Below are 72,089 nucleotides of genomic sequence, written 5' to 3'. Positions count from 1 at the left end.
TTCAGACTAGATTGATTGCACTGCACAAATGTACATTTTTATCCCGGAATTAAGTTCGTTTTTATAAAATATTCTGATAATATGATGTAATTCGCTTTTTTAAGTCGTTCAAAATAATTTCTATTCATACTAAAGCTGACAATGTATATTACTTGGTGATCTTTTGTTATTTGAATATCTGTTACCTCCGAAAGTATGTTGTACGTCTGTCATAAAGTGTTTTCCTTTCAACAAGTATTCAATACGATGAGAGAGAGAGAGAGAGATGGAGAAAGAATCATTCCAGACTTAAGGTAGTCCGATTCTCAGGTTCTTAAAATCAGGCGTTGAATAATTAAAAACGTTCACAAAAATATCCCTGAATTTTCAAAGTGATATGTATTTATCCAGGTAAATTCTTCAAACTTCATCATAAATGTTAATCAAATTACATAGGAAAAATAAGTAAAGCTCAAATATATTTGTAGGAAATGCAAATAAAAACACCTACCATGTATTTTCTGATTGAAATTTGATCAACAAATATATTTAAGGATAAATAAAGTGCCCCGCCACAGCATGATACGCCCGTCAAATATTGTTCAATTGTCATAAACAGTTTAGAGTGCAAGAAAATCATGTCAACCTTGATACAAGGATTTCAATGATTTTTCCATTCCTTATAATATTTGTTATACATCTCCTGTGGTGTAGGCATTAATTATAACAAATATTACATTATAGATCCTCAACTGGTTGTGCTAGAGCTTGACAAATGCCAATCTGTGCCCCCCCCCCCCTCCCCGCTTTCAGATTTGTGAGACACGATGCTCTGAATTAGTTGATATTTTTAAAAAAAATAAATAAAAATGTCATATTAAACAATATCAATTTAGTCTTAACAACTTAATCTATATCAAATTAATATTAAAAATAAAAGGCTGGCCATCAAATGACATATTCTATAAACTGACAAGCAATTCTTCTGTCTAATTCCCAAAGGATACAGATACATGTAAGAGCTGCTTGATCAGAGATCCTTTAAAAGAAATGTTTGAGACAGCTAGCCTTCCTACACTGAACTCATTAATTACAGTGTAATCTTTAACTGGATGCATGTCCACTCATTACTCCCAACGGATGAATGGATCTATACATACTATCTGCTTTGTAGTGCAATAAAAATGCATACTTATGTCATTCTGAAATTAAATTTGAAAACAACATTTTTTTTTTAATTTCACTACTAAGTCAGAAACGTACTGACATTCCCATTTTTTACTGACAAACTTAGATAATTACTGACAATGTGCTGCCTTTACTGCAAAACTTAGACAATTACTGACCTTTATACTGCCGGTGCTGATAAACTTAGAAAAGTGCTGACAATCTTAGTCGGTGCTGATAAACTTAGACAATTACTGACCCCTTTTACTGTCCCTGCTGAAAAACTTAGACAAGTGCTGACATTTACTGATAATTACTGTCCCTATTGTTCTCGCTCTCGGGGAGGCTGCAGTAGCGTGAAAATATTTGTGTGTTAATAACTTTTACTTTAGAAACAGTATTATTTTATTTTTGAAATAAAGTTTCAATTCCCAGACAGTTATTTTTTTTAACTAGGAATTTTATAATTGGTATCTGTAAAATAATTCATAACGAATACGATCTACAATTAACTTTGTGTGAATCAAGTTTAATTAAATGTGTTGAATAATTAAACCTTATCCCTATCCCTCTTCAATCTAAAGAAATAAATTTCATCAATTTATTCCTTCGCAGACGGGTGCTAAATATACCCGTCTTTACGGTGTAGTTTGCATTATTTCCTGTTTTCTTCGATCGGAAATACATGTTTCAACTGTATTTTTTATCAACAGGACAGACACCTCTTGTTGAAAGAAATCTTAATCTACTAAGACTTGAATAATTTACTGATCGGTAATTTCACTCTCTAAATGTTCTTTGACATCTGTACAAGTCATATTCTGCTAGCGCTGTTTGGGATATCCGGTTTCAATTGATCATAATTGAGTTCCCTACTGAACGAGAGTAAATATCTAGAACTTCAAAATATAAACTGTGCCTTGTTAATTTAGACACTGAAAACATTATATCAACGAAAACGGTTTATCAATTAAAATATTAGTGAACATGTATCACAAGTTACACGAAAAATTTGAACACTTGGCACAATGTAAGATCGTAATCATTATTATTAGTATTTATATATTTATTTATTTGTTCATTTATTTCAGTTTTGATTAATATTTTATCACTTTAATTTCTTCTTTATAAGACTAAGATTTTGCACTGTAGGTCCCCACCATCTCGATCTGAAGTTTGTCTCTCTCTTTCTCTCTGTCTCCAACAAAAAAAAAAAAAAAAAAAAAAAAAAAAAATCAATATTGATCCAGGCGAAGTGAAAACAATGTAGATAGTTTTAAATATATTAGTATAACTCTGAAATTAGTTTTTATTGTTATGATCTTGTTGCCTGTAAATTGTTCTCTCACTTTACCTTCCCTTAAAATGTACATCGCACACTATTCCTTCTTAACATAACATATTAGGAAGAAAAGCCTGATATCCATATTTCTGCAATATTTTAGGATTCCCCCTTTTAATTGATTTTTTTTTTGTTTTAAATTGCAGCTAAATCTGAAAGGTTTGTGTCTTTCCCGAATTGGATTTTCACATTTTATTTTTAATTAATCATTCATTTAATTTATATATCATAAATCTAGCATTTTTTTTTTAATATTTTATTTTATTCTAAATAGAGGGTGAGAGATTGTAGATTGCGTATGTATTTGTTGAATTGCTCAAAATTGTGTTGAAGAACAGAGAAGTCTACCTGTTTCCGTAATGTTGCGTAACTAACTTCCTGTGATATCCGGCGAGTGCCCCTCTGTATAATTCAGCAGTGACACCTATTGTCTTATTTTCGCTACCGTACACATTCGGCTCGCCTCAGGAGATTTCTTCTACAAACGGGTGCTTCACAGAGTTTCCGATTGTGTGTTCAATAATTCTGCAATTCTGCCGGTTATCAGCTAACACACTTTAATCATTTTGGATGAATAATTAGCACAGTATTACTGTAACATCAAATTTGTTTATATACTGAACAAAGATCCCGACCACGCTATGAAACGATTTATTTATTTATTTTTAGATGAATTGGCGTTGAGCTTGATAAAACCTTTGCTGGTAATTCATTAAATAAAATTTTAAATTACTACAATAGATACATGTAAAAGAAATTAATTTCTAATACATAAACTTTAAAAAAAAAAAAAATCATACGGATAGAGGGTATGAAGATCATCAGTTACACATGTAAATACGATTTGATTTAAATATTTTGTCATTTAATATACAATATCTAATTAGAGACATAAATATTTATATGTTTGCATGATCTAATGCACCATGCATCTTTGTGTAAACTAGCAAAATGTGCACACCTAAGTGCGACATCAAAACCTTATCATTCAATCAAGCGAGAACGTATCAAAATAATGCTATCGATTTTATTGACACATCAATCGTTCGCACAAAATAAAAAATTACATACTATGATTGTTTCTGGATCAAAATTTTCACAGATCTCGAAAATTTAAGTACTAATTAAACCCAACAGTATTATTTTAACATTCAAGAATGTTTGCTATTATCTTAGGGAATCGGCTACTGTTATATTATAATACGTCTTTATTAAAGATCGCACGTGTCGTCCCCCCCCCCCCCCCACACTATTTAAATTTGATAGAAAATGGGTAAGAAGTTCTAGCAACATTCTGTTTGATAAGAGGATGTATATGGATTTCTAGCAACATTCTATTTCAAGATGCAGCATCAACAAATAAACTTTTGAAGATATAAAATTAGCAATTCAAGGAGTATTTTACTTAACTTGAAAGCAAGAATTGTCAATACATATGTATCATTTTGAATCCAAATTAAGTTAAAATATACTAACTAACGATATTTTGTCTCAAACCGCTGAATTTATTTATTTTTTTAATAGCTCATTTATTTATTTTTTTTTTATCACTTATTAATAATATCAAATGAATTGCCGTGCATTACAAATATTTACAGTACTATTTACCCCTAAAAAATACTCTCATGTAGGGATCCAGAAATCCCAGATATGGAAATCAACATGCATTTTATTCAAAAAAATAGAATGGACAGTAACTGACTAATCAAAGAATACCAAGGATCGAAGAATATCAATACAACCCCGTAGCCAAAAAAAGTAAACTGTCCAAACTTTAAAAAACTAAAAAAAAAAAATATATATATCCTATTTCGGGGGGAGGGGTACCTAATTTTTCAGAATGTTTTTTTTATTTCTTTCTTTCAAATGCTGGAATTTGGATATGTTTGACTGTACAGCACACAAAGGGGGGGGGGGGGGAGCAGCGTCCACATCAAAATTTACATATGAAAACTACACCAAAAGACTATTCTCAGAAAGCCCCCCCCCCCGGCCCCACCGCATACTCTGGGTATGAAATATTATAATTATTCAAAATTAATTGCATATAAAGCATCTACCTGTAATGTCTGCCTGTTATGCCCGAAACCTGAACTAGGGACAACACGTGTGTTCAGTTTCACAACTTTAATAGTAATCATATAATGTATCACGAACCCGATCAAATAAGCATCAAATAATCATATGTTACATCTCCCTTTCTTTAGAAAGATTAATTAATACAAAAATGAAATCAAAATTCAATTCAAATACATACATGAAATGAAATTTGACTTATCAAATAGAAATTCAGTTAATCGTCAATGTTCAATAAGACAATTTCTGAAATAATTAAAATAATTAATTCCAATAGATAAACCTAATAACTGAGTTCACAAATGTCAATACACAGCACTTCAGAGGTCTAAGCGGTTTGGTTTCTTCACAACACGACCGTAAGAAGTAACGACAGGTTTAGGTGAATCCGCAACTATGGCAGCTTTGGGAGAATGTTTGTTCAGAGTGTTTGGAGGTTCATGAGTATCAATCTCAGAATCGCTTCCTGTATCCGGTTCTTGTTCCAGATCCGGTACATGGTTAGCATTAGCGTTTGTTCGTCTGAGGTGTTTTCGGTTACGTCTTAGTCTTTGATTGTTGCTAAACTCAACGACATAGGATCTCGGCTGTTTATGTTGCTCAACTACTGTTGCAGGTTTCCATTCCTTACTGTTTGAGTTTTCAGGGGGTGCAACTCTTACTGGATCACCAATATCTAAGCGTGGTAACTCTTTCACATACCTCCTATCATGATAGAACTTCTGCTTCTCTTTGATATCTTTCATTTGTTGATTTAGGTTTGGTCCTGTGTTTCTGGGCTTAAGCAGCTCTGTGCGGGTTGGTAAGTTGTTCCGTGGTCTACGACCCATTAAAAGTTGTGCCGGTGATAGGTTGACAGATTCCAACGGTGTTGTGCGGTAGTTCAACAAGCTGAGATATTTATCATCTGACTTTCTCCATAGTTTCTTAACTGTCTGTATTGCTCTCTCCGCTTCTCCATTGGAACTTTGGAAATGCGGACTTGACGTGATGTGTTGTATTCCATATTGGTCACAAAACAAATGGAATTCTCGTGAATTAAATGGAGGCCCATTGTCTGACCGCAGTTTCATTGGAATCCCGTGACAACTAAACGTAGCTTTCATAGCATTAACAACCGCTGATGTTGTTGTGGATTTCAGTTCAATCGTGTCAAAGTATCTGGAATGGTAGTCCACTATCATAAGATACTTCTTCTGTTCAAAGTCAAACAAATCACATCCAACTTCCCCATAAGGAATCTCAGGTGTATTTGTTGGCTTAAGTGGTTCACTACTCTGTTTGTTTTGGTACATGGCACATTTTGAACAATTCCTGACTTCCTCTTCAATGGCTGTATTCATGGCAGGCCAATACATGACTTCTCTTGCCCTCTGTTTGCACTTGACAATTCCTAAATGTGACTCATGAATTAGTTTCAGCATGTGGCTTCGTAGACTTGGAGGTATAACGATCCTCAATCCTTTGTAGACTATGCCATCTGTGACTGATAACAAATCCCTAGAATCCCAGTACTCTCTGACGCTAAGAGGTGTCTCGGATTTAATGTCTGGCCATCCATGTACTATCATGCTACAAAGGTCTGACAATTCTATTCTGGTACGATGGGCTATGTCCAAGTAGCGATCTGGAGTGACATCTAACATGTCGAACATATTGATGTTTTCTAGAGTCTCTATCTCCGGATCAGCCTCGGGTAAATACTATCTGGATAGAGCATCAGCAACTGTCATATCCTTTCCTTTACGGTAACGAACTTTTACGTTATACCACTGAAGCCTCAGCAGCATTTTCTGCAACCTCATTGGTGTGGATGCTAGTGGCTTCTGGAAGATCATTTCCAGTGGCTTATGGTCATTATAGACAATAGTTTCTTTTCCAAATATATAACAATGGAACTTGTTGCTGCATGAACAATGGACAACATCTCTTTTTCTATCTGCGCATAGCGCTTCTCTGTGTCTGTGAGCGAGCGAGATGAGTATGCGACCGGGCATCCCGCTTGGATTAGCACTGCTCCAAGTCCATCCTTTGATGCATCACACTGAATCTCCACTGGCTTGTTGACGTCATAAAATGCAAGCACAGGTTGTCTACTACAAAGTCTTTTGAGTTCACTGAAGCAGTTTTCTTGCTCATGATGCCACGTAAATTCAGTTTCTGACTTCACTAGTACTCTGAGTGGTGCATCAACTTGACTCAAATTTGGTATAAATTTGGCTAAATACTGAACCAGACCTAAGAAACGTCTTACTCCTTCCTTATCCTTTGGCCTTGGCATGTCAACTAGAGCTCGGACTTTGTTCGGGTCTGGCTTAATACCATTCTCTGTAATCAAGTGTCCTACATATGAAACCTGCGGTTGTCTGATTTCACATTTGTCATAATTAAGCTTCAGGTTATACTGTGTAGCTCTCTCAATGACTCTTCTGAATATCTGATCATGCTGTTCTACATCTCTTCCACCTATAAGTATGTCATCCATCACTGCTGCTGCACCTTCTATCCCTTCAAGCATCTGATCCATGATATGTTGAAAGATTTCAGGAGCGGATTTAATGCCAAATGGAAGACGCAGCCATCTGTACCTTCCTACTGGAGTATTGAAGGTTGTTAGGTATGATGATTTCTCATTCAGCTTAATTTGGAGGAATCCTGACTTAGCATCCAGCTTTGAGAAAACACGGGCATTTGGTATGTTTGAAACGATATCCTCGACTGTTTTCATGGGGTGGTGAGCTCTCTTTACAACTTTGTTCAGGTCGGATGGATCCAGACAGATTCGAATCTTATCGTTTCTCATTGACACGACCATCGAACTGACCCATTCAGTTGGAGTATCTACCTTTACAATGTAGCCATTCTGTTCCATCTCCTTAAGCTTTTCTATGATCCTTGGTTTCAGTGATGCTGGCTGTCTACGAGGTGCATGAATAACTCCCTCAGCGTCTGGATCTATTTCAATGTTGTGTTCTCCAGGTAGAGTTCCAGAAGTTTTAATCAACTCGGGAAAGTCTTTGAACTTGTATTCTGGATGATTATCAATCCCGTTATCCAGTTTCTGAATCCTTTCAATCAGATTTAGTTTTTCTGCGACATCACCACTGATAATGTTCTCTTGTTCCAACTCTACAATTTCAAATTGTGTATTCACTTGTCTCCCCTTATGTTTGATTGGAAGGTTAACACTATATAAGGGACGGATCCTATGATTAGTGTAGGACTTTAAAACTTTAGTGCTCTTGTAAGTAGGTGCATGAGATCCTAGAGAGTCGAACACTGATTTGACAATGATTGAAGACTTTGCCCCAGTGTCTATCCTGAATTTAACAGGCTTACTGTTAATGGTTGCTTTTACTACCCACTTATCATTAGTCTTGGAACTGTCATCCTGTGCACTGTATATGTGAAGTACATCTTCATCTGAAGAATTGGTTTCACTATCTGTCTCCTGTAGTGCATTAACTCCTTTTGTACGTTTTCTGCACACGGCTATCCAATGGTCTTTCTTGTGACAGTATTTGCACGTTGATCCGATTGCCGGACACTGACCTGATTTTGCATGGCCTTCTGTCGGGTCAAGCCCACATCTACTACACTTTTCCTTTTTTGCTTTGGGTTTGTAAGGCTGTCTCTTGTGTCTTTTTGTTTTGTGATGAGGTTTATACTGATATACCTTTTTCTGTACAGCGTACACTTGTGAGACCTGTTGAGTAACTGCCTGATCCTCACATCCTCGAATGAGTTTGAGCTGTTTCTGCGAGTTTTCATACTGACGACCAATACTGAGAGCTTTTGCAAGTGTAAGATCACTACCTTGATCCAAAAGTCTTTCTTGTACCTTAACATGTCTGACTCCTGCTATTATAGCGTCTATCAGGACGTCATCTGGATTTGTATATTCACAGTCCATAATGATAAGCTTTAAGTCTTTGACAAAGTTATCAAATGGCTCACTCTCACCTTGTTTTCTCTGTTTCACTTTGAATCGTGCTGCCCGTTTATTTTTCCTTGGGCGGACGTATGCCTCGAATTTGTCGAGAATTTTGTCGGGTTTGTCCTCGTCTCCAGACTCCCACTCAAATGTCTTGTACACTTCACGTCCTTGTTTACCGACCCAGATTCCCAGCCATCCTGCTCGATCTTTGTCCTTAGCAGATGTAAGTGGTCCTTTGAATACAAACTGTACGTGCTGTTTAAAGCGACAAAATTCTTGATACATGTCTGGTGCTTCCCAGTCTAAGCGCGGCGGGTCGAACTGTGCAGCGGCGGCCATCTTGAAATTTCACATACACTGACTGACCTGATAATCCGAAGTATTTTGAAAATGCTAACAGTGGTTTCTCTTGAAACGGCAATAAACTTATGCAAAAGGTCCTGATTGACTGCCCTGACACATCTAGCACTTCTGACACCATGTAATGTCTGCCTGTTATGCCCGAAACCTGAACTAGGAACAACACGTGTGTTCAGTTTCACAACTTTAATAGTAATCATATAATGTATCACGAACCCGATCAAATAAGCATCAAATAATCATATGTTACACTACCCAGACAGTTTTATTTTTTAAATATGTAATTATAAACAAAAAGGGGGGTTACATGTACATTATAGGAAATATATAAGAATAATCAATTTTTTATAATCAGGAAGAAAAGATCCCTGTAAAACGCCATTTTTTCCTAATAAACGCCTCTAAAAATAATTTATAAATTGCTTATCTGCTGAAATGTTCTGAAGTTTTATATCTTTTCCTTATGAAATATTTTCAAATAATTCTTCTATAAATTGATCGTAGGAGCTTTTAAAAATATCATTGGGGCATAGTTATAAAAATTATTTTTAAAAAATCAAATAAACCCTTTAAGGTTAAAAAAAAATCAATGCCTCCCCGAGAGCGAGAACAATAGGGACAGTAATTATCAGTAAATGTCAGCACTTGTCTAAGTTTTTCAGCAGGGACAGTAAAAGGGGTCAGTAATTGTCTAAGTTTATCAGCACCGACTAAGCTTGTCAGTACTTTTCTAAGTTTATCAGCACCGGCAGTAAAAAGGTCAGTAATTGTCTAAGTTTTGCAGTAAAGGCAGCACATTGTCAGTAATTAATGGAAATGTCAGTACGTTTCTGACTTAGTAGTGTTTGTTACAAAGATTTATAAAAAGAAAAAAGAACTTGTGTAATCTTGATGCAACATTTTTAACATTGTTGATAAGGTTCCTGCATTAATTTTAGATTTGTAGGGGACTATCTACCATAATTAAAACATTTCTTTTTAAAATACTTGATTTTTTTATATTTAATGTCAGACTGGTTTTAAGCTGCAATTCATTCCAATATCACCCCCCGGGGGTATAATTAGTTTTAATTAGGTCACCTGAGTCACTCAGGTGACCTATTGCTATCCGTTTTCGTCCGTCGGCGTGCGTCGTCCGTCGTGCGTTAACTTTTGAACATTTTTAACTTCTTCTCCAGAACCGCTTAACCAATTGGTATATAGCATCTATGGGTGAAATGGAAAAAAAATTGTGAATTTCATGGCCCCTGCCCCCCTGGGGCCTGAGGGGTGGGGCTAAAACCACCAAAATTAATGCAATCTTTAAAAAACTTCTTCTTTACTCCTGGACATCAAGCAGTCAAACTGTTGGCATGATTGTAATAAGCATTAAACCCTCTACCAAAATTGTGAAATTCATGGCCCCAGGGTCAGGGGGTCTGGTGCTAGGGTGTTGCTATATAGATCATATAGTGAAAGTGCATTATTTCTTTGAAAATCTTCTTCTCTGCTCCTGGGTATCAAATAAACAAATTAAGTACATAGTTATAAAGGGCAAGAGTGCCTCTTCCAAAATTGTGAATTTCATGGCCCCAGGATCAGGGGTTCTGGTGTTAGGGCGGTGCTCTATTGATCATATAGTGAAAATGCATTAATTCTTTGAAAATCTTTTTCTCTGTTCCTGGGTATTAAATAAAGTAACCAAGTATATAGTTATGATGAGCAAGAGTGCCTCTTTCAAAATTGTGAATTTCATGGCCCCAGGGTCAGGAGTTCTGGTGTTAGGGTGGGGCTCTATTGATTATATAGTGAAAATGCATTAATTCTTTGAAAATCTTCTTTTCTGCTCCTGGGTATTAAATAAACTAACTAAGAACATAGATATTATGAGCATGGCTGCCTTTTCAGAAATTGTGAATTTCATGGCCCCAGGGTCAGGGGTTCAGGTGTTAGAGTGGGGCTCTATTGATTATTTGCATTAATTCTTTGGAAATCTTTTTCTCTCCTGGATATTAAATAAACTAAGTACATAGTTATGATGAGCATGGCTGCCTCCTCAGAAATTGTGAATTTCGTGGCCCCTGGTTGAAGGGTTCTTCTGTTAGGGCGGGGCTCTATTGATTAAATAGGGAAAATGCATAAATTCGTTCAAAATCTTCTTCTCTGCTCCTGGGTATTATTCAAATAAAGAAAGTGCATGGTTATGATAAGGAAGAATGCCTCTTCCAAAATTGTGAAAATCATGGCCCCTGGGTCAGGGTTCTGGTGAAGGGGGGGGGGGCTCTATTGATTTTGTAGTGAAAATGCATAATTTCTTTCAAAATATTTTTTCTACTACTGGTAATAAAGCAAAGTTCTTCTTCCAGAATTGTGAGTTCATGGCTCCTGGGTAAGATGTTCTGGTGTAAGGGGGGGGGGGCTTTATTTATTTAATTATATAGTGAAAATGCATTTCTTTGAAAATCTTCTATGCTTCTGGGCATATTCGAGGCAAACAGAGTAAAAGTTTTAGTATGCAAGGGTATTTTTATCAGAGACCAATGTGAGAAGTAGTAATTTGGGATTAAAAATAGACATTTTGTTAATAGTCTGCATGGTAATAGTGTTAAATGGGGGACAGATAGATGCTATACCAATTATTCTGTTGATGCTTATCATACTATTTTCCTTGCTTTTGGGCAACATTTAAAGCTTCATTTATCAGTTTATGGATCCTCTAAATTGTTGTATTGTACTCAGGTGACCGTTAAGGCCATTGGGCCTCTTGTTATATTATACAATATCAGATTAGTTTATTATACAATATCAAATTAATTTATTATAAAATATCAAATAAGTTTCTATTACTTTTCACCAAATTCATTTTAAAAGTTAGGCTAACCAAATATTTAATCCAACACGGCTGATTCTTTTTGCCCTGTTCCCAAGAGATATAGATAACACCTGCTTGATCAGAGATGCTCTACCAGTTAGCTCGTCACACTAAACTCATTAATTTCTTTCTAATTTGACTTGCAATTTTTAGGTCACCTGAGTCACTCAGGTGACCTATTGCTATCCGTTCTCGTCCGTCGGCGTGCGTCGTGCGTTAACATTTGAACATTTTTAGCTTCTTCTCTGAAACCGCTTAACCAATTTCAACCAAATTTGGCATATAGCATCTATGGGTGAAGGGGAACAAAAATTGTGAATTTCATGGTCCCTGACCCCCCCCCCCCCCCTAGGGCCTGAGGGGTGGGGCTAAAACCACCAAAAATAATGCAATCTTTAAAAATCTTCTTTACTCCTGGACATCAAGCAGTCAAACTGTTGGCGTCATGTAATAAGCATTGAGCCCTCTACCAAAATTGTGAAATTCATGGCCCCAGGGTCAGGGGTTCTGGCCCCAGGGTGGGGCTATATAGATCATATAGTGAAAGTGCATTATTTCTTTGAAAATCTTCTTCTCTGCTCCTGGGTATTAAATAAGGTAATTAAGTACATAGTTATGAAGAGCAAGAGTGCCTCTTCCAAAATTGTGAATTTCATGGCCCCAGGGTCAGGGGTTCTGGTGTTAGGGCGGGGCTCTATAGATTATATAGTGAAAATGCATTTATTCTTTGAAAATCTTCTTCTCTGCTCCTGGGTATTAAATAAAGTAACTAAGTACATAGTTATGATGAGCAAGAGTGCCTCTTCCAAAATTGTGAAATTCATGGCCCCAGGGTCAGGGGTTCTGGCCGGAGGGTGGGGCTATATAGATCATATAGTGAAAGTGCATTATTTCTTTGAAAATCTTCTTCTCTGTTCTGGGTATTAAATAAGGTAACTAAGTACATAGTTATGATGAGCAAGAGTGCCTCTTCCAGAATTGTGAAATTCATGGCCCCAGGGTCAGGGGTTCCGGTGTTAGGGCGGGGCTCTATAGATTATATAGTGAAAAAGCATTAATTCTTTGAAAATCTTCTTCTCTGCCCCTGGGTATTAAGTAAAGTAACTAAGTACATAGTTATGATGAGCAAGAGTGCCTCTTTCAAAATTGTGAATGTCATAGCCCCAGGGTCAGGGGTTCTGGTGTTAGGGCGGGGCTCTATCAACTATCTAGTGAATATGCATTAATTCTTTGAAAATCTTCTCTGCTCCTGGGTATTAAATTAAGTACAGTACCAACCAGACCCAACCTGACACCTAAGCAGTCCCAGAAAGCAGTCCCCGGGACTGCTTTGGGACCGCTCTGGGACTGCTCTGGGACCGCTATGGGACTGCTCTGGGACCGCTATGGGACTGCTCTAGAAAGCAGACCCAGCAGTCCCTGGGACTGCTTTCTGGGACTGCTTTGTTCAGTCATGCATGAGAAAGGTTCTGAGTGACATGATAGCTCCGCCCCTTGTGAATTCTGAATTTGCAGGCTCCCTGTTGTTTTGTTTACTTTCAGCAGAGAGGTGTTTAAGATAAAGAATAAAAAAAAAAACAAGGATTTTTTACAACATTTTAATAAGTAGAGAAAGATATACATGTAATTACTAAATGTCTTCAGGGCTGTAAATTTACACAATTGTAGTCTAGAATTAATTTTAAAAAATGAAAGTAGTTAAAAGGGAAGTCTGGAGATGACTTTTATCCTTTAAAGGGGGAGGAAATAAGCACCTCCTTCAAATTTACCTGGTCTGTGAACCCCTGTCAATCATCTGAAATTAAGCCTGGGATTGGATACTTGGATTTGATTGACATTTAGTTTTGTGCCATTGTGTATATCTTGTGTACCTTGTCTGGAGATCGTACCGACCATTGAATTTACATTCAGGCTTTTGATGCCTACCGCAAATAATAACGTGATAAAGAAACAATGAAAACTTTTTTTATTTAATTCATAAGAATATGCCATAAATTAATAATTCTGTTAAATAATTAAATAAATGATAAGAAAAATTATGCTTATATATTAAAATTGTAATTTAAAAAGGGGGGATTTCATTTCAAGATTACAATCAATATAATTTGTCAAAACATAATTTAACTGATGTACATTTATTCTACCTTTACAACATAAACCGACCAGCGTTTGAAGTATCATGGAAGTAAATAAATTTTTTTTTTAAAAACAAATATGACAACATTGTAATATTGCTCAAGTGAAATTTTATGTAAGACAATTGTGTTACGTGTCGCTTTTCTTCGAGACAAGGCGACGAAGTTACGGTATAATAACCAGTTTTAGATTAGAAGAGAAATTATTCGGATTATAACGTCTTGCTTTGCAAATAATATTTGAAATTATGAATCCCGAAGTGAAAAAAGTACGATGCATGTGATTCCATTCTCGTTTCACTGGGTAATAGCTAGCCGAAGCCCTGGCCATTTTTGATTTTATAAGATCATGCGTCCTGGAAAAATCACGTAGGAATCATCTTCAAAAATATTTATTTCTACAAAATGTAGCCTCCAAACAGCGTTTCATGTCGTTGAAAAACGTATACAGGTAATACATTCAGGTAACATCCTGTGTATAAAGGTAGGTACATGTATACACAAGCCAGCGTCGTTCCCTCGAGGCTTCTCACCCGCTTCGATTAAGCTCCACCCCACACCAAACTTACCTGAGGAAAACCGACCGGTTGAAAACCTCGGCCTTTAAATTAAACTTTAATACAGGTGTTTGAAAAAAAAATATATCTAGGCCTATTTAATTAATTAATGCTAAATAAAACTTTAATACAGATGTTTGAAAAAAAAATATCGGGGCCTATATTTAATTAATTAATGCTCTCAAGTTACGGAATGTACTCAAAGTTTGCATTAGCACTATTTTAAAAAGAAACAAACAAACAAAAAAAACAAACTTGTCATTACAATAAGACATTCAGAGGGATGTACTGTACTGGATTTTTTTTTTAAATTGAAAAAGCTAAAACCATATGCATGCTAAAAAAGAGCATTCCATGCTATTTTTTACCGCACTCAAATAAAACCTAATAATTTATTAAATGACAATGAAATAAAATTATTCTACCATTCTTCAGTCATTTAAACAATTATATTTGTGAACAATTATTGGGAGATTTATTTATGAATTTGTTTTTGATTTATAAACAAGTTATTAAAAGAGTAAATTTATAAACATTTTAAAATATTGGGAATTGTGACTTATTTCTTATTTGTTTTGTTTGTGTTTTCCTGGCCGATTAATAAAAAGCAATACAAATGTATAAAATGGTGTCAACACCTGAAGTTTCAATCGCCTTCGGGCATGATTAGCAGAAAGTCAATGCATGTTATTTGGGTATCAGTGTTACACATCACTGAACATGCTGGTCAACAATGACACTAATTTCAATCTATGTACTGCAAAAAATCTTCGTTTCAATAGATGTGTATAAATTTATTTCGGGATTAATTAATTTTAAACATAATCTGAGGGTTCCATTCGCGTGATTTACACATGTACACTCAAACGTTTATACAATAAAAGTATTATTGTTTTCTGTTACATAGATAATCTAACGATAATTAAATTGGCAAGTCAGTGAAAATAATCGTGACTAAAATACAATACACAAAGAATTTTTCAAAAGCTCCAGTACTTAAGAAAACTGCATTCAGAGTATAGTATGGAAATCGGCCTTGCTATATAATTATAAGGCCTATTTATTAAAGCTAGTTTTGATAGAAAATAAAAAAAACTCAAGTTTAATTTCCTATAAAATAAATAAATAAATAAATAAATATGGAAACCAATATCAATCACAGTAATTTAGAAATTGATTTATTTTGGTGAAAAATTAATATACCACAAAACTGTGTTTAAATATTCATGTTATTAGTAGGTGTGAACGTCTTTTTTGTTCAATATTTATTATTTGTTTCTATACGCGTAGTGAGATTTTCTTAACAGTTCAAAATTGACTGTCGCATGAGAATTGATACTGCTCAGAAAGAAATGGATCATCAATTTCAACTACCTTTTATAGTTACATTGTTTATTGGTAATCTCATTTCTGAGTAAGCTCCGTCCATTAAATTAATTAAACCCGCCCACTGGGACTGCTTTCTGGGACCGTTGGGACTGCTCTGGGACCGCTGTGGGACTGCTCTGGGACTGCTTTAGCAGTCCCAGAAAGCAGTCCCCGGGACTGCCCTGGGACTGCTTTGTGTCAGGTTGGGTCTGGTTGGTACTGTAACTAAGTACATAGTTATGATGAGCAAGAGAGCCTCTTCCCACATTGTGAATTTCATGGCCCCAGGGTCAGGGGTTCTTGTGTTAGGGCGGGGCTCTATCGACTATATAGTGAAAATGCATTAATTCTTTGAAAATCTTCTCCTCTGCTCCTGGGCATTAAGGTGATAAACTAAGTACATAGTTATGATGAGGAGGTGGGCCCCTTCCAGAATTGTGAAAGCCATTGCCCCTGGGTCAGGGGTTCTGGTGTTAGGGCAGGGCTCTATTGATTATATAGTGAAAATGCATTAATTCTTTGAAAATCTTCTTCTCTGCTCCTGGGTATTATTTAAACAAACTGAGTGCATGGTTATGATGCATAAGGATGCCTTTTTAAAAATTGTGAATTTCATGGCCCCAGGGTCAGGGGTTCCGGTGTTAGGGCGGGGCTCTATTGATTATATAGTGAAAATTCATTGATTCTATGAAAATCTTTTTCTTTGCTACTGGAGATTATTTAAACAAACTAAGTGCATGATTATGATAGGCAAAGACGCCTCTTCCAAAATTTTTAAATACATGGCCTCAGTTTTTGGGGCTCTTGAGGAGGGGGGAGGGGGGCTCTATTGATTATACAGTGAAAATGCATTAATTCTATTAATTAATCATTAACTAATCCTGTATGCTCCTTAGTGTTGAGCTGATAAATAAATTGCGTAGCTATAATGAAGATGGGAGCTTCGAACAGAATTTTTAAATCTTGTGGTCCTAGGGTCAGGGGTTCTGGCATAACGAGGAAAGGGGGGGGGTTTTGATAATATAGTGGAAAAGTGTTAATTCTTTGAAGTCCATAGTTATGATGATGAGGGTAACTCTTCCAAATTAAATTTCTTGACCTCTGGTCTTGGGTTCTGGTGTTAGGGAAAGGCTTTGTTGAATCTGTAGTGAAAATGCATTGTACCTGTGAAATTCTTCTCTGCTTCTGGGCATATCGAAAGCAAACTGAGTAAAAGTTTAAATGATATAAGTAAGCGTATTTCTACCAGATTTTTGAACATCTGGACAATTCGTCTAAGCATTCTGGTCCTGGGCAGGGCTCTATTAATTTGTATTCTACTGAGAGAAGTTATTCCCCTTTTCGATTCATCTTTGATAATTAATCACTGTAAATAATGTTTTTGAAAGGTTAATAGAATAAGATAATTATGCAAGAATGTTTATTGTATAATTCAAAAAGTACTTTCTTAGTTTTAATAATCAGGTAGACCTGTAAATAATAGATAAATAAAAACGAGACAAAAATAACTTATCTTATTAAAAGTTCTTCAAAGACCATAAGAGAGGTCAATGCTAGAGGTCTTAATATGGGTTTAAAAATAGTACAGAAGCACTAATAGTTTGTTAATAGTCTGCATGGTGATAATATTAAGTGGGGGACAGATTAGAACTTAAGTAATGAGTTGATACTGAATACTAGACTAATTATTTTGTTGATCCTGATCTTCCTACTTCTCTTGCTTTAGGGCAACAAAGCTTCATCCCTCAGTGTATTTAACTTCTAAATTGTTGTATTATACTCAGGTGACCGTTAAGGACCTTGGGCCTCTTGTCTGTTATCAAATTATCCTTGACCAGTGCTTGCTTATTACACCCCTGGGAGAGGTGGAATTTCTCTTGTAACATTACATTTGTTATAGATTGCTGTAAAGTATATAATGAAAAAAGTAAGTATTTTCTCGATTTAACATTTTTTAATAAGGGTACTGCAACACTCTTGCATTTTTGGGGATTGTGTAATCTAATAGGAAAAAGTTTTTTTTAGTTTCGCTTAAATTAAAGGTTACAGTGACTTTGAAGTAGGTCGCGACACACCTTCTACTTAAGATGCATAAATTGGCCAAGTCCAATAGTTTTCTAAGTATGACCCGGACAGGATTTTTCCATATTTGGCCATAGCATCTTAATTAAAGGTCAGAGCGACCTACTTTTAGTGCGAGACACACCTTCTACCCAAGAAGTATCAGCTGACAAAGTTTGATAATTCTAGGCCTAATAGTATTAAAGTTATGAACCGGACACGAGAAAAGCTAACAGACAGACGGACGGACATGAACACCATAACATAATACGTCCCGTCTAAAGACGGGCGTGTAAAAACTATAGGTAGCCAGGCATTTGAAGAAAACTGCCAGACTTCTCTATTTAAATTGTACTTTAGGCCATCATTAAAAATATCTTTGTTTCCCCTAACCCGACCCTATTATTTCAAGTTGAGTAGGTAGGTAGGTAAATTATTTTTTTCTGACAGCAGTTTTGAAAATACATTCTGAAAATTGAATAATATCAAAAGAATCCGATATTTAACCCGAATATCATACAAATGAAATTTAAAAGCAACATGTATGGTAAATTAATTCACAAATGTTCATTTGAACTTGTGAAATATCTCAGGCCAGCGTAAATTTATTGAAATTGAATTTTTACTAAAAGACAAAATTCGCAAATACTCAACCATCGGCCATCCGAGTATATTTGTTTTCAAACCTACTATCATCTTCGAGTGCTTACACAGATAAAATGTTAAGGGCCTTGCGTGGCGAAGTAATTCTAGTGATTCGTTTTGAAGTCGTGACGTAATTCAGGAGCTTATTCTAAGTCACAGGTCCCGACGTAGGGCGTGGAAGCTAGTCAGTCAAATGAGACCGTAAAAAACGTAGTGCCATGCAGTGTCACAGTATACATGTAGATGTTGGCACGATAAAGATCCCTTACTGATGCTTTATGATCAATAGCCATAAGTGCCGAGAAAAAGTCTAAATTAGGAGCCCTCCACCAGGCAGGTGTCCAAATGTTGTCGACCCAGCAATTTTTAAAGGTATTTTAAAGCAAAGAAACAACCTATTTTCAAGGGCCCAACTAAAGAAAAGAAAAATAAACTGGACGTCTCAGGAAGCCGTACCATAAGCCAACTTTTAAAGATTTCAACACTATTTGAAAAGAGAGTACCTGTATAAACAATATTTAATTCAACCAAACCATATCTAAAATGATTAAAGTTTCATATATCTAATGTTATAGTCACGAAGTTTACCCCATAAATAAAAGGAATGAAGAAACGACATCCGAATTATATTCATCGAGATGAAATAATTATACAAAGATTTATTTACAAATCCTATGGTCCTATATAGTAAAAATAGAATCATACATGAAGTGTTTTTTTAGATCGAAACGAATGAAATGGAGTGAAATTTATTGATATGCATACACAAATTGGGCCCCTCGTCTGCTCATGAGGCAAGCTTTGTCACGCTTACTACGTAAGTTAATTTAGAAGACACATTTGTAAATACCATCTTAACACTCCTTAATCATGGTATATTTAATTCACGAAATGTTTCCAGAGCGTAGGATTATAATAAGTTAAAGATGTATATTAAGATTGATACATCGCCATTGTTTATAACACTAGATGTATAACCCTCTGTGGCCACATGTTGTGGGCGCTAAATGAGAGTAAAACAAAAGCCGCCGTTCTGATAAAAAACGAATTTTGATGAAATTGTGTTTTATAGAGTTGATAAACAATAAAAATAAATATTTGTATAATCTTATTAAAAAAAAAAATTTCAGTCGGCACGATTTAAGTGGGTCGGTCGCGTTAGGGGAAACAACCCTATTTTTTATTTTGGCCTTATTTCTTCTTTATACTTCAAATATTTTATACTGGAAAGTGTATAAAGCGTTTCCTATCATTGCAAAACACTATAAATCATTTCTAATTTCAAAACATGCCAAAAAACACTGGCATCTAAGGGTAGATTAAAGGAAACTGGATTTCCATAAATATGTAATTTGCTAAATACTCTTATGGGGTACAAATATCAACTTTTTATAAGACCATTTCTAAGACTTCAAAAGAACCTTAAATCACAATGAGATGCATAAAATGAAAATTGTTGCATGAAAAGATTTCCATTTCAAGTTTTATTTTGAGACATTTTGAATAAAATAATAAATTCAAGAGTTATCCTTCCTTGCTGAGGATCGGATATCCTTCATTCCTAACTTTTTTTGATAGAAAAGTAGCGTAAACATTTCCAAGAGCCTTTGTTCGGATGTGGATAGTTGCGTCATACTGTAACTATTTCTGACCGGGTTTAGATATACAAGGTTGAACTCCATTAATGAAAATTATCCGTTAAAGAGATAGACCCCACAAGCTCTAAATGAAGTTTGAAAGTCTTGGACTACACGTAGATCCCGATATGTATTGTTTCAATGGACTTTTGAGCTTGATTACTATTCATTATCTCCAAATATCTAAGAACTTATTCTAAGTTAGTTTTACTAATCCGGGGAAACTCAATCCTTTACTTTGTCAGGATGTCGCCCGCGTGACGCAGTGGTAAGAGAATTTGCTCTAGAGTCGCGGTGTATGAAGTTAATCCTTACGTCTCGGGTTCGAATCCCACTGTGGGACGTGGAGACAGCTCCTTCGGATGAGACCATTTAAACCGAAGTCCCATGTCGCAGTAGGTGCTGGCACGAAAAAGATCCCTCACTGCTCAATGGCTCAGAGTGCTGAGTATAGGTCTAAATTTGCAGCCTCCACCGGCAAGTGGTGGCGTCTGCATATGAGTGAAAAATTCTCGAGATAGACGTTAATCAACAAACAAATGTGACTATAACTGTAATGTAATTTCAAAGTATCTATGACACAAGTATTGACACAAAACAAGGTCCAGGGACGAAATAGGATGCATGGCAAATGAACTCCTACCTTATTTGTAATTGAGAAGTGTTTAGATTCGGAGAGACACGTTTACCTATTTGAACCTTTTGACAAGTCTGGACCACGTCGTGTTGAAAACAGAACAAATCTACAACCGTTTTCTGTAAGGGAGCAAAGAGACAATTCTGATGAATAAGATTCAACAGCTCTTGGTTACAATGGATACTGCGAACTCTGAAGATCGACCCGTTCTACCTTTGGGAAATATACTAATGTTCATCATGAACCAAGATCTACTTTGTAAAGATATAGATCTTCTTTTCAGTTAGTTGTACTTTAATATCTGTATGATATGGGAAGAAGCATTCTGTCCTATTTAGATTAGTGTACAAACGCCTGTAGTGTATAGATATTTGATTTTGTATATGTTCTAATTTTCATTTATTGTCATTCTTTGGTTTGACTGTATGTTTAACAGCATGTTTTATCTTGGTGCTTTACCCTTATTGTATTGTAGGCTTGCAATACTATCTAGTCAGGGAACTGTGCTCATGGATGTGGTGTCATAGTAACTTTGAAATTACATTACAGTTACGGGAACGAGGACGTTAAATGTTAAAGCAGAGGAGTATTTGAGCAAGACATCTGCGTATATATAATTGTATTCCGGAATTATTGTGTCTTTCTTAGTAGTTTCGGTTTTGTTTTTATTGTACATCGGAAAAAAGCGGGACAAGAACAAAGAACACTCATGATGTATTTACATCTTTGCACCTACCGAAATTAATATCCATGTAAATATCTTACAGTTCATTGCCGATCGACAGATTGTACCTACCACCTTTTGATATGATAATAAAATACGGAAAACTGCAATCGTCTTCATCTGCTATTTGGTCACACAAACAAAACTTTGTTCAGGAAATACTCCGACATGATGTAGGCATACAATGAAGGGATCAAACACAACACGGTCCAGAGACTGTAATACACTGTGTAGGGGGTAGAAGAGAATACGTAAATGTCGTTTACAAGTGTCATTTTTAATATTGCAAGACATTTATTTGACGAGTATCCGTCAAGATTTCTAGTACAGGTCCACATTATTTAAGAAATTTGGAGGAGAACCATTTCCTCCCTAGTTCATCCACTCATCTGGTTTGAATGACCACATTGCACAAACTGGTGCTGTTTCAGTCGTGTAGAGAGGTCTTAGCATTTACCTTCACTTAAAATACACTTGTATCAATATATACTTAAATGGTTAACTTAACCGATGATGGGCAATTCCTTGTCCCGAAGACTAATTTCTGGATGGTGTGCTCAAATCTGCAACCTGTTCTGTCTCAGTTGCACATTTGAACTGGCTTGTCAGCCAAATTTAGTTATGTTAACAGAGTTATCAAATATTTATTTATGACTGCTGATTCTGCAAAACCCTAATTTTTCAATAAATGGACTCCAATTACATTGTAAAATTAAAAAAAAAAAATTTAATATTCCCCCCCCCCCCCAAACTTAGACTTAGGTGGGCATATTTTTCTCAATATTTTCTTTTTACCCATGCAAATTTTTAAATATTAAGGTGCCAATTATTATAACAAACATGTTCTTAGCCATGCAAATACACTGAATTAAAAATGAAGTTGCAACAAAACGAAATTATCAAGCAATATGAACACACTCTCACTTTTGTGTAAGTAAATGTATTTTAATATAACAGATGTATACAATAAACATGTTCACATGTAAAAGGCTTTTGAGAAGTTCCCAAAATGGAAACTATTCTAACTTTTATACTACATTGTTAAAACCTTGACTACTTACGGCAATAGTATATTATTGTAGACCTACATTTGATTTTTCATTTTATTCGGATATAATAACTGTATAAACGAAAGAAAAGCGATTTAACAAGATCATAAAAAACACAATTTGGGAAATGGAATTAAAGGTTTCATAACTGAAAAAGCCTTATCCTCCAACAAAAGAAACGGAGCATGCATTCTCTAGTAAGTGTTAGTATATCGACTCATTCTATTATTTGAAAGTAAAGTAAAACTTGTTTATAAGGAAGTCACTGGGACCTCGAATTTTGTTTCCTAGTAAGGGGTATCAGTATAAAGAAGAGAGTGAAATGTCTTCTACAGGATCGTTAAAGATCCTTATAAACCGAGATTTCCTTAAAAGCAAGTTCTTTATAATTATATTGCTATGTACTATAATATGCGTATAAAAACATTTTTTTCAGTGAACATAAACATTGAGAACAAGATGTGTTTGTGAAACACTATGCACCCGGCTTTTTTTAGCATATAGGTCACAGTCAAGGTCACAAGGTCATTGACCTTAGTGTCAGTTGAAAGAGCTTAATTAGTGGCGTATGCATACCAAATATGAAGTCTCTATCTCTCGTGGTTCAAAAGTTATGGCGAAGGTTAAAGTTGACAACAGACAGACAAACAGACAGACAGGACAAAAACAATATGCGAACCCGATCTATCGATCCGGGAGCATAAAAAGTCAATTACAATTTCTAACAAACAATGATATTGGCCAAGTGAAGAAAACTTCTTCACATAAAACCACACAGAAACCTAGAAACAAGAGTCACACTTATGGCAATGATTTCTGTTCCTTCGTTTTTTCCTCTGTTCGTAGATTACTTTTGCTGCCATAACTTTTTGAAATTTCATCAAAAAATCACTTTTCTTCTGTTGCTTTTCTTCTTTCTTTTTAGCTGATTCTGTTTGACTTCCTTAAAATACAAAAATCTACCCTTCATATTATAACTTAATATTGAACCTTAATAAAATAAGTAGAAATTTCATCAATGTCCTAATCAGAATGGATTTTTTCATCAATGTCCTAATCAGAATGGAATTTTATACTCCTAAGTACTGGAATTTGAAAACATTGAAGCTTACTTAAAAGTACTGGTCAGTCAAGTTGAACCACTTACCATGGATTTTTATCCTCTTTTTCTTAACTATGTGAAACACATATTTAATGGCTTTGAAAAGTCCGAAAGGAATATTCAGGGGTGAAGGAATCCGGTCTTTAAAATCACTGATAATGACATAGCGCTCGAACATCCACAGTTTCTCGGAATTTCTTTTCACTTTCTCAAAAGTATAACTAAAATAAACAAGATGCGTTTGTGAAAAACTAATGTCCCCGTATGGCAGCTTATGGCGAAGGGTAAAGTTTCTCAAATGCAATTCAAATTCCAAGGTCAGGAGATCAATAATTTTTGTTACCCCGAAAAAGGACTTGTGTCAGTGGATATAACTGGTAAATATGAAAGCCCAAGCACCAACCATTCAAAGTAATGGTCAAGGTTAATATATTCTATAAGTGGTTCAAACTCCAAGGTCAAGGGGTCAAAATTAATTGTATGCAAGTGAAGACCTTGTCAAAAGAACTAACATGCAAAATATAATGCCCTAGCACCAACTATTCCAAAATTATGGTAAATGTATTTAAAAAGTAAATCAAACTCCAAAGTCAAGGTCAAATTATTGATATCCCAAGGCAGGTCTTGTCACAAGGAATACACCTGTGAAATTTGAAAGTCCTAGTAGTAACTGTTAAAAGGTTACGACTAAGGTTAATGTTTTTTTTAAAGTGGGTCAAACTCTAAGGTCAAGGTCAAAAATATTTACACCAATGGAAAGGTTTTGTCAGAATGAATAAACGTTTGAAACATGAGAGCCCTAGCACCAACTGTTCAAAAGTTATGGCCAGGGTCAAAGTTGGGTAAATTTTTGCAAAAGTGGGTCAAACTCCAAGGTTAAAAGGTCAAATTTGTTGGTACCCAAGAACAGTTCTTGTCACAAGGAAAACACTTTCTGAAATATGGAAGCCATAGCTGGGAAATGTTAAAGTTTTTGTGGACAAACAGACAGACGGACGGTCAGAGAAAAATTACAAAAACCCGAATCTTTGATTAAAGAGGCATAATAAATAGAGGATTGATTGATTGATTATTATTGTTTAACGCCGAGTCGACAATATTTCAGCCATATTTTGGCGAGATAAATAGAAGAGAAATAATTAGAGGATAGATACTGTTAAAAGCATTTATTGTAGAAATACTATCTTAAAAGCGCCTATATAAATATGCAAAACAAACAATCAATGAAGATCTTTCAAAATACCTATAAAAATGATGTTTCTGACGAGACTGTACCTTTACCGGTGTGTATTTATAATAAAGAATTATGTTTCTACTTGTATGTCTTGGTAAGTCTTGTTGAATTTAGACCAAAACTATAGAAAGAGCCATTTTTAAAAAAAAAAGAATTTGTATTTAACATAACCATGGCAATATCGTTTGTCGAAATCAGAAATCAATATTTTATCTTATATAGTATAGTCTACTCGGGTACCTTACCATATTGAAATAAAAGCATAACTCTTGGAGGAGTAGCATTTTGGAAGAATTTACCAAGATTTCGTATTTTAGTTACAATGGCAACACCTTGTTGGAATCAACAATCGATTTTTTTTTTCTACTTGTACATAAAGCTTCATTAAAATCGGGAAAAAGTAGCATTTTTGAAAGAATTTCTCGGAAAGATCTGTATTAAGTAACCAAGGCAACATTGATTGACAAAATCAAGTCTGTGTTAAAGAGTAGGATTTCCCACAAAGCCAGCTTTTCCCCCGTAATCTCTACAGTAGGGTTCTTCCATGAGGGGACATCTCGCAATAGAGTCAAATTTCACCCTCTTTTTTCTTTGTCAGAGTAGGATTTCTCCTCTTTTATCAATGCATAAATCATAGAAACATTATTTTGGCTAAAAGTTTAAATGAAAGTCAACGGATTTTTTTTTTAAACGAAATATGTCTTTTTTTTTAACTCAAAAATTGCCAAATTTAGTATGAAGTGTTTAAATACACAGTTCATATTGTTGAAAAGGAAGCATTCTTACAAGGTGTAGAATTGTTTTGTTCGAATCATGACCCCTGGGGGTAGGATTGGACCGTAATTGGCGATCAAAGTTTATATGGGAATTTAAAGCTAGTGAATAAGGTGAGCGTTGTTGTTCATGGACCTCTTGTTTAAACTGTGCCCGAATATATATTATCATCGATACTTAGGTAACGTTTAGATGGTATTAAATGTTTACTTATTCATCGATGATATCTTCTTTTAGTATTTAACAAACGTCGTGTACTAAAGGATGTGATTCTGAGAAAGAACTTGGTTCAGAAAACAAGTTTGCAGTTTTCTACAAGATCTCATCCATAGAGTGTGTAAATTAAAAAAAAAATATTCATCTCACTCGATCAATTTATGCGGTACTTTGTTGTCGAATAATTAAAATGCATTCATTTAACTCAAATGCTTTAAATTATTATAATTTAAGAGCTTCTGAGAACATGGTTTTTTAAAAGCAGAGACTACATGTGTAATTATTAACCTATTCGACAATAATATTTGTTGCTTAAAGCTTCAGATTCTTACTTAAAGTCTTCATAAAAATAGACACAAACGAAAAATGGCAATTGATATTTAAACCTTCCTTGTGAAACTAGAGAACTGACCAGTCAGCAAGGGGCCCGCCGAAGGGTAGAAATATAAGGGTATAGATTACGGAACGATAATTTTAGTTGATTACAAAAATTTAAAAATAAGCAACAGCAACTGTATTTATAAATTTTCAAGATAATTCTTTAATATTCAACAACCTGTTAATAGTATCCTTGTATTTACATTAGGCAGTAAAAAACATATCTTATAATAACTCAATTAAATGTATATTTAAACAAGAATGAATCGTGTTTTATTAAATGCCAGCCTTAATGCAAATATCGCCAAGGCTTGACCTTGACTTCAAAACAATCATCAGTTGCAGACAAAGGCGTTAATTAATCTTACAGTGACAGATAAAGATAAGCCTCTAACTTTTCTGCAACCGGCACGATAAATACCAGGGGATTAATTGTACTGCTCTCTCGTACTTTTATTCTAAGTTCACAATAAGAACTTTTTCATTCCTGAGGTTATTATCTGACTATCTGTTAAAATAAATAATATTCTTGAATTTACAGCAGCAAAAACAATAAAATAAAAAAAATAATAATTATTTAAAAAAGATATCTTTTTCTACATCTTGTTTTTAGAATTGAATACAACAAAATTATAACTCATGGTATATTCTAACCAAAATAAAGTATGAACATAATTTAAATCCACATTTCAGAGAATGTAACATCATTCAGAATTGTCCTTAACTTCAAAACAAACTTCATTTGCAGATGCAGGTGTTAATCAGTCACAATGTGACAGGTAAAGATAATGCTTCGGATTTTCTTCAAGAGGAAAATTAATTAATCCCAAGGGACTCATTGCAGCTTTCATAGTTACAAAAGAACATTCTCAGCAGTTATCTCTCTTTGCCCATTCATTCTTATATAAAGTTAAGGAATCTACCCCACAACTCCAGCTCAAAACCGGATGACATAAAGAACCAAACTTAGCATCAAAATATGTCTTACTGCCTATTCAACCAACATACCAAATTTGATCTTAATTGGTCAACCATAAACAAATTAATAGAATAAAAGAAAATCTGTGGACGGACGAATGACAGACGGACAGACAGATTACTATAGGGCACCCGCAAATCCGTGCGGGGCCCTTATTAAATATTTTTGTGAAAATCAATAAATACACATTGTTCCGTGAAAACTTTATCTCGGACACTGATATCTCGATTACCAAGTATAAGTGATTAACAGTCTCAACCACTTTTTTTTCTTATTAATCTACCCCCATTAAATCGAATCCTCGGATATCTCAAAGTTAAATCTTGGTCTCGTTAGTTATTTTTTGCAATGAGGTTTGTATGTTGGAAAGAAGAATAAAATATTGATTTAAAAAACTACTCTTACCCGTATATGCACATCCTCAGCTATGTAATGGATATATTCCGAATACTGTTCTATATGTAAAATTATCAGACTGTTTGAGGCCCGTTAGGGCTGAAAACAGTCTGATAATTTTACATATAGAATTGTATGAGGCATATATCTTACTTAAAACATTGCTATTTAAATGTTCAAAAGTTACCTGGAGGAGTCCGATAATTACACAGTAGGAGTTCAGGCATCAGTAGTTTTCTACCTGAAACCATCTAATAAGTAGACAAAAGAAAAGAGAAAGTTTTTTTTTCTTTAGACAGTAAAACCAGTGAGTGAACTCTTTTGTTTCATTCATTCATTCAATGGCAGTCGTTTGACTTAGCAGGAACTATGGACAATGGTCAGGTGATGAAGGATTTTTTTTATGATTCGGAATATTTTTTATTAAGTGCGTTTGACATTGATACAAATACAGTGTTGGATGATATCTTCAAAATGCTTTTAAAGTAAAAATGCGGATTTTTATCCAAAATTTTGATTGGATGATATAATGAAAATCTTGTGTTTTAAAAGTGCGGTCATTGGCGAACAAACCTCGTTAAATGAAGAGATTCGCAGACTGGTTCTTTATCAGAAATGCATGAATTTAAATTGGCTTATTCACAGTGCTGTATCGAAAACGCTTTGCAAAAAACCGAATGGAAAGTGTTACTTTTGAGGAAGATTAAAACACCAGTTTCTTCTTCTTGGATTTGCTATTTTTAACAACTTAATTTCATCGCGTTCACTTTCCCTGAATTTTTTCTCCCTAACTTTTTTTTTTGGTTTCTGGACATATTAAACCTTGATTTCACTCTAGTTGTTGTTTTTTAACTACTGTCTGATTTTGTTATCACTGCCGTCCGATAATATATTATTGGACTGTTAATTATTATTATTGGACGGCTACAGGTAAAATTTTAGACTGCAAGAACAAAGGCATGACGTCACAGCAATGTTTTAATAATATATACATAATTTTCAGCAGTAAATATCCGATAACACAATTTATGGTTAAAACATACCTAAACTTGGCGATGACCAAATTAACTAACAGAAGATTAGAGAAAAGCATGAAGGCAGCAACAATCACAATGACAGTCCAGTCCTTCCGAGGACATTGTTCCTGAGTTGGATCTGAGGATTTATTTGTGGAGCAGTTTGATTCTTCATCCTCTCCTGTGCGAGAAATGTTGTTTACGATTGCAATAGCTTAGGGAAGATTTTATTTGCTTTAAAAATAGATTGCTAAAGAAAATGTCATTTTTCAGTCTTAAATAAAGAACTCATTATTGTATATGTTATGCTTATTTGTACGAGTCATATTTATTCCTTTATCTACAGATGATATACACTCCTCTTTAGTGAAATAATCATATACCCTATCTTCACTTATATAAAATGACGCTTTAATACTTATGATTACTTATGATTTCTTTTTTAGGAAATCCATTTTAAATGCAAACAATTTCGATTCACCTTGCAGTGCAAAATCTGATTGCAATGATGTTAAATTTATATGTCTGAGAGAGAGAGAGAGGCTCCCTCTTAATCCTACTCCTCCTATCCATATACGTAGACCTTTTTTTGAGGTTTTAAGCAATTATCAACTTTCTGATTATTCTGGAAGGATTAATTTACATTCCCGGTAAGAGTTTTTCTCTCTACATTTATCAAAAAACCAGTAAACCTTAAAGTATACCCCATACCCGAGAGATACTTAGCGTTAGAATCTCCATATAGTTGAAAGTAGGGGAGACCGATAATCGTCCAGATACGCCACGTTTCTATTGATCCATCACCAAAAAGTTCAAGGTAGTCCGGCCATAAATTGGCGTGGTAGTACATGCCGACTCCCACTATCACAAATATGGCTAACCAGATGAAAACTAACAGATCTTTCAACTGAAAGTGAAAATATTTGTAATAATGTTATTGGAAATCATTTTCTTTTTAATCAGGATGTTTTGAAAAGAAGTCTTCGATCGTCTTTGTCATTCTTTTCTGTTTTAATCTTTGCATTTCAACTTAATTTTTAAACCTTTAATTGCAAAAGAGACAAAAGAAAAAAAGTTGCGTTAACTACAAGTTTATTATCTATCATTGTAATTTATTTTATGTTACTCAGGTGTTTAATAGTTCCTAAAAATTACTGTTATTTCAAAAAGTTATTTACACGATAATGCGAATTCCACATAGCCGTTTAAACTGCTAGAGATAACAAATAAATGCTGTATTACATATATACTTACCATTTCTTTTATCATTATAATGGTTGCCCCAAACGTTCGCGTCATCAGAAATGCCTGAAGAAATCTCATATACATTATGAGCAAAGAAAAGGAAAAGATCCGTCTGGACCAGGTGAAGTCCTGTTGGTCCCCGGCATGCCTGACGCCTAAGGCTATCGCTATAGATATGTACAACAGAAGGTCCATAGCATTCCAAAAGTCATTTAAATGTAGCTTTATTTGGAAAACAAATCTGCGGTATTTTCCATCACGAAGGAAATTGAAGAAAATAACCTACAAAAACATAATTTATGATGAAAATATTTCTGCTGATCAATATAGTGCAATAAATTTATTGCAATTTACTTTTTTCATTCAATGCTTTGCTGTTTACCAGTTTTTGACATTTCTAATATCATAATCAGAATTGGTATAAATTTGAACTCAAAGCTCTTCCAGGTAGATTGTGTCCTAAGTTTGCTCCTCTTGAACCTCTGTGGTAAAAGTTTTATTCTAGGGAAGGGAATCAGGTCTTCCTTTTGAATTTTTTTAAAAGAGGTTCAAAATTATTGATATTGGTCTTTTAAGCATTTTTTTTAAAAACGGCAAAGACTTCGAAATTCACAACCTCCATATCAGCCTTAGATTCTACCACAAGAGATAGGTTACCTGAGCCACAAAGAGGAGCTGGGTATATTATTAAGTTTAAGACTGTTGAAAAGCAAAATCAACAAGTCATCTTAGTGACTTAGGATACCAAAAAGCTTATTTTACGAACCACAAATGGGCGGTACTCTTCAAGGAGATCTCCAATACCCCAGATGTAAACAATATATTCCATCGCTCTGGCAGCATCACGTGTGTAGTTGGCGTGACTTACACTTGTCAAAACGAACCCGCTGTAGGATACCAGCACACCAAAGAACAGTACCTATATACAAAGAAGTTAATGATTGATTTAAACTCCTTGTCAGCTTCAATTACATTCAAGAATTCATTAAACTTCTAAAATATGCATTGTGTAATCTTATACGGTACAATGTCAATTTTAGTGCTCGCAAAATGTGCAACTTTCATGTATGTGTTCAAGCCTTTAAAAAAAGATCCTGAACAACACTAGTCTTATGAGAGAAATATACATCGGTTTATACTGATTCGCAAAGAATAACACTTTCTGTTCCAGCCGTTCCTAGATTTATCCCCACTGTTTGATTCTTTAACAATAGAGAGGAAAAGATACCAAAAATCCTCGATCTCTCTGAATTTAAGAAATTGAATACAAGTAAAGGTTACTTACATAGTTAATAATATACCGTATTTTAGGAGACCATTTAAGTCGAAATGAATCTGGCTTGCAGCAACACGGCCTGACGCAATCATATCCACATGAATCTTCAGCGACTTCTTCATCTTGTGCATAGTCTGTTTCAGTCTGGAAATATATAAAGAAGGTTTAGTGATGGAGGGGAACTAATTCAGTTTTCTCAAGTATTAAAGAAAATTTAGAGTAACAAGTTTGGGTATTAACAAAATATTATACAAACCATAAGAACTAACAGATATGATAATATATAAAATAGTGTGTTAAAAATATTTGTTTTTTTGTCTCCGTACAATAACAAGTTTGAGTATTAACAAAATATTATACAAACCATAACCAGGAACAGATATCAGAATATATAAATAACCTTAAATCAATGTGTCCACTATATCAAAAATAACGATCCTGTTCGACTGCTATTTAAATTAATTGTATATTTTTTCTTAATATGCGTAAGTTCAAATTTGATATAAAAAAAAATATTATGTTTTAAAATATATCCAAATCTCTGCCAAATATACTCTAAGTCATGTAGTTCAAATGTTATCAAAAAAGGAAAGGCTGATTTGGGGGGAGAGGGATGTAGTATGAAGTATGAAGTATTAATTGTGACGTATTTGTCTAAGCCGTATCCTAAATATACTAGCAGATCTATTATTTGAAAGATGTGAAACTTAAAAAAAATATATTTTATCATATTCATATTATTTGCGTAATTCGTTACGTCCCTTGAGTAAACAATATATTTTTAAGTCACTGGAAATGACTACCACTTCGCTTTAAGCGTCAATTTATCATGAGCGTTTTGCAGTAACTATGTTTACTGTACTTTCAAAAGCAAGTTGAACGTCTTTCTTATGACACCTGATAAAACCGAGGCCCTGTATCATGGCACGATAAAGAACCCTCACTGTTATGAGGCCTTGAATCGGTAGTAAAATTTTGAAATTTGAAGCCTTCACTGGTATTTCATGACGTCTCATATGAGAAAAATAATCTAGCAATGTAAATTATATACGGTACCAATTTTGATGCACCAGATGCGCATTTCGACAAATTATGTCTCTTCAGTGATGCTCATGCAAAAAGGTTGGAAATCCAAAATATTTAAATCAATAGATTTTGAAGAGCTGAAAAAAGGTGCCAAAGACTGGGGCCAAATACGTCGAAATACGTTTCATTTTAGCAAAATACGCTAAAATAAAACAATCTAAATCATATCTTTCTATTGTGCCAGACAATGTTCATGTATCAATCTAAATCATTACCTTTCTATCGTGCCAGACTATGTCCATGTAGCGCTGGGAACAAGGATGCGCAATCACATCATACAAAAGATTTTCGTATGCAAAAGTTAAAGGAGTTGTTTTAACTCCAAACACGGTTGATTCTTCGTCCATCGTTGCCATGGCACATCTCTCATTCTCTTGATACATCAAGTCCAGTAGCATGTGAACCCGCTCTTCAAATAATCTACATTATTTAAGGCAAGTTAATTATTTCATAACTTTCTTCTGTCACTTTTGACCTATTATGAAAAAGGGGATCTGAATTCGTCCGGTGCCATGTGTCGTCTCTGGTTTGGACATATTTTATTGTATGATATATACAAAAGGATGGGATACAAGTTCTTTCAAAATTTAAAATATCCTGGGTGCTGGTCTTATGTGCCAATAGGCCGGAAGGTTATAGATGAGGTGAGGCTGGTGGAATTGTTTTCCTGAAAATGACTTTGAACTTGGAGGTGACCATCAGTCAAGGTGTTTAAAAACTCACAGGTTATAAGTAATCGAGGAAAAATAAACCTTACATCAGAATTGTTTAGCAAATCACTACCAGTATTTGAATACCATACCAAAATTTGAGAAGATATGATTGTAACATGCAATTTTAGCAGATCTACGTCCAAAACTTTGCATTTCATCTCGAAGATAAGAATATTTCGAAAATATAATGATGCCCCATTGATACTCAAGACCCTTGGGGCCCACCCTAACACCAGAACCCCTGACCCAGGTGCCAAAATATTCATAATTTTGGAAGAGGGCGCCTTGATCATCATAACTATATACTTATACTTGGGTTATCTGCAAAATACCTAGGAGCAAAGGACAAGATTTTCAAAGCATTAATGCACTTTCACTATATAATCATTACAGCCACGCCATAACACCAGAACCCCAGACCCAGGGGCCATGAAATTCACAATTTTGGAAGAGGCACACATTCATACCATAACTAAGCATTTAGTTTTGTTGCTGAATACCCAGGAGCAGAGGAGATTTTGTTAAAGAAATAATGCATTTTCAATATATATTCAACAGAGCCCTGACCTAGCACCAGAACCCCTGACACTGGGGCCATTAATTTCAAAAATTTTGGTAGAGGGCTCAATGTTTATTACAATCATGCAAACAGTTTGACCGCTTGATGTCCACGAGTAAAGAAGACGGGTTTTAAAGATTGCATTAATTTTAGTGGTTTTTGCCCTACCCCTCAGGCCTCAGGGGGCAGGGATCATGAAATTCACAATTTTGTTCTTTTCCACCCATAGATGCTATGTGCCAAAATTGGTTGAAATTGGTTGAGCGGTTTCAGAGGAGAAGCTCAAAATGTTCATTATGTTAATGCACATCGCACGACGACGGACGAAAATAGATAGCAATAGGTCTCCTTAGTTTACTCAGTTGACCTAAAAAAGCTGTAATAATGTCAACGATCATTGAAGCAGAACAAAAGGCAACTCATCAAGATACACTCGGTACCAAAAATTAGTTCAATAACTGCAAGCATTTTGGAAAAAGAAGTGCGGAAAACCGTTTAGGATAGAGAGACGGAAATACAGATGGACGGAGAGATGAGGACAGACGAAAAGGAAACCTATAGACCTCTCCGTATTCACCTGTTGTGGTCTAATTAAACCTTCATGAAAATCACTAATGTTACAATAAGGATTACCTGGCATGTTCCTCAAAGTGCCTGGAAAGGTTATGTTCATTGCAATCATCTGCTTTTTCAGACAGTTTTCTCAACAATACAGTGCATATTAAACTGGAAACTATAACATAATTAAAATAGCTAAACTTATTATAAATCAATCGATACCTGTTCTCCAACTAATTCAATCAATGAAAATGAAATAAAAAATCATATTAAACAAAAGATATGAACATTCTGTTTCATATTAGCCAATTTAACGATTTTCCTATTATTTTCTAGCAAGATCTTGATGTTTTTACATCTAAATGATTTATTAACTGAACTATATGTAGCCTTTTTTAAGACTCTAGCAAGACCTTGATGTTTTGATATCTAAATGATTTATTAACTGAACTATATATGGCATCACACATTAGATTCAGGGATATTCACATAAACGTATAGGATTGGAAAAAAAATCTGTAATAAAGCCTGCGTTCCTTCTCCGCTTGGTTATATTGACTACTGACAGAATTTTTTTTTAAAAATCCGATACGTTTATGTGAATATCCCTCAATCTTATGTGTCCAAAAGACGCGTAACTTCTGCAAGTTAATCTGCACTAACTATCGAATCTATCTTTGTAATCTGATCAAATACAGCAATTTAACAGTCAGACTTAGATAAACAAACACATTCGATAATAGTCTGTAAACAAAAAAATACCTAAATGATTGTTTCCATGCAACCAAAAGAGTTCAGCAATTTCCTCTCGCTGGGCAAAAATTGCCCAGAGTAACACGGCTTTGTTGATGTCATCTTGAGAAGGTTTCTTCTTTTTCTCGCCTCTTTTAACATCAAGTCTGCTTCCAAGTTGTTGCTTTTCATTAGTAAACATGTCTGGTCTTAAAACGTACTCGTTTGTGCTTTTTTCTCCATCTGTGCTTTCTTCAGTGCTTTTCTCTGTATAACGTCTGCTTCTTGATCGATCAGTTAATTTGTTATCTTTTTTCATTACCATTGGGTCCTCCTCAGCTTTTGTTAAAAGTAATTAATTTTCAAGGGTTTTATTTCATGTGCTTGATATGAATGTTTTATGAAATAACGACATTTTAAATGAGAACTAAATTACACTCAGGTATGGGACTCAAAATTCTTGTTTATAAACCTTTCATATATGTCGCACCTTTGTTTTAAGGTATCCGACCCATAATAGCCTCAGATTCAGTGAATCTGAATGTATAACAGATATATATTGGCTTAATACTCAGTATATGTAGACATAATCTTCATGTTTTAGTATCAATATGTAAGAGCGGAATGTGTCCTAATTTTTGACCTTGTCCTGTCCTTGAAGAGTTATCCCCCTTTGCTTTTAATCAATAAAAATCAATTCTGAAAAATGTATCTGGTAAAAATTTAGTTTTCAATCGCTTTTCTATTCCTTATAATTAAATACATCTTTCCACCAAAGCATTTTTTGATATTCTTAATATTAAAAGTTTTATTTTCAAAAATTTGCTTGTCCCAATAAACATCAATGCAATCTTCATTAATTAATTACTGCTTAGGTAATTATATTTTTTAAAATTTCTCTTGGTATATCCTTTACTACTCTAAAATGCTTTGAATTAATATCAAAGTATTTAATATAGGATGGATATTTAAGGTTAGAAAATTAGGTCCTAATATGGGTCGGATACCTTAAGGTCTCTATTGTATTTATTCCAAAGCACATATTTTTATTTAAAAATTAACAAATGATGCCTTTCTCTGATTGGTCATAAAAAAGAAAGAAAAAGAAAGTTTTTAAGCACTCTCACATCGAAATGTTATTTTTCAAACATTTTATCAAATTTGTTACATAATACATACATGAACAACTTTTTCGTTTTCTTTTTTTAAATAATTTTACCAGAAGAAAATATGTTTTCTACAACTCACTTCAAATCAATGGCTCTTACCGTTGTATTTCAACAAGTAACAACATAATGCCCTAACAGCGCCGGAGACTTTGCGATAGTGGTCCAATTTCTGATCCTCCATCGACATTTCCTCCTCCCCCGTTTTTGGGCCCTGAGGTTTGAAATCCATATCTTCAGTAACATGAAGAATAGTGTCTGGTGCGATTGCAATTTTCTACAATACCGAGAACAATACTCATGACGGTGAAATATGTTAAGTCCTTTCACTAAACAGTAAATATTCATGTAAAGCTTGTTTTTCACGCGTTTAATTTTCATTTTAGGGACAGCGCAACGATTTTTGCTTTCAAGGTGTTGGGGGGGGGGGGGTCATCATTTCTAACAAATGGCAGACTCGCAAATTCATACAAAAAAGACTTGCCAAAGTCAGCCCCCTTTATATCCACTCTTGATTTTGTACACTTTGTTGTCTTCAAGAAAAAATGCTTTGAAGAAGAAAGAAAAAAAATCTGTTTATTGATATATTTATACTTACTACGAAATCTTCCCAATTCCGCCTGCAGCAATTTCTAGTTTTCGTTACTGGAAATGTCTGTATCGAGGAAAAGTTAAATTAAGCATATCAGATATAAATAGCCTTGGTATAGAGCCTAATTTAGATACTTATTTTAACAACACCAGTCTTACCTTAGCGTAAAGTTTTGCAAGGTACGTAGCTTTAAACTTCACTTCATCAGAAACCAACGCACTGACGTAATCGCACCTGTTTGTCTTTAAGGCCTGGTACAGCAAGAACTTACGAAAGAAAAGTTACACATTTAACTAAATTATATATAGATTTTTTAGTACTAGTGTTTGTACACATACGACATAAGACAAACTTCATAATCAATATCAAGAAATGAAATCCCAACCTGCCCATAAAAACATGAACATCTGTTTTAGCAATTTCTCAGAAAATCATAGTAAAATAGTAAAACCCTTGGAAGCAGAAGCCAATAAAAGAAAGCATATTTCCGCCCTTTTTCTCTATTTTCGATCGCTCGATAGCCAAATAGATAAATATTTACAATTGAAATTGATCTTTTCATACTTGAAACAACGTTTATATTTACATATCCATAATCCAAAAGTTTTCCTATGTGTTGTAGATACTGATACCCAAAGTAGAAAAACAAAGGCACAGAAACTGGCATCGCATCAGACTGCTTAATGTAGTCAGAGGTTGACAAACATTTCCGAAACTGTCTCTTCTTGAACTTCTTCCTGCCAGATTTTTCATTAACACACGCAATTGGCTCTTCAGATGTAGTCGTTTTTGCGTCTTGACGTTTGCCTGAAAAGCACAATACTGAAAACTAACATGAAAAAGATTTATCTACATGACTAACGATTATGTTGAATAATTTCGTTCAAAATTGCAAGAATATATATATATATATATATATATATATATATATATATATATATATATATATATATATATATATATATATATATATATATATATATATATATATATATGTATATATATATGTATATATATATATATATATACACAAATGGTGTAAGTACATTATCACAAGTGCAGAGCAAACATGATGGATGTGACCAGTCGATAGGGGATGCTTTCTCATCAATGACAACTGATTCCCCCTATCATACCTTTAGAGGTCAATGTTTGCTCCAAGTTTGTTTGTTCCAATGGACTGTTCAGCTTGTTTACCGTTTCGATAGCTTGTTTACTGTTCGATATCTTCATACACATTGTATTTCAGTTTTAAAAAAATTATTCAGACTTAAAAGAAAAATGAAAATGAAAAAATATAAAATCCGAATATTTGCACTAAATCTCATGAAATGATACACTGAACCACATCACATTGTTCAAACACTGTATCTCTGATAAATGAGGTATGATTTTTTAATTGTATCTCAATACCTTTGTCGTTGACTTGAGAGTAAGCCGAGGCACGCACCACAGCTTCACCAATAACTTGAAGGAAAGAACCTGCAGCTTTATTCTCTACATCAAATATGTTAACCTAAAACGTTACAAAGACAGTCAAAACGACATGAAAGATAAGAATGAGATATAAATAGATAATTTACTAGTATTCAAATTTTATAATATATTGCTAATTTTGCATTTTCTCTCATTCATATTTAATACTTTACTTGAGGTTTAATTCAGTAATTGAGTGTACAGTTATAGCTGTATGCAGATATTATGTAGAAAGAAACAAAATGTTACAAGATTTTCAGAAGCTTTAATCTGTTCAAGGCTTTTCCTCAGTGAATCGAAGGTCTCATTTCGAAATCGAATTCCGAAAAGCAGAGCTGCATTTGTTTTCAGTGATTCGGGCCTAAAAGAATTTAAATATTATTCACTGTAAATCAAAATTAGGTCTTGAAGCCATATACCAAAGTAATCAACGTTACTATATATCATTTGAATTTATTTTCCTATTGCAAATATCTGAAAGTTTATAAAGATCATTTGACATGAAATATCTTTCGTTTACATTAGATTCTGATTTTAAAAAATGGTTTAGCTTCACAGTTCCATTAATATTATCAGTATATTCAAATATATTTTCATTAGTATTTATTATATTTGACTAATGACTTTTCAAAAATCAGCAGCTGCTTTAAACCCTGAAGAAATTAAACATACCTCTCAATGTAGTCCACGATAAGATCTGACGCTTTTCCTGAACCCTTAACTATAACCACAGGCAAGTTTCTGTGTACAGATTCTGCAATACCATGAATGCTGTTTACATCACCTTCCACTAAAATTCGAACAACTGGTATAGGTAGATCTGAAAGGGAAAACACATAACTTTATTTTTCACAACTGTATGTCCAAACATTCAAGAAAAGATATGGGGATCGAGTTGTACTTTCCTCACTTAATTCAAAAGACATTTCTGCTATGGCATTTGAATTACTAATTCTGTACATTTTTGAGGCAATTCTTTTTTTTGTAAATGACGTCTCGAACAACGCAATAGACGGAATCGGAGTAGACTATCTTATTCTTTCGAAGCAATAGAACAATGAGAAAAGCTATGTAAGAGGAGAGCAAAAATAATTAGATGAAAGGAGCGCAAATGAAGATTGAATACTATGCGAAAAGCAAACCAAGATTGGATACTTAGAGGAGAATATAGGAGGATTGATTTGGAGTATACGACTATTTAATTCAGATACAGAACTGGTAGACTTTGATTGCCTTCATTATTTAAATTCCGAGCGTATTAATTTGGCTTTGTTATTCTTTGAAAGATGATCGGAAGATCGAAATTAAAACCCCGGTTGCGACCTACCCAAGTCGAATAAAATAAGAAAATATGTTCCTTTGCCAAGCACTCGGCACTTTGAAAAGAAAGTTATGGGTCGTTCCGATAACCCTAACAAAAAATACTATTGTTAATTACAGTTTACTATAGTTAACTATAGTCAGTCAAAGTGATCACTATAGCAAATCAAAGTTTTCAAAGTGATCACTATAATGTTATAGTTATCACTATAGTAAATCAAAGTTTTCATTGTGAACACTATAGTAAATCAAAGTTTTCATAGTTATCACTAAAATATAATGATCACTATAGTAAATCAAACAATACAAACAATTAATCTGAAAAATTTCAAAAATGTTTTCTATTTTGTCCATACATTACTGGTCTTTTTTTGCCAAACCCTCTAACGGTGTCATAAATAGATCAATTTTGAATAATTATGATTTGTTAAGACGCATTATTACATACATAAGTTAGTTGAACCCTGAGATTAATAAGAGGATTTTGAAATGATGCCACCAATATTTCACTTTTTGGTAATCTCCTATTGCAAGAAGATATTTTCCCCTTTATAGGAATATAGGAATCCTATTCATCAAGTACGATTTGAAGTAAAATCTAGTTGAAATTGGCTTTAGCTAAGTGTAGTAGCTCAATTATGAATAAAATCTGAAGGAAATTGTATATATTGAAGAATTCTTAAATTTCTTATATTAAAATTTCAGCAATATTTTGCGTGAAAAGCTTTCAAGTACCCAATTTAAGTTCTCCTTCGTCCATAAAAGAAACCGTCTGTTTATGGATGTGGCTTTCTAACTGCAAACGGTACTCCTCAAATTTCTCTGAATACCCATGAAACAAACATTCGACGTGGCCTGACAATTTCATCTGCTACAATTTAAATATATATTCTATTAATTCAATGATTTTACTCTTTTAACTTTTCCATTTTTAACCCCATGTAATCCCTTGCTACCATTGCACACTTGTAGTGGAAGATTTCTTAAATCAACAGTTTTTTCACATTACAATATTCAGAATTCAGACTATAACCATAAAAACAGATTTGTAAATGTGGTTAACGTTGTTGTTATATCGTTCTTTCGTTGCTATTTCAATATATCTTTTTTCTCTTACATAAAAAAATGTTTTCAAATTCAAAATAAATATCTGAAGATTATGATTATCCTTTAAAATACAGACTATGACACAAAGTTTCTGTTTTTCTTTTTAAAGTTTTACCTTTTTTGCATTGCCCACAAAAGACAGCGAAATTGGTCTTATTTGAACAGAATTTAAATGTAGCTCAGACGATCATCAACTTCTATGAAGGTGCAAGTTTTTTTTTTCAATACAACACTCCTTCTAACCAACAATACGTGAATAACTTACCATTGAAGATAAAGTTTAAAACCCCAGACCTTTATTACTAAAAATATTAAATTATTGAATTACCTTTCTGTCTTTCTTGGAATCGGCCTCAAAAGAAAGCGAAATTGGTTTGATTGGAAAAGATTCGGCTTCCTTGGGATACGAATGAAGATTTTCTAAATGGGTGTATGTGTCGAAAGCTTCAGAAATCATCGAAGACACAGTGCTTTTCCGACCTCCACAGAACAAAATCCATGTATCTACGAATTTATAAAATGCAGTACATCTGTTATATCTCATAGGTTGTAGTTTGAATAAAAATCTATTAAAAGTATAATTATTGCTCATGTATTATTTCATTCACTTGAGTCAGAGGAGTGTTTTGAGTGTACGTACATGTTTGTTCACTGGGATTTGTTTAATTAATCTATATACTCGTACAATCAGTTTATTTATATCGTAAGTCCTGATTTGTGTTTTGAGAAATTTAGCCTATAACAATGTAAATTCTTAGCTCTTTAAAGCAGTTTCATTTAATTTAAAATTTCTTATCCAGAATGTTGTCGAAACTTTCAAATTTCTATAGAACAGTGGTGACCGGATTTTGCACACTTTACTTCATAAACATTAAGTGTATTTTCTTCGTTGAAGTCCTTTGAAAAATATAAAACATTGAACTGCCTATTAACATACACAATAAACTTCACAAGAACTATATACACGTTTCATTGCAAATTGAGATGTGCAGAAAATTAAAGTTAGGATTTCAGAAGTTAAATGTGAACATTCGTTTCCTAAGCATCCTGAAAATAATATTAATGAAAATTATATTCAAATATGAGCTGTAAACTTACATGCGTTCTGACTTGTATAATTTTACGATCTGTAAATTTTATATTTTAATCAATAAAATTTGTTTTTTGAATATAGTGTTTACAGCTTATACGCCATGTAGATAAAACATATTAGCGAAACAAAAGCAAGTTTTAAACAATTATAACCCCCTCCCCCATCCAAAATAGAATGTACGTCAAACTCAAGCGTCAAAGTCAACAATATTTGTAAAAAGGGATAGCCATATCATGTGAAGTATGAAAGCCGTAGTACCGGTCCTTCGGATGAGACCGTATAAACCGAGGTCCCGTGTCGCAGTAGGTGCTAGCATGAAAAAGATCCCTCACTGCTCAATGGCCGTAAGTGCCGAGTATAGGACAAAATTTGCAGCTCTCCACCGGCAAGTGTAGGCGTCTCCATATGAGTGAAAAATTCTCGAGAGGGACGTTAAACAACATACAAACAAACAAAATCCCTAGCTTCAACCAATGAAGACACAGCAATGTATAATCATCATTACCATTGTGACATTTTTAAGCCCACAGTGCAGAATAAAGTTTATAAATATTAATATATGGTATTTAATTGTAAAACAAAAACGAAGCAAGAAAAGATTAAAATACAAGCAAAGTAATGCAAGTGAAATTCAGATTTACTCAAGAGGTCATCAGGTTTTTTGTTATTGTTATACGACCCAACTATTTGTCTCATTTTGAAACAAGGCTCATATTTTAAGAATCTAAAACACAATGATGCGTTGAGGAAAATCCGAAATGTCTTCGTAAATTTGAAGCTGTATGCTGGCATCACAGAACCAAAAATTAACCAGGTTAATTTTCAATACAAATATCAAAGTATTCAGTTTATTTACATCAAGACAACTTAACAGAAAGCGGCAATATCTTCGCACTCTTGAAAGGTGCAGAGACTTTAGCATTCCTCGACCTGGTTCCGGATCTTGGCGCTGTCCCAAATTATCTTGAAACTATTATTGAATATTTTTAGCTATCGAAAATATATCAGATTACTACTGAAAAGATTCTATAATGGAAGGTATTTTCAAATTGGACAGACTGAAGACGCGGATACAAAGCCGGCATAATTTTTATTCAAAACAAGTTTTTGTACATGTCATATTTCATTTAAACATTATTTTCTGCAGGCATCAAAATCGTTAGGCTGTCAAAACAAGCACTTAAATCCTAATGTGTTAAAACACTCTAATGAATAAGTGCTTCTGATTGATATAACAATCTGCAACAATACTTTCTGAATTTTCTGTTTTCAATCATTAGGGATCCGTGCACAAAGTTTTTTTTCTAATACCCTTTTTACAATTGTCCTTGTAAGTTTAGATTTGGTATGTTGGTGGTTGAATGGCATTTACACACATTTTGATACCAATTTTGATTGATAAGAATCCTTCCTTGTTAACTGTGGAGGCTGCAAAGAGTTTTCAGTGATAATATCTTTTCCTGCCGCAGTATATATATATAACCAAGACTCTAGTCGTCACAGAAAGATTAACATCTCTGTTTGTAAGGGTTGTTTATAAGGCCATGACTCGTGACGTTTGCAATCACTGAAGAATGTTTTTTTTTAAAGAACAGCATTTCAGTCTCTGATTCAAATACACATTTTATTGCAGTATAATTTGATGAAATTGAAAAAAAAATAGCTTAAGATATCATATACTTTATGCTGCCTTAGTTAATTTCAGGACACTTTAGTTTTAGAGATAGTTAAATAAAAAGCTCGTTTTTTAACTGTTGAAAGTATTCAAATTGTTGACTAGGAAAAATATAACAGAGCAATACAATGATTCACCTGGGATTACATGTAATTATTTTACTTGCTGCAGAAAATCCAGATACTTATCTTCTCATATTAAGATTAATTGTTACCTCTGTCTGCAACTGATATGTGTCTCAAAGTTAAGGTCAACCTGGGTGATGTTTGCATTCACTATTAAAAGTTTATTTAAAAGCATTTCATAAAATGCATTATTCAGTTTGGTTCAAATGTAAATTTATTTTGAGTTATTTTTGTGTCCCCTGCAGAGCAGAGGGGTACTTAGGGATCACTTTACCCAGAATCTGTCCATCTGTCTGTCTCTCCGTCTGTCACACCCTATATCTTTAGAACTGTAATAGGTGTGGATTTGATATTTTGCAAATATATTGCTTGACACGATGGCTTTTGTAAAATATCATGGTTTCCGAGCTCGTGACACTTGACCTTGAACCTACTTTTCAAAAAGTTCATACTGCCGATACACAGCACAATTTTTACATTCAAGACGTAGCTCTATGTTATTTAGCATGTGCACTGTTTGTCATACGACATTATGAAAAATACCAACATTACAATCCACTTGACGTTGACTTTTCATCTACTTTGCAGAAAATACCTCGGGCATTTTATTTAACTAATGACTTTTGAAAGACAGTATTTTGATAACTAGCATTTATATATGTTTATGAGCTCAGGATACTGTACTTTGAAACTGTATGAAATTCAGTTATCATACAAACTTGTATCTAGATACTATGAAAATACTTCGGGATCGGTATTCCATAATACAATTCCATAAAAACAGACTGAAATCTTTTTGGTGGATTTTTGTAAACACGTATTCATAAATTAATAAAATTATAATTTCAATTTAATTATTCATTTGAGAGGTTGAGAAACCCATATTTTATTTTATTGTCAGATTTTGTCGCAGTCTTATACTATCCATGGATGCCATTTTTAATGCACGAAATATGCTAACAGTAAATAAGACGCTGTTAGATTTATTTACATCTTTAATGCAGCAAAAAAGCAGGGGACAAATGCGTTCCTAGGAACGCTCTAGCTTTTTATAAGATATGATCACAATTACTTGTGGACAGGAACCCCCTCTTATTCAAACTTTTGGACAGGACCCCCCCCCCCATTCAACACAGGGGCTTGATTTAATTGTTTTCTTCAAAAATTATATTTGTAACATTCATTTATCATGTATACCATAGGAGAAATCGAAATAAAACAAACATAATCGTTTTACATACAAAAAAAAACAAAACATTATTCATTATAAGAAAGAAAGACTTGCCACACCGGTTTCTTTTCGATGTACTCTCGCGGGTCTTTCTGGGTTAAATAACATGCATTTATTTAATTTAAACCTAAGATATCGGTTCACATTGTCTCTGAATATATTTTTGTCTTGGTTCATGCTATAGGATTGACACTGCATCTCGTAAGAATACCACAATTAATCCTTAAATACCATCACAGTCAATGCTTTAAAAACGCAACGGAAGTGCATAAAGAATGTATTTCCTAATACGATAACATCCGAGAGATCTTTAACCTGACGTAATAATCTCTCTCAGATCATACCGTTCTCTCTTATAGTAGGGTATTTTTTTATGAGGAACTATTATTATGGTTCTTTTTCCGATTTATCCTATGGTATTCACAATGAAAAACTTCATAATTTGTGAGAAAAAAATTTAACAAGCCCCGTGGTTGAATATCGGAAAGGGGGTCCTGTCCAAACGAAACTATGGATACGTTTTACTGCGTTTTGTAAATTTTAAGGATCATATAAATTATATTTATAAGTGTCGAGGAAATTTATGATATAAGCCACGGCTTTCATTATATTTTCAATCGTTTTTCAGATTTTTGTTCCGACTTGGGTGGTATACACGGTGCGATTTAAATGGAAACTCTTATCGGTATATTGTGCCTTTAGATGAGTTTAATCATTTTCCGTTCATAATGAATCAATTTGCTGATCATCGGTAGTGTTGAAAACTCCGAGCACACACACATATAACACATATTAAAAAAAAAAAAAGAAACGATCACTGGAACTATATTTCTGTTATTGACTTTGAATACCCCCCTCATTTACAAAAACTGAATTTTTATAACACTATATAGACCTCATATGTGTCGGTAAAAAATGTATAACTCAGGGATATTTTAATTTTTTTTTTTAAAGTTCATATTCATTATATTCTATGCTTTTCACATAGAGTAAATGAAAAAAAGATGAAATGATTTGCGAATCGGAGAAGTGAATTTTTAATTCCACAATTTCTGTTATGCTTGGCGCTAAAAAGCAAATAGCCCTCGAACCAAGCCAATAAATGCAGTGTCCAGTTTAAACCTGGCTTTTATCTTGCGACAACAAAATCAACTGGGTTATCTACTCTTCAGTGTACCAAGTTTGATTTCTTTCAAACAAAGTAATATCCGGAGAACCTTACGTCTACCGACATTACGATCGACCATCAGAACATTAGCAAAACATTAGACCCTCTTTCCTTGTCCTGGCCGGGGGGGGGGGGATAAAAGAAACGAATTGAATCGTCTATCATCTGTTATGTCCTAGGGTGTAAATATTCCCTTTTTACTCCGTAAATATCACTAGATCTGACTTAAAATGGGACAAAGGATTTCATATTTCCTTTGATAATAGTTATGATAAAGGCGACTTTAAACATTTGTGAAGGTTATATTTTTTTTGTGTACTAATGCTCCTTACCTCCTCCGCTGTACTTGGCAGCCTCTATCAGTGCTGTTTGGAATACATCTCGAGACCAAACCTTTGGAACGAACGTTTCGGAATCCCCAACTACGGACAAAACGAGTTTGGGTTTTTTCTTGTACGTTTTCTCCAGAATCTGCCATATTTCTTCTGCCTTTTAAAAAACAAATAGAGATATGTTATAAGTCGATACATATTCTAGATCTATTGTCGTTCACGCTAGGTTAGGTTCAAGCAAGATCTAGTCTTGCCTTGAAAATCCCAATTTTGCATTGAAAATCCCAATTCTGCATTGTAAACCCTTATTTTGCATTGGCATCTATTTACCTCTACATCCATTTTTTTTATCCAGGAAAAAAATCCTCACTTGTTATCCAACAACATTGATCGCTATGCATTATTTTGTTGTTGCATGAAAGATCATTCTAAAGAAATGAGCGTTGCTCTAAATTTGCCTGTATTATTATATAACATATTTGGATCTTTTATTACGTTTGGTGAAGGTCGATTGATCTTTACTTCCTGGTTATTACTCATTTAAATGTCACCAAGTTTAATTAAATGTCACCAAGTTTAAGTCGATGAAGTTTTAATTACTAGTGGCACGGAAACTTTAAATTAAGAAGATCTTATCCTTCCAAGATCTAGTCAGTGAAATATTTTTAAATAAAAACCCTAAGTAAACAAGCTTTCTTTTCAGATTTGATAATATTGTGGTATTAACGAAAATATTTATTATACATAAAAAGTATCAGGTAACGTTAAAATTATACAGCAAAAACACCAAGTAGAGGGACACCAAGATACGAATTTGAAGTGCAGTCCTATTTTTAAATTTTCCATTTACAGAGCTTACAAAGAATACAGAAGCACCTTCAGTCAATCAAAAACATTTTTAGTGTCATGTCCTTACGTTTAAGTGCAGACCTTTAAAGACATCCGTACACCCCATTAGTTTAAAGAAGGGCCACAACGCTCATCTGTGCTACCTGGGCTCTGTTATACTTCACAAGTTTGATTAAAATAAAAGTTTCTCTCTGTATTCCCATATTTTTTAACCTTATATTGAGGACGAAGAACGACAATAGAAAATACAACAGATATTTGCTTCTGTAATTGAAGTCTACCAAAATTCTCTTTTACGATATCTTTTTCTATGAATTCGTGTATAGCACGTATGCTTTAATTTTTTTTCTGTCTGAATAAATAACGTCTAAACATTACTTTTCGACTTGGAAATCCGTTTCACATTATAAAACACTTTGTACTAGTATCAAGCAGAAAATATGTTCTGATTTACTAATCTAATTATTATTACATTTGAAGTTTTACTTAAATAAAGCTATAGATTAATAAATTATACCATGTTTCTTTCTTGTAAATATTTTAACACTGATCCTCAGTTTTTCAATATATTGTATTTTAATTTTTGCAATTTGTCCAAGGCAAGTAATTGGGAAAGAGATATTTTTAAGCTAACGAGCAAAGTTCTCAGGTAAAGTTCAAATTTAAGCAAAGAACAAATAGTACATGTGCGAGATTAAGTAAAAACACATATAGAGAACATGCAAGTTGTCCAGTTGCCGTGTTTTGAATGACAAAGGCATGGTCACATTACAATAATCTTTCGAAATTACCTATGCAATCAAATAATTTAAACAATATTAGGTAAGCCACCTTTATAAAAAATTATGAAAAAATGGGGTCGGCAGGTTTGTTTGAATTTGTTTTAAAGGAAATTTCAATATCAACGCTGAATTTGTCGAAATATATTTTCTGGACTGCATAAAAAATAATTGGTACTTGGGGGGTGAAAGAAGGTTTTGAGTCCAGTCATTTTTAGCCAGTAGGTCGGGAGAGGGCAACCGAATTTTTTTTAAGATGGCCTAAAGTAAAATGTGTAAACAAAAAAATACAAATGAACCAAACTTACACCATAAGCTTGCAATTTCATTCCCAAAAGAAAATTCGCCAAAATACCGTAATATGATGCTACTACATGTACATTCTATTTTAAATCAGGTACCTACAAAGCAGGTGAAAGAATATTTTCTTTTAAATGCTTAATGAATCTCGGATTCTTAAATTCTATTGAAAAATGTCGTTGGCCAACAAAGCAACTTCATGGGATTTAAATAAAGGCTGTCAAAATCTAAACCTACCCATTTGATTGATTTTTTTCTACGTTGACAACTGCACAGCATTTCGAGTTTTTCACATAGATACTCGATATCGATTATTCTTATTCTTTAAAGTCATATTTAAATGTAAGTTTTAATGACTGAAATTTGTATATATAAATAACAATATACAGGCAATACTATCAAATTGAAAAGCATTATAAATTGAAAATATTTCAATCAATAAACCACTGTCTAAAGTGAATGATCTACAAGATATGATTTTTCATTTACAGATAGACTAAAAGCAGTTGAGAACCTTTTCGTTTAGAAATCATACAGAAACAACCCCAGGAACATTACTAATTACCTATTAAATCCCAGAAAGATTTAACGTTTATTCTAAAATTTAAGTAGCAAACGGGGTTTTTTTTTCGCAAAAATTCGTTATTTAATTTTTTTTCGTAAGTTGAGTGAAATAATGTTAAAATTTAGGAGAAAGTAAAACGCAATTAATACTAATGACATAGACCAGCATATAAGTTGAAAGAAAAAGAGTTAATTAATCAAAGAAAACAAGATTGATGTTTTCAAATTTGCATGTTTATCAGTTCAAGTAGTTGTATAAATATAAATAGCTGCATTAAGATTAACTGTATATTTTCCCAAACATTGATTCTTGATACAAAAAATGGAAAGAGGATTTATGACCTTGCTTTTATTTATAAGCGTAAGTACAATGTTATTGAAACTTAGGTTTCATTCAGTAAATTTATTCCCCTTCTAACTTTTAGTTAAACTAGAGGTACTGTGAGCACTGAGCTCACTAAATGATACCCCCGCCTCCCATATGATTATAATGGCAAAGTCCATGTTTTCCCCTGGGAGACCCGAAATAAGTGTCAGATCAAAACGTAAAATAGGAGGTGCACAATGGCATTATGTAACAAAGATTCTGTTAAGGCCATCATTAAAAATATCTTTGTTTCCCCTAACCCGACCCTAAAATCTCAAGTTGGGTAGGTAGGCAGGTAAATTTTTTTTTCCTGATAGCAGTTTTAAAAATGCATTGTATAATTTAATGGAATAATACCTTTATAAATAAGAACAGTAAAAAAGAAAGCGATTTGCAAACAGAATATCATACAATTATTGGCTGTTTAAAAGCAAAACTTTAAGGTAAAATAATTCACAACTATTATTCAATTGAATATTTTGAAATATTTCTCGCCAGTGTAAATTTATTTAAATCGAATAATGTATATTTAAAAAGACAAGATTCTCAGATACGCAAAGCCCAGACATCCGAGTATATTTTTCAAACCTACTATCAGCTTCCAGTGCTTAATGCAATGTACTTTTTCAAGGGCTTTAAGTTGTGCTATGGTTCTAGAGCATTTCGTTTTTGAGTCCTGAAGTAAGGAGTAATTCTAAGTCGCAGGTTCAATCCCAATGATCATGAGGGACATGGAGGCTTGTCCTTCAAACTGAACCGTAAAAACTTAGGTCCAGTGTCACAGTAGATGCTGACACGTAAAAGATCCCTCACTGCTCAATGACCCAGTTCAAGTCTATATTTGGAGCCCTTCTCTAGCTCCTGACAAATGTTAAAATGTTGTCGTTCCAACAATTCTCAAAGGAATTTAAAGCAAAGAAACAACCAAACTTCAAGGGCCTTATTAAAGAAAAATACACTGGATGTCTCAGGAAGCTGTATCATAATTTCAAAATATTAGGAAAGAGTATGTAAACAGTATTGAACCAAACCATATCTAAAATGCTACACACAATTTCAAAGTCACGAAGTTTAACACATGAATTGAGGCGTGAAGAAAGGACGTCTGAATTATATTCATCACGGATGAAATATCCAGATATATTTATTAGACCAAAACTCAAATTTAATAAAAAGCAGTGGAATTGATTGATGTGTTTGAAATTGATTGATGTGTTCACAAGGAAGCCCCCCCCCCCCCCCTTGCTCACGAGGCAGGCCTGACCATAAACTACGTACCATAATTTTAAGACAAGACAGAGTGTAGAATTCTAGTAAGCAAAAGGCATAAGGTTGATACCTCGCCGTTGTTTTATACCACCGTAAACGAAGTAACCGCTTGAAAATCGCAGTTAAACAATGTCGGTCGTTCTGATAAAACAGATTTTGATGAAATTGTATTTCATAAAAGTTGATAAACAATAAAAAAAAATATTTGAATAATCTTATTAAAAAAACATTTCAGTCGGCGAGATTTAATTGGGTCGGTCGCGTTAGGGGAAACAAAGATATTTTTTATTTTGGCCTAAAGTCTCATTAAATTTCATTCAGTGGTATAAGACGAGTTGCGGATTAGAGATATGTACCCCAAAGCGTAACAGACGGACGGACGAACAGACAGACGGACGGAAGAACGGACACCCCGATCACTATATACCCTCCCACCTTTCAAGCGGGGGGTATTAAAAAACGTTATATTTAAATCCATTTAACCGTCACGGTAGCTCAGTCGGTAGAGCGCTCGCTCCGTGATTGGATTGATTGTATGTTGTTTAAAGTCCAATTCGAGAATTTTTCACGCGTATAGAGACGTCACCATATACCGGTGAAGGGCTTCAAATTTTGATTTTTACTCGGCACTCAGGGCCATTGATTGATTGATTGTATATTGTTTTACGTCCCATTCGAGAATTTTTCACTCATATAGAGACGTCACCATATACCGGTGAAGGGCTTCAAATTTTGACCTTTACTCGGCACTCAGGGCCATTGAGCAGTGAGGGATCTTTATCGTGCCAACGCCTGCCGTGACACGGGGCCTCGATTTTTAAGGTCTCATCCGAAGGACCCGCAACTTTCACTTCAAAGTGCCGAGCGCATGGCGAAGGAACAGTTGCTACCCATTTTTTATCGACCTAGGTCAGTCGCGGCCGAGATTCAAACTCACGACCTCCCGATCACGGAGCGAGCGCTCTACCGCCTGAGCTACCGTGAACGGTCCGTGATTGGAAGGTCCTGAGTTCGCATCTCGGCTTAAAAAAAAAATATATATTTTTTTGTAAAATGATACCTCGTTATATCAAAGGAAGTGAGGTAAATGGCTTGGATTGGGTTTAATCTTTACAAAAAAGCCTATAGATTTCCGGTCCCTTCGATGACTTTAGGCTACGGGCAAATAGTCATCCGTTTCTCATGTATCATTTGTAGACATAGGAGGAATCTTCTCAAGGAAATAATGAACATGTAGTATGGTTTTCCTCCACGATTTTTTTTTTCGTTTTCATCTCGAAATGTTAGTTGATATTATCATTGTAATCGTAATTTATGTTTACATTTCCCTCTTGATGTTAAATCTTAGAATGAAAGCGCAAATTAGAAAAAAAAATACATTAGACGGTTCAGGGCCACCTCCGCCAAAAAATTGCTTTAATGATCAAAATTAGCTTTTAAGCACTTTAGAGCCAAAGACTCAGAAACTTACTTTGAATTTCATGTCTATCTGAACAAGTGTGTTTTGTCTCAGCTTGTTTGTTGGGGTGCAAACTTTATACCTGTATTCGGTCCTGAATGCCTTTGATTTGTGAGGGATCCCTTTCCTGCCTGCATCTGCTGCGACACATGACCTTTATTTACACGATTTCATCCGAAGGCCCGATCTCCACGTCCCGCATACAAACTAATCAATGAACATTTATAGTTTAATAAACTATTTCTAGGAAATTCTTCTCTCATTTACATCAATTGATATGTAAAGATGAATATTTCCTTTAATTGAATTGATCTTTAAAAATTGACCACACTTTAATGGATGAAGGCAAGTGACCCTGACCCATGTTCCTTGACCACACTAGTTAGTTTAAACTTTATTTCATTTAAATTATACGTCATATGTACACAATAAATAATACACACAGGATTCGGAAACAAGTTGTTACAACTTATATTAATCCGTTTCCTTTTTATTTGACAGTCATGTGGGCAGTTTATGCCTAATAAGATTGAACTACCAGGACTACCCCGCTCGCCCATTCGCTTGCCTTTTCCCTTCCCTAACTCTCTTACAAAGCCAGGAAGATGTCCTGAATCTAACGGAGTAGCACAATGTGAATGTACCAGACGGGACGTTCTTTGTGTGGTAGACCGTAGTTGTCCAGGAAGTGAGTACTAAAAAAACACGTCAATGTAACTATAAATATTGTACAGAATTGTCATTTAGAAATTGTTTCGGAATGTAACTTTGAATATTTTAGAGAAATGTCATGTTGGAATTGAATAACAGAACTATTTATCTACAATATATTATAATACATAACCTAATGACCTTGCCCCATCATGTAGTGATCGCCATCCTAAACACTGACTGTCTACATCTTTGTCAGGCAGAAAATACAATTTTTTTAAAGGATAAACTGTAAATGAATGATGGAACAAAAAAGGAGCAGGTGGAGGGGAATTATCCATGTGAATCTTATTTCATTGATTTTTTTGTGTAGACCAAAAATGTTGTTCGCTTGGATGTGCCTGTAGACGTGAGTGTGTAACGCCAGTGGTGGAACAAAAGAAAGGTAAAATTATCATAACAATGGTAAGAAATCGAAAAATAAAATATCCATTTTTTAATTAGTTAAACTTTATGTTCCTAATAGGTCAGACTTATTCATTAATTTATTAAATTTGGAGCAAGGGAAATACTTTTCCTTTTATTTCATTAAGTAAAAATATCACAGAATAGCATTATTACACACATATAAAACAAAACAGATAGGGGAAAACAGACATTATCTAAGCACTATACTACCTGATGAAGATCTATATGTATTTGGGCATATATTAATATATATATTTCGTGACATACAGATGATAAGTATAATTGAGGATAGTCCATAAAAGTTTTTTTAAAGCGTATTTTCAATGGAGTGCTTAAATTACAATTAACTTATTAACGAAACAAAATTAGAAAACAAAACCAAACCAAAAATACATAGAAGTTAATGCAATGCATTGCAATATTATTTTTTAAAACCATTTTGTATTTAGGATGCAGGCACAATGGTAAATTTTACAACGTGGGTGATACCTTTCTCGATATTGATGGCTGCAGTAGATGTACCTGTGGAATTACTGGCAGTATAGGGTGCTTAAGGAAAACATGTGTTGAACGTAAGTACAAATTCCAGAATAAATTCCGATTATCATGAAAAAAATACTTCCAGAGCAGAATTGTTTGTGATCTTTAAGAGCCCTCTTCTGGGGATGATCGAACACAAAACCAACGAACTCCGAACCCGATTGACACAACTCAATATTCACATAAAAAAGAGCAACAACCTTAAAATACAGAATCTTATGTGGGTGTGGGGTTGTTTTGTTAGGTCTTTCCACATTTCTGTGGAAAGACCTATTGATTTTCTTCTGTTTATTAGGGCTTTCCACCTTTCTGTGGAAAGACCTCTTGAAATGCTTCTGTTTATTATGATTAGGTCTTTCCACCTTTCTGTGGAAAGACCTCTTGAAATGCTTCTGTTTATTAGGTCTTTCCACCTTTCTGTGCAAAGACCTATTGATTTTCTTCTGTTTATTATTATTATTATTATTATTATTATTATTATTATTCTTCCGCTGATTTTTTGTTTCGATGTTTATCGAAAAGATTATTCGTTGACCGTAAAGGTCATAAAAAGTTAGGAACAAATTTGACCCAACGCGTATAACCTATGACCCCTTTCGCAGTTATTGCCCCTTTTGATAGAAACCTTGTTATCGCTACTCCTCCGAAACCATAAACCGTAGAGGTACGGAACCTTCACAAATGACTTCGACTAATTGAGGGGACTCTTCAATCTTTTCATTGCGAAAGTATTCGTCAACCCCTTTTATGAGTTATTGCCCCTGAAAGTTTTTGATGTTTACAAATAATTAAAAATTTTCAAAACAATAAGTTATAGAGACATGGGACCAACTGAATAAGATTCAATGACCTTTGACCATATAATATATGCAAAGGTCAAAGGTCAAGGTCATTCAAAATATGAGAAATTAAGCTGTTTTTATATCTCTTTTATCTTTCAACATATACTAAACATCTTTGCATCATTAATATGTCCTCTTAAAACTATTTCAAAGATTTCATACTTGTCCCCTAAGATTTACTCCTTTAAAAGTTATTGCCTCTTTTACTGAAAACCTTGTTATCGCTACTCCTCCAAAACCGTAAACTGTAGAGGCACAAAACCTTCACTAATGTCTTCAGGATCTTTAGATACAACTTCAATCTATTCGGTGCAAAGTATCCGATGACCCCTTATATGAGTTATCGCCCTTTAACATCTTTGCGCTTACTATTGAACCTTATAACTTTAAAACTAAAAGTCGTAGAAGCATGGGGTCAAATGCTGTGACCCTTGACCTTCAATTTGTGCTAAAGGTCAAAGGTCAAGGTCATTTCAAAATTTTGAACATTTTCATTTTTTCTATCTTTCAAGCCATTTATGGATTCTTTTGGTATAAAAATTAACTTTAGAGAGTAAAATGTGAAAAATATATGAAATTTAAAGAAGGTGGAAAGACCTCTAATTGTTCGAGAACAATTAGTTTACTAGTTATTATTATTATTATTATTTTTCCGCAACGGCCTTTTGAACCGAAAGACTTATCGAAAAACTTTATAGTTCATGATACTCGACATCAAAAGTTATTTCGAAAAACTACCCAACGAGTATGACCTATGACCCCTTTCGGAGTTCTTGCCCCTTGTACGAAAAACCTTGTTATCGCTTTTTGATGTTTACAAATAATTAAAAATTTTCAAAATGATAAGTCATAGAGACATGGGACCAACTGCATAAGATTCATTGACCTTTGACCTTAAGATATATACAAAGGTCAAAGGTCAGGTCATTCCAAAATGAGAAATTAAGCTCTTTTTACAGCTCTGCATCCTTAATATGTACTCTTAAATCTATTTCAAAGATTTAAATCTTGTCCCTTAAGCTTGACCCCTTTGAAAGTTATTGCCCCTTGTGCGAAAAACCTTGTTATTGCTACTCCTCTGAAACCGTAGACACTAGAGACATCAACCCTTCACTAATGTCTTCAGACACAACTTCACTCTATCAGTGCGAAAGGATCCAATGACCCCTTATATGAGTTATCGCCCTTTAACTTCTTTGTGTATACTATTAAACCTTATAACTTTAAAACTAAAAGTTGTAGAAACATGAGACCAATTGCAATGTGACTCTTGACCTTTGACCTTGAAGATCTGTTCAAGGTCAAAGGTCAAGGTCACTTAATTTTTTTTTTAATTTCATTTTTCTAAACTTTGAAACCATTTCTAGTTTCTTTTTATTTGAAATTAAATTATAAAAGGTAAATATGGGGAACAAAATTAAAGAAGGTGGAAAGACCTCTAATTGTTCTGTGAACAATTAGTCTACTAGTTATTATTCTTCTTCTTATTATTTTTCTTCCGCTGATTTTTGGTTTCGACATTTATCGAAAATATTTTTTGTTCCTCGTAAAGGGCATGAAAAATTATGAACAAATTTGACCCAACGGATATAACCTATGACCCCTTTCGCAGTTATTGCCCCTTTCGCTAGAAACCTTGTTATCGCTACTCCATCGAAACCGTAAACCGTAGAGGTACGAAACCTTCATCAATGTCTTCGACTAACTAAGTACTTCCTTCAATGTATTCATTGCGAAAGTATTCGTTGACCCCTTTTATGAGTTACTGCCCCTGAAAGTTTTTGAAGTTTACAAATAATAAAAAATTTTTCAAAACGATAAATTGTAGAGACATGAAACCAAATGGATTAGATTCTTTGACCTTAGACCTTGAAGTTTATGTCAAGGTCAAAGGTCAAGGTCATTCCAAATATGAGAAATAAAGCTCTTTTTATAGCTCTTTTGTCTTTCAACATATACAGTATATCTTAACATCTTTAATATGTACTTTTAAAACTATTTCAATCTTGTCCCCTAAGCTTAACCCTTTTAAAAGTTATTGCCCCTTGTGCGAAAAACATTGTTATCGCTACTCCTCTGAAACCGTAAACCGCAGAGACACGAAACCTTCACTAATGTATTCAGGATCTTTAGACACAACTTCAATCTTTTCAGTGCGAAAGTATCCAGTGACCCCTTATATGAGTTATCGCCCTTTAACGTCTTTGCGCTTACTAGTAAACATTATATCTTTAAAACCAAAAGTCGTAGAAGTATGGGGTTAATTGCAATGTGATCCTTGACCTTTGACCTGCAATATTTGTTCAATGTCAAAGGTCAAGGTCATTTCAACACTTTTAAAATGTTTATTTTTTTCCATCTCTCAAGCCATTTCTGGTTCCTTTTGTAAAAAAATAAACAGTAGAGAGTTCAATGTGAAGAATATATGAAATTTAAAGGTGGAAAGACCTCTTATTGTTCGAGAACAATTAGTCTACTAGTTTCATTTTTTTTTTGTTTATTGTTTGTTTTTGTTGTTGTTTTTTCTTGGTTTAATTTTTTTTCTGTGATTAAAAAATATAATTTATCAGAAATAAATTAATGATAATAAATAAATAAGTAAGTTAGATAAATGACAAAAATTCAATTCAGCAAGGCAATAACGCAGCTAGGTTAAGGACTCCCATATATAAGTCAGCTTATGCAGAGGTTCTGTTAAATCAATACAAATGAATCTCGATAAATAAACATTAAAGGTTCTTTTTAACACACACTCAAATACCTTCGTTTCTCATAAATATTGTAAAGATAAATGGATGTGCAACTTACCTTGCCATAATAGCACTTAGCGAATGTAGAATAAAAGCCAGCTTGATCTAGCTGTTCTTACTGAGATGACGTCATTTCTTAGTTTGACACGCACTTTCTCTGTACTTGAGGTGTGTGCACGTAGATCAAGCTATTATCGTATTTTGTAAAGATATAATTAAATACGAAACAAGCGTAATCGGACCAAAAAGAAGACATATTCTGAGACATATTCTGAAATATATTACTCCACATTTTATTGTCAAACTAAATTGATAATATGTAAACTTTAAAGGAGCACGTTTGTTGCCTCAGGGAGCACGTTTGTACAGTAACGTGCTAGATTTACGGGTCAAGCCCCTCAAAAACATCAAAAGTTCAACAAAATCCGTTTCACTATAAATTCTGAATTTTTAAACTCGTGTAGCTATTATTCCTACAATTCGGAAAAGCTCTGGGAGCTGGTTGTGCATTGTTTATTTATCATATGGAGAAATGGTGTTCATTCTGCTCATTTGCATAGCGGCCATATTGGAGCTATAATGGCGTTAATTTCCGTAAAGGTTTATATAGAGAAAATACAAAAAAATCGGAAATTTTCACATGCTAATTATTTCGGATAAAGTTCTTCCGCCGATGGTTTGGTTTTTCCTTATATCTTCTTCCGGAAATGACATGTTTGTTGTTATGAAGATGAAAGTTGCCACCGCCTTTTCGATATGAAAATTCCAAGCGAGAGTTTATTGCTTTATTAAAGGAAATGGAGCAGAATTGGCGTTTGTATCATATTTGCTGATGAAATGTAAGTGTTTATTGTAAGTTGTCACAGTTCTTCCGCCGATTATTAGGTGCAGAAGAAAATCAATTTTTACAATATACAGACCATTTATCAGTTTGTTAGAGGGGACGACCGCCTTTTAGATTTAAAAACGGCAATTTCGTTCATCAGTTTGACCTGCATTGTATAGGCCTATATAGAACGGTATCATTGATGATGTAAACGTCAAATTTCTACATTTTCGTATAACTCTTAATTAAGCTTAAAGAAAAAAAAAATAAAATGAACATAGCTCCATTTAATATCAAAATAAAACTAGGAAATACGAGTGTATGGACAGCTATACAACAGAGCGGCGAGGTCGAAAAAGGGGTGGGGGGGGGATGATTTTTGTACTTGATGGAAATCAAGGTTAGCTCGTTGTAATTAAAAAAAAAATTATTGATGATACATGTACATAATTGAGGCTACGGTGCCAGAAGGCCTATAGTAAGAAATTGTAAAATATCCCTTTTAAAAGAAATTCCTTGTGTGAGTTAACATTGCCATTTAATATTATGCAATTATCTTGTTTGGTTACATTTGCCAAAGGCAGTGGGAGAAGCTGGGTTAAATTGAAAATAATAAGTTGTACTGATTAATTTCAAGTTGAATTTTTTTTTAAATAAATTTTTTAGGTGCAATGTAGAAAAAAAGTCGGGCACGTAGGATACGGCGATGTTGAAGGGGGGGGGGGGGTAGGGGCATAATAATGAAAAAAAAGTGACGACTTACCTGAAAAAAATCTTTCTCTGGTCAATAAAAAAAAAGAACTCCAAATTTTGAAGGTGCAACCAGACCTTGTATGAATATATTTGCATGCTAAATTAACAGTAAAAACTAAAGTTTAGGGAAAAAAAGGAAATCCTTATGTTCACCTGAAAGGTCACGTATACAGGTGAATGTAAGGTAGATTTTTTCTACATGGTAGGATCTCAGCCAATAAGAGAGCTAGGAATTATTCAATCATATAATAATGAAAATCAACAACCTTGATTAAATATGTTTTTTAATGGGTTATTTATGTACAAGTATATATATAATTTTCCTGAATAATCAGACACTAAAACAGTCTTAATTTACAAATTTAATTGAAAACTTTCAATCAATGTTTACTTAATGCATTGTGTACAATTTTACAATTGTAGAATCATATGGGCATTGGCATCTCTGTACAATTACAAACGCAATAATATACCCAGTTGCATAATATAAATATAATTATTGCAACGTGAAATATTAGTTTTGACTGAATTATGCAAATAACAAATACAATTTCATTTCTGCTATTAAGCATTGACGGGGCTAGAATCATTAGCGACTTTAAGTCCAATGCATTTTATTTTGTAATCTTGGAAATTTCACTTCTTTCCACATTGCCAAAAGTGTGTGTTGTATTTTCTATAAATTCGTTTATTTCGTTCACACCTGATTTTGTGTTTCCTAAATCTGACCCGAAGAGATTCGGCCGTTGGATCGTGTTTGTTGGACTTTCTATGATAAATCATTTTGATGTCATCGTTACGTTTTTCTACCCCTTGTCCTGTAAATTGTTTGATCCCATTGAATTTTTTCATTAAGAAGGGAACATGGTATACCATGATGAGCATATAGGATGTAATATTTTTATTGTCAAACCCCTCTAGAAGTGAACACATGGATTTGAAATCTACAACCCATTGCTTGGCTAACCCAGAGAATTGCTGGACCATATCGGGACTGGGGGGACCACGAAATTATAACACTATATAGATTTCGAAAGTCACCCCAAAGGCTTCCCAATTTTTCCCGTGCAAGTTGGGGAACTCCTTCACAGATAAGGATTTTGTTATGCAACTGCGATAACAATTTTTTCATGTCTGATCCTGTGAGGCTCGTCCATTCTAAATTTTTTTTATGGCGGAATCCCCTTTCCCATCTTTAACAGTGTTCTCCCAAACAGAGAAGGACACATCGCATTTTCGAATCATATCTACCACGGAATTTAAGTGTTTTGTCGATTTTGAACTTCTTCCTAAATTCATACATTGATCTAAATTTATTGAGTTTTCGATTAAATTTCTGACGAGGACGTCGACTATCCTCATCATCAAGTGAAGTTCATCGATTATGACATGATCTAAATCGATATCGAGGAGAGGGGGGTGAACTTATCCAAAATTGAACTTTCCTTTTTTAGACAAATCATGCATTTCATTGATTGACTTTTTCAATTTTCCCGTGTGGTAGAAATCCTCATCTTTTGACATGTCACAGCGATCGCATTTTTCAATTTTACAATAGATGCATGAAAACTTAGAATTTGCTGCATTCATTCCAATCACTGTTAATAAAAACTTCATGTCCCCGCCTAAGAAAAACTCTAACATGTAATTCTTCCCTGTTAAACACGACTCGTATGGTACAAAACTTTCGTTTGTTTTTGTGCGTAATAATTTGTTGATGTCACAAAAAATTTCCGAAAACGAATCTTTAATTGATATGAAATTTTCTTTAGCGTCAAAAATAGCAATTGTGACTTGTCCGTGTACGGACATCACCTCTTCACCCCTATTTAGCAAAGCTAAAGAAAGGACTAAAAAGTTAGAGACTCTGGACATTTTGGCTCCATCAGCTGCAATTTTTATCTGAACAACTGGTGGGTTGCTCGTATTTTGTTCATGTATACTTTTTTCTAACAACTGATCAAGTGTTTCAAGAAAATTGAGTTGGGCACCAGAGGGCTCGTCGGGTGTTTTAGATATTTTACACATGTCATTGGTATTTTGACGACATTGTTTTACGAGATATGACCTAATTAATCCATCACTTTGCACGGCAATCTCGTGACAAGCCTCGTCTGAGACTCCAAAGGAGTCTAGGATAAAAAGGAGATTTTTGACCTTTTCTTTCTCTGTATCAGAGAGGGATTCATATGAACTGCACGAAGTTTTAGGTTTTCAACAAGGTCGTACGTTTTGTCATGTTTATCAGCAACTTTCATCTCTTTCAGCTCTAAACCAAAAGACTGTGCAAACCACAGAGCTTTATGTACCCTTTGCTTGAAAATATTTAATTTATTATAAGTACCATTCCTACTTTTATGTTCACCAACTTGTTTCCCCTTGTTTTCAAAGGGATCTTTAATATGATTCTCAATATACTGATTCAAGGCGGAGTTCGCCCTTTCAAATTGATCAATAATAGCCTCTTGTTGTTCACATTTTAGAAGGCTGTTGTTGAGCTCCTGTTGTACCGAGTGAAGCTCTCTGTAAAGGTCGGCCACTAGAGTTCATTAGAGTTCACTTCGACATTTCTGATGTCCTCTTGGGACATTATTTCATCCCTATAAACATGAAATCTCATGTTCTTACTCACTTCATTTTCTTCATTCCTCCCCCCTTTCGACCTCATTGACTTAACTTTGTTTTTCTTTTTTCTGACTAAGTTCTGAAACCTATTTTCAAAATTTATGCTATTCTTTTTTATTGGACATATGCTTGATTTCAAGTTTGCGTTAATAATCTCTGCATAACTTGTTTTTTCTTTCTCAAAAATATCAGAAACCTTCAATACGGCATTTTGCTTTAAAAGCAATATATATCCTGTTTTGTCTTTAATTGTATTTCGAATTTAGTCCACTGAAGCATCCATGTTCTGTTGTTACATCTATGACCCATTTGCCATTTTCTCTTTTGTTCTCAAAATCTTTTAAGGGTTGGTTTTGTATAATCTAAAAAATAATAGTAATAAAAAAATCAACGAAAATTTTTGCAAATCTTTCTGTGCAAATTTCAACTTTCCAGAACTCTAGTGATCTTCTTGGAGCATAAACCATTTTTCCACTAACTTTTATAAAATGTTTCTTGCTCCATTTTAATATCGGATTAATGTATATAGGGAAACGGATCCGCCTACCCTCTCCATGTTTTGAATAGATCAGTTGATCCCAGTCGTCAGCAAATTTGAAGAGGGAGAAATCTTCCTTCTTGTAAAGGTAATCTTTGCGAGATGCACCGAATAGTTTACGGTGTACTGATGCAGGGATCTCAAGGTAGAAATGAGATCCCGTTCGTCGTGAGTCTCTGTTCTATAGCTGTACGGAATCTGTCGCTGATGTCCTGTACCTCCTCAGATAATAGGGTAAACACAGAGTCCTTGTATTTTCTAAGAAGAAGGGGAGGGATGTGGGATTCTGGCTCCCAGGTGTTCTCATAGGATGAATATCCTGCCCATGTTATGAGGTATTCGGCAGCCTATTAATTGAAATTTATTTAAAATGTATAATTTTTTTCTTTTTTAAAAATTCAAATATTTAGGAAAACAACACACACCTTTAAAATTTAAAGAAGTACATGAAAATTCTGCAAGTATCAATTTAACTACATGTATATATTTTCAGTTTATATATTTTTGATGCAGGATAATTAAATTCATTTAGCGAGAAAAAGAAGTTGTCCAATTGTTTCGTGTTTAACGTAATAATGACCCTCATGCAGCATACATGAAATGCCAAGTATACTAAATTTTGAATATTTTAAAAACTTCAGTGTAGAGTCATTGGTGGCTTATTTTTGTGCCCCAGCATATCAGTTTATTTTAAAATTTCTTCACTTGAAAAATAAAAAGTCGAAGTCAGTCATGATAAAGCGTACTCGGGAATTTTTTTAAGGGGGGGGGGGTGAAAAAAAATAAATCAACATTTTGGCTATCCATCGATTTGACATATGTATGCATTCACTATTATTAAACAGTGACTACAATTTTGCTTCAATACTATTATAAGTACACAGAAGTGTAAGTATTTGAAGAATAACAAGTAAAATTGAACGGGGAAAGGGGGGGGGGGGCAATGTGCTATTGAAAGCGTGTCGGCATGCTACATGATCAAACTCAGTTGTATGTTCATTGAAGCATGTATATTTACTCACTATTTTCTCACTAACTTCTATGTCTGACATTTTTTGAATTTATTGCTAGGGGTATTGACATGTATCTTTGTTTGTTTATTTTTTTAATTTATTATCAGTATTGTAGATGAAAGTACCACTGTGTATGTCATGCAGGGTATCAATTTTTAAATGGTTTCATTAACGAGGTTCGCTCCTGTGCTTTTGAGCAGATTTTTATCTTAACCTATATTTAAAAAATTCTGCATAATGTTTTAATTCTTACAATAAATTTGGATTCTACAATGCCAATTCAACTATATTCAGTTAAAACTCCATGATTAGATTCCATACCAAAAGCATTAAGTGAGGAACTATATTTTGTGGCGGAAGGTTTTTTAGAAGAAAATGATCATTTTTTCTCTTTATAAGTATTTGAAGTATGTTAAGTTTGGATTCCTATTTTTACATGCAGTCCGCACACAGAATTATTTTGTGCAGTGAACTGTTTTATACTGGTCTTAAATTATATATTTAATACACTGTCATGAATTCTATCATCATATTTGACAAATAAAGCAAAGATATTGTGAAAATTAAGAAAAAAATAGCCCTAATTTAAGCTTAAAATTGGCACTATTTTAATATTATCTAAAAATTAACATCACAGACCCCCACTTTTAATTTTCTTTTATGAATATATAAGATACCTTTAACCATTCTTCTTAATTTCAGTAAAATGGCATTACTTTCAAATGATTTTTTTGCTTGTTAAATTGTTGATGCCAGAAAAATGAATTTTTTGAGTGCAAAAAGGTCAAATAATTGAACATGCGGAGTAATTTGAAAATTTTTTCGTTGTCACAAATTTTAATGTGTCTATTCAAGATGAAATAAGACTGTGTTTGTTCTCATAATTTATTTGAATATAAAATATTGGAGGAAAAACTTTGAAAATTGATTTATGTGTAAGACGTTTTTACAGTGCTAAAAGGTCAAACTAAATGCTCTGTAGCGCCAAAAGAAGCGCATTGACTCCTATTTTTTGTTTTGATTTTTAATTAAGCTGTGTGTAAATTCTAAAAATATACTTGATAAAAAATTCTCATTACTTTTGATGGCAGGATCCAACCTCCTTAAAATAATCGCTTGTTAACTATCACAAAAATTTATTGTTCATTACCAATGGGGACGGAAATAAGCCACAATAATCACTTCCCCCACCCATCAACCCCTACCGAATTTGCAAATTAGCGGAAAATAAAACTTTTTTCTATTGTTAGATTTACATGTACGTACATGTAGTATTTCTGGTAAAGGCTGTAGCAAAGTTTTAACCTTATAACCATGTTTCAGTTTTGTAGATATTATTATGATTGGACAAGGTCATGTATGCTACAATAATAATGGAGTCAGCAGTGAACTGCGTACATGTAGATGATCAACTTACGTGTCCTTTCCCCCGAAATGTTACTATTTTTTCTATGGCATAGGTTCCCGGTAGAGTTCTTGATTGCCGAGATGTAATGTGCCCTTCATTTAAATCATAATTCTCTACATTTTTTTTTTAAATTTATCTTTTTTCCTCTGGTAACCACTGGCATGAAAAAAAAGAGGGCTCGGTAGGGGAGATAATATTTTCAATCACGTGATATAAAGAGCGATAACTAGGATCTTATGAATATTAATGACACATGTCACGTGGAATCCATCTCATGAATAAATTAAACACCATTTCTCCATATGTGGAATGTAACATTATTCCAATGCGTTTGTTTGTTTGTTTGTTTGTTGTTTAACCTCCCTCTCGAGAATTTTTCACTCATAAGGAGACACCACCACTTGCCGGTGGAGAGCTGCAAATTTTGTCCTATACTCGGCACTTACGGCCATTGTGCAGTGAGGGATCTTTTTCGTGCCAGCACCTACTGCGACACGGGACCTCGGTTTATACGATCTCATCCGAAGGACCGGTCTCCACGTCCCACAGTGGGATTCGAACCCGCGACGTAAGGATCAACTCCTTACTCCGCGACTCTAGAGCAGACGCTCTAACCACTGCGCCACGCGGGCGACTATTCCAATGCGTATTACCTCTATGTCTGGAGTTCAAAGAAAAACGGCTAAATTTTTCACAATTCCCGAGCATGAGGAAGTTGCTCCCAACACTTTGTATATTGAGAAATTTGTCTCAAAGAAAACAGAATAAATTTATAGCGGAAAGATACCCGTCTATCGTTGAACTTTTACGATCTTTGTAGAAGTACAAATATGTTCTAATTTTAAACCTGTCACGTGACAAACAGCTGATGTAAGTGATGTCGCTTTGGCCGAACTCGGCAGAGACTCGACATATACAAGTGCAAACACCACATTTCACATTTATCAAAACTAATGGTGTTAAAAAATAGCAAGATTGTATTCATTTTCTCTATTATATTTTAAGGCGTATATTTCTTGGCCGTCCTTAACCTAGCTGCGAAATGTCATTAACATCGATGTTATCATTCTTTTCTTACGCACTCATTCAAACCCCCCTTTCCAATCCCTCTCTTTCGCACACACAAGGTATCGCGCTAAAATATCTCTTCCAACGTCGGTTGAAGAGGATAATTATCAATTGGAGGATGTAAATAATATAAGGAATCTATTTTGATGCACCAGATGCGCATTTGGACAAAATATCTCTTCAGCGATGCTCAGGCCGACGAAACGTTGTAAATCTGAAATATTGATAAAAAAGAACTTTTAAAGAGCTGAATAAAAAAAGGGGGGAAGTCAACTTGCTGGTAGATAATCATTTACAGATATCACGTGTTCAAGAGCAGTTGAACTAAGATCATATTTTCTTTAAATTAGCTCCAGCAATAGATATTTGCTCTTTGCCAAAAGTGGTTGGTCGATGCAATGGAAGCTTTTCGCGATGGTGGTACGACGAAGCTACTAACTTCTGCTTAAGTTTCACCTATAGCGGATGTCACGGAAATAAAAATAATTTCAGAACAAGGCAGGACTGTTTAAATAGCTGCAGAAAGAGAAGTAAGTTATTTTTCCCTTGCTTTTTAAGTCTTGGACACCTCTTACAACAATTCAATGATAAGTCAGCCCAAGATAAATAACTAATATTTACCATTTAAGGACATACGCAACGTACCTTACCTATACTGATAATTTTTCAAGATATTCTTAAGTTAGGATTATAGTGTCATCAGATGTTCGTAGACACAAAATCAGCATGCATTACCAGGGGTTTTGAAAAGATATCAATTGATGAAAATTCTTGTATAATTCAAAGAAAAATATACAAAAATTACTAAACATATATTCTAGATGTTTTGTTTATCCAAATTTATTTTAAAAGAAGTGTACAACAGCATATATAGACTTTAAAATGTAGCACACAGTTCCTTTAATTATCGGAACTCTTCAACTCCAGGGAAAAAGACAATATAGTTCAAACTACGTTGCGTATGTCCTTAAATGAATACAATGAAAGGCTAAAATTAAATTTACGCGTCATAGCTTTTTCATTTTACCTCAGTGCTTTCATTGGTCTATGTGAAAAAGCACACCGCCTAATGAATATTAAGAAACATTTCAATCAAAAATCTTCGCACTGAATTGAACCATTAGTAATGAAATTTACCAAAGCAAAACCCAAGTAATTAAATTTTCTTAATGAATCTGATAAGGCATGAGTTTTGCCATCTTAATTAATTACAAAAAAGTAAATGAAAAACACCTTTTTTCTCTTTCAGTTCGTCCTCCACGCCGTGGTTAAAAAAAGTTTCATCTCTGCCAGTCAGACTTTGTTTGTATTCATCCTTTGATCTACAATTTTTTTACGTATTGAATACACTTTACGACCAGTAACAAATAATTACCTTTACTGTTTATTTCGATGATCCTTTATTCTGCGTGAATACCAAATATATACCAGGTTATTACAAATTATAAAGCTTTGATTTTATATGGTAAATAGAAATTACTTACACAATAAAATGCTTTCTTTGCGCGAGTGATGTTATTTTTTCTCATTAACTGCGACATTAATTTTCATACTACTATCATACAAAGAAAGACATTTAATTGTTTACACCTATATCTGTATAAAAACTCATCTACATGTAAAGTAGGATGCAATGGATTAAATATTGTATTTTGATATGTACGTCATTGTACGTTTTATTAAGGGAAGAGCCACACTGCTAATGAAATCTGTACAGGTAATATGCTTAGCAGTGTAAACTGATTGATAAAGGACAATGGTTTCCTTAAAAAACAAAAGAGAAGATGTCCGTGGATGTTCATATATCAATTAAAATGTATGTTTTTGCGACATCTACAACTTTTCAATATAGCCATTTTTCACAACACATATCCATCGTTATCTGTCAATAGAATTTTAAGCTTTCTTTTAAAAAAAAGTTTATTCTGTAATTATATGTCATCCAAAGCGTTTGATAAGGGACACATACATTCAAGTATAAATTTAAAAAAGGTTCCCAATATATGAATAAACGACGCAAAATTAAGCCATCTTAAAAATAAAATGTTTGCCCTCTTCAGACCGACAGACTTAAAACAGCCCGACTCGTTTTTTTTTTTTTTTTACATTTAGGATAATTTTTTATTCCTTTAAAAGTTTTCTCATCCCTATAAAACTGTTTAATTTCATATTCAGAGGGCGGGGAGGGGGGTTAAGTACAAAAAAAACCCTTCCTGTCTTTAATTTTTTTATCCTCAGTCAGAAGAAGGCAAGCACACATTTTTTGACCACTTTTAATTAAAGATGGTTTTAATACAAAAATGGGGAGTATATAAGAGTCAATTGTAATATCAGTGTGTTTGCCATTAATAATATGTTTCTGTGACAAAATAAAGATGGTTTTTATGCAATGTTTAAAATCAATCATACCAGTAGCTCTTTTAACTTAACCTTTGGAGGGATATAACAAATAAAAGACAAAGCAGAACATTCATTTTAATTTATTTATCACAAAATAAGTCAGCAAACTAAATTTTGTAGACGATATTCATTAAAGAAAAAACGTTGTAAACAAATTTACCTGTCGCCCACACAGAAGAAATAAATATTTATTTTTAATTTTATTTTCACTTCATTATAATAAGGAAATTTTAATTCAGATAAAAGCCTTAGTCTTGAAATTTACTGTTACAAAAGTATTTTCACATTACTTATTTACGAAAAATGTATTGAACTGTGAAGTTACATTTTCCGACCATTCACACAACTACTAACCGAGGTCAAACAATTTGCTCATCTTAACAGATATAACTTCTTTAGTAAAAGAGGCAACCTTTTTAAAAGATTGCGTTTACGCTACAGCAAACAAAACAACACTGGTGCTTAGATTCAAACAGGTAGGGATCAGTTTACGTTTTTTAGTCTTTTCTATTATAAAAATCCTGTCTTGTCTGTAACCTCTTTCGCAACTTCAAACTCTGTATGATAATAAAGCTTGCAACTGTTTCCATGGAACCAAATAGGCGTATGATGTTTTGTAATTTGATTTCAATGTACATGTAACAGAGTTAGTTTCAAAAACACGTTTTCGGCTTAGGGTTGTGTCTAATTTATTTTCTCGTAAATTTGTTATGTAAATAATTCAGTGTTCTAACCCCCCAAACATCGTTACTATAGTATATCTGTAACGAAAAGAGGCAGTTGATTGGAACACAAACATGTCACTTCAAACAGTACTGAAGAAAAAAATAATCCATCACACTGTAGTTATACATTAACTTGCCTTGTCTTTAAGGACTTCTAGTTGACATTTATATTTCTTTCAATCATTTACATTCCTCCCACCTCCTAAGATAGATCAGTTCACACTCAATGAAATTTTAAGTTCATACATGTAGATCCTCTGAAAAGAGAAATAACTCTTACCGTGATAAATGATTTTTATTCTTTTTTAAAAATTTTAACATAAAAAGGATAATAATTCTGTCAAATGTTTCCCCTCAAACTTCTGAATTTCCCATAAAAAAATAAAAGCTTTTGAAAAAAATTACGCGTGGAAATGAAAGCGTTTTGTTTTGTTGTATTGATTTTTGTCTATTATTTAAGGTCGTATCCTAAGAGATAATTTTTATAGTTAATCATTGTTAACTAACACTGAAGAAAAGACTCTGATACTTTTATTGTCCCCTGCTTTCGCGAAAGCGAGAGGACATTAAATCGCATTCGTCAGTCTGTCTGTCACAAAAACTTTAATCTTGGTCATAACTTTTGAATGAGAAGAGATAGGGCTTTCATATTTTATATGTACATTACCTGTGACAAGACCTTTCCAAATATAATATGATTTAAGACCCCTTGACCTTGATCTTGAAGTTTGACCTACTTTTCAAAAAAAAAAATTAACATTACTTGAAATTGCCCTAACAAAAAAAAATACTATAGTAAACTATAGTTTACTATAGTTAACTATAGTACCAAAGTAAAAACTTTGGAACTTTGATTTACTATAGTAAAAACTTTGGAACTTTGATTTACTATAGTGAAAACTTTGGAACTTTGATTTACTATAGTGAAAACTTTGATTAAGTACAATATATCCTGTGCAATTATGTTTTGGATTCCCATTCTTTATATTTTATGATATTTCAAGTTTAAGATTCATAAAAGCTTTAGAGAACATTTTAAAACCCGACCCTTCCTCTAAAAGAATAATGTACAAGATATGAATTTTAATGTAAAGGTTGTCGCTTGCGCCAATCAATAAGCAATATTTATTTCAATTTAATTAACTTTAATGTAATGCAGATGTTACGTAAGTCTTATTTATGGAGAAAAAATAATATATTATAAAAAATAATGTGTCATTTAGAATCAAAATATCTGCTTCATCAACTTCAGTCAACATGTATTTCTTTTTTTTAATTTATAAATGGAAATATTGCATTTGAATTAACTACTTTGTATATTAAATAAAGATGTACAACAAAAACCAGCCCCAACCAACCCCATATCCACCCCTCCCCTAAAACGGCTAAATAATAATGAAAAAAAATTTTTATAAAAATACATCAGTTGTTAAACTAATGAAAAAAAAACTTAAAAACGTTGATTAAGTATAGTAAAAACTTTGGAACTTTGATTTACTCTAGCAAAAACTTTGGAACTTTGATTAACTATAGTGAAAACTTTGGAACTCTGATTTACTATGGTAAAAACTTTGGACTTTGATTTACTATAGTGAAAACTTTGGAACTTTGATTTACTTTAGTGAAAACTTTGGAACTTTGATTTACTATAGTGATAACTTTGGAACTTTGATTTACTATAGTTAACTATAGTAAACTATAGTATTTTTTTGTTAGGGGTCATAAATTTTGAATGAGGAAAGATAGGGCTTTAATATTACATATGCATTTTATCTGTGACAAGACCTTTCCAAATATTCTATGATTTCTGACCTCTTGACCTTGAAGTTTGACTTGGTTTTCAAAAATTTTATCTGTACTTATAACTTCGGTTGAGAAGAGATATGGCTTTCATATTTGACATGTGTATTACCTATGACAAGACCTTTCTAAACGTACTATGGTTTTTGACCCCCTTAACATTACTGTAGATTCCTTATTTTAAGCGAGTACTAAATATCGCGAAATGACCCAAGGGCGTCATATCGCGAGAATAATTCGCGAATGGGTGATTTATCTAGAGATTTTACATACATTAAAGCACCATAAAAATAAAAGGGAGTAATTCTATTTCGCGAGTGGTGCTTCTCGCGTAATTACGCGATAATTTATTCCTTGCGTATATTTAGGAATTTACAGTATTTTAAATTGGTCATAAATTTTGAATGAGAAAAGATAGGGCTTTCATATTACATATGTATTTTACCTGTTACAAGACCTTTCCAAATATACTACGATTTCTGACCTCTTGACCATGAAGGTTGACCTACTTTTCAAAATTTTTATCTTTGCTAATAACTTTTGATTGAGAATAGATAGGGCTTTCATATTTGTCATGTGCATTACCAGTGAGAAGGTGTTTCTCCGCATGCTATGATTTTTTACCCCCTTGACCTTCATGTTTGACCTAATTTGCAAAAAATTTAACTGGTGATTACTTTTGAATGACATATGAAAGGGATTTTTTATTTGACAAGTGCATTTCCTGTGTCAAAATGTTTCCGAATATGCTTGATATCTGACCCCGTGACCTTGACCTTCAAGTTTGACCTATTTTTCAAAGAATTCATCAGTGTTGCTAACTTTTGAAGGTGGAAAGATAGGGCAATCCTATTTCAGACGTGCATTACCTGTGACAAGCATTTCCAAATGTAATTTCATTTATAATCCCATGACCTACTTTCAAATATTTTAACATTGCTAATAACTTTTGATTGGGAGAAGATATGGCATTTACAATTGACATGTGCATTACAAGTTTCAAGACCTTTCCGATTGTATACTCTGGCTTTTGATATTTTTTTCGCATGTGCATTACTTGTGACAAGACCTTTCGGATTTTATTAAGATATTTGACCTCATGACCTTGATCTTGAAGTTTGATGTAGTTTTGAGAAGCTATAATCCTTGTCATAACTGTTATTAATTCAATAACATATCTTTATTGTATAATGCACAGACAAGACAGGACACACAATGAAGACAGTTACAATATGCCATAAATAATGGCATCCCATCCACTAAGACACCGGAAGCAGGGGACCACAATTCTTTGAACTTGATTGTTTACTATGAAACTTTACTGCAGATCTTTTTTTTTCGTGATTCTGAAGCTTAAAATCTCTTAAAATCAAAACTAATTATGTAAAAAAGATTGAAAATAATATGTTTATAAGTAACCTCTACTTAATATAAAAAACAAGATGTTTTTGTGAAACACTGATGTATGGCAGCTTATAGCGAAGCTTAAACTTCCTCAGATGCAAGTCAAAAAGTAGGTCAAACTCCAAGGTCAAGGTTGTTGGTATCTAAAGGAAGGTCTTTTCGCAAGGAATAACCATGTGGGCATGAAAGCCCTATCAAGAGCTCCAGATAATTTTTTAACTCAAAAGTGTATTTACTTCCTGAATTTCAAATCAATGCAGATTTTTATTTTCAGCAAAACGGTTTAAGAGTATTTAGTTAATATATTAATGTTTTGACCTCTATTGTGATTTTGGGCTTGTTGTCGAAATAAAGGTATTTTAGAATAGGAAAGAACAAACTAAAAATGACAGTTCCTTCATTTATGTCAATAAAATTTTTTAAATGCCAACAATCCTTTTTGACAAGGAAGATCATACAGTAGGTAAAGTTACAATAAGCACAAAAAACTTTTCCTCCATTGAAGATGATTTCGTAGCAAGAGTAAATTGAGAGAAAAAATAACCTTCATAAATATAAGAAGGTGAGAGAAATCAGAAATTGGCGATGAACGCATCATAAGAAACGTTATGTACAAA

General features: G+C 33.8%; 2 protein-coding genes and 1 long non-coding RNA gene across 3 annotated transcripts; 1 reads left to right on the top strand and 2 right to left on the bottom strand.

Annotated features, from left to right (window-relative positions):
• Nucleotides 1-36,561: 36,561 nt before the first annotated feature.
• Nucleotides 36,562-37,289, bottom strand: LOC133180510 (uncharacterized). The gene is made up of 3 exons (XR_009720342.1): nt 37,134-37,289; nt 36,706-36,813; nt 36,562-36,610 (listed from the first exon to the last, which is right to left on the bottom strand). It is a non-coding gene; the product is annotated as an uncharacterized LOC133180510 (long non-coding RNA).
• Nucleotides 37,290-40,295: 3,006 nt separating this feature from the next.
• Nucleotides 40,296-46,416, bottom strand: LOC133180354 (uncharacterized). The gene is made up of 4 exons (XM_061314898.1): nt 46,405-46,416; nt 46,075-46,231; nt 40,779-40,954; nt 40,296-40,325 (listed from the first exon to the last, which is right to left on the bottom strand). Exons 1-4 carry the CDS (start codon nt 46,414-46,416, stop codon nt 40,296-40,298), a joined length of 375 nt encoding a protein of 124 aa, XP_061170882.1.
• Nucleotides 46,417-48,875: 2,459 nt separating this feature from the next.
• On the top strand, nt 48,876-66,563 carry LOC133180509 (eppin-like). The gene is made up of 6 exons (XM_061315014.1): nt 48,876-48,927; nt 52,163-52,349; nt 52,686-52,757; nt 53,230-53,352; nt 65,494-65,673; nt 66,393-66,563. Exons 1-6 carry the CDS (start codon nt 48,889-48,891, stop codon nt 66,413-66,415), a joined length of 624 nt encoding a protein of 207 aa, XP_061170998.1. The 5' UTR covers nt 48,876-48,888; the 3' UTR covers nt 66,416-66,563.
• The last annotated feature ends 5,526 nt before the right edge of the window (nt 66,564-72,089 follow it).

This window comes from Saccostrea echinata, unplaced genomic scaffold (genome assembly GCF_033153115.1).
Source record: "Saccostrea echinata isolate AGI-Se365-2 ecotype Australia unplaced genomic scaffold, CSIRO_AGI_Sech_v1 ptg000006l, whole genome shotgun sequence".
In the NCBI taxonomy this organism is placed as follows: Eukaryota; Metazoa; Mollusca; class Bivalvia; order Ostreida; family Ostreidae; genus Saccostrea; species Saccostrea echinata.
Note: the sequence above shows the minus strand (reverse complement) of the source record. Positions and strands in the feature narration are given on the sequence as shown.

Bases quoted from the DNA above. Each gene is read 5' to 3' on its own strand.
- LOC133180354 (XM_061314898.1), bottom strand. The intron at 40,955-46,074 runs GTAAGGAGCATT...ATAAATTCGTAG, and splicing joins TGCCAAGTACAGCGGAGGAG to ATACATGGATTTTGTTCTGT. The intron at 40,326-40,778 runs GTAATTCAATAA...TGTTGATTTAAG, and splicing joins ATTCCAAGAAAGACAGAAAG to AAATCTTCCACTACAAGTGT.
- LOC133180509 (XM_061315014.1), top strand. From the start codon at position 48,889: ATGGAAAGAGGATTTATGACCTTGCTTTTATTTATAAGC. The intron at 52,350-52,685 runs GTGAGTACTAAA...TTTTTTGTGTAG, and splicing joins AGACCGTAGTTGTCCAGGAA to ACCAAAAATGTTGTTCGCTT. The intron at 52,758-53,229 runs GTAAAATTATCA...TTTTGTATTTAG, and splicing joins AGTGGTGGAACAAAAGAAAG to GATGCAGGCACAATGGTAAA.